The 66,504-nt window shown below is 35.6% G+C and overlaps 1 protein-coding gene across 4 annotated transcripts; it reads right to left on the reverse strand.

The window, feature by feature from the left end:
- Window positions 1-20,830: 20,830 nt before the first annotated feature.
- Window positions 20,831-60,471, reverse strand: LOC110822593 (SH3 domain-containing protein). Of its 4 annotated transcripts, XM_088216140.1 has the most exons (11): window positions 60,326-60,471; window positions 59,941-60,219; window positions 49,044-49,157; window positions 48,842-48,911; window positions 48,617-48,765; window positions 43,307-43,408; window positions 43,031-43,231; window positions 41,250-41,312; window positions 40,866-41,018; window positions 21,983-22,057; window positions 20,831-21,156 (listed from the first exon to the last, which is right to left on the reverse strand). In XM_088216140.1, the coding sequence occupies exons 2-11, from the start codon at window positions 59,998-60,000 to the stop codon at window positions 21,040-21,042; spliced, it is 1,104 nt and encodes a 367-aa protein (XP_088072266.1). In that variant the 5' UTR covers window positions 60,001-60,219; window positions 60,326-60,471; the 3' UTR covers window positions 20,831-21,039. The 4 variants fall into 4 exon arrangements, with proteins under 4 accessions (XP_088072266.1, XP_088072265.1, XP_088072267.1 ...); XM_088216139.1 differs by having other exon boundaries at window positions 59,941-60,438; XM_088216141.1 differs by lacking the exons at window positions 20,831-21,156; window positions 21,983-22,057 and adding an exon at window positions 23,642-28,576 and having other exon boundaries at window positions 59,941-60,442.
- Window positions 60,472-66,504: the final 6,033 nt, after the last annotated feature.

Raw genomic sequence — 66,504 nt, forward strand, 5'->3', positions numbered from 1 at the left:
AAAAACGAGGCCAAATCCATCAGACAAAGTTCCTAGCATAGGAAGAAATGACACTAGAAGGTTCTAGAAACCTGAATGGCAACGGGCCTTACTACTAAGGAACGACTCAGCCTGAAAATCTCGACCCAAAAAGAAAGCCGAATGTAGTATGGGTTTGGGTACCTGTGGGTTACATGTGTTGTAATGCACGTACATGATATTTGGTCCACACATCAACCGGTGTTCCTCGGTTCTGTGGTGAAGCAGTCAAGGCGACCATATACTCTGCAGAAAAACTCGAGACAGACAACTTTCTCGACATAGAGACTTGGAGGCCCACATATGTGTCAGACATGCGGTCCAGCCCGCACGACCCAGGAACAACATGAGTGTCTGCGCGGAACATGTGCACGAGTGCCCGAGAGCGCCAATGCACGTGACCCTCTAGGCTTGCATGGATTCGACCACGCACACATAGGCACAAGGGGTCGAATGCGCACACCCCGTGTGAACAGGCCCCCAGACTGCCCAAGCATTCCAAGCCCACCAGCTCATGACTCTCACGGGCCTTCTCCCGTGCAACTTGCGAGGACCACCCAACCCGGCCTATCCAGGTAGCCCAAACCCGGCCGGGCCCCTTTCCTTTTTTTTTAAATATTATACTATTTTATTCTTTTTAATTTTAAAAGGCTTTAAGACCCACTTTTCAAAATTACCCATATTTTAAAATTAATTTCTACATGTGTTTTATATAGATTTCATATAGGATAAATATAGGTTTATTTTAATTAATATTTTATTATAATTCTATCCTTTAGAATTATTTAATTAATTTATTTGGGATAGAATACTTATTTTATTATGTATTTATCCTAGATTAAGATAAAATTTTATCTAAGATATTATTTTATTAAATTATCTAAAGATTTTGTATTCATCTAGATTGTCTGAGAAAGGCTATAAATAGATTTTTGCCCATATGATGTAAACACACCCTTTGAGAATAAATTTGAGAGAATTCTTGAGAGCTTCGATTTTTTTTCTTTTAATATTTGTGCTAAAATTAGCTTCTTCAAGTTCTTCGGGAAGTAAGAGTCTTCAGAAGTCTTGTTGAGCCAAAGAGTGTAGATCAACTTATCGGTAAATCCGTGGCATTTTTTCTTTTCTTGTTTATTTTGCTAGTCCTTGTTTTTACTTTTCTTTAGGATTATAGATTCAAGTAGAGGAAGGAGTTTATTCTATTTGGTTATAGTTTCAATACTGCATACGTTAAGTGGGTTTCAGGAGTTGATTCGATCCCCCTAATACCCTATCACATCATCTGGTATCAGAGTTTTGGATCTTAGAAACCCAAATCTATCTTTATTTGCTTTAGCATTTTATTCATTAACAATTCAAATTAATATTTGATTTGTTCGTATTGCATCCTACCTAAATTCATATCTATCTGTTCAATTCAAGTAGTTCGTGTTATTATATATATCAAAAATACAAAAAAAAATACTTCAGTTGCACCCCATAAGGCAATTGGCACATTGTTTGCATTTTTCATCATAAAAGCATAATAGCTACCTAATTGGTGACCAGAAATCCTTTGAGAAATCAAAGGCAAAGTACGTTGCCTAACTGGTGTGAGTGAAAACTTTTGTTTTCATTATGCACACTATCCACATTTATTTTTTGAATTGTATTTCTGTAATCTGTATCAACGTTGCATAAAGAAACTTGATTAGTCGTAGAGCGTAGTCGACAAATTACGGGTAGCATAGGAAGATACACTACTGATTATATCCATCAAGATTGATCGAATCCCTACGCATCAATCTGAATTGTCATTCTTCATGATCTACTTTTTGTTCTTTATTTTACATTTGTTCTATTACATAAATAAGCGACTAATTGTTACTAGTTTCTTAACACACAATAAGCACACTAGTCCTTCTTTTGTGTGTTTGTTTCTAAGCTTCAGTAGAAATAAGAATCTTTTAGGGTTCCTTGTTGTGTCATAAAGACTAATGTGTAGACTTGATTCAAGTGATTTCGATTCTAAATGCTCAACTCGACAGATGAAGCTTTCAATTGAGGGATTGTGAGGCAATACGAGCAAAGGTGAGGGAGAGATATTTTTTTCACTAACTTTTATCTTTGTAGGAACTCTACAATGTCTCATCAAAGCGCCAACAATCGACCAGCCACCTTAGAAGAAATATTCATGGGCATGTTCACCCAGTTAAGTATCCACTTGGGAAACATGGCTGCTCGTATAGATCGTCAGGAGTGAGGCGACACCATAGTCACACCCAACGCAAAATAGTGCGCGACGAGATAGGATCGTGTGCCAACAATATTGGTGACAGATAGAAAGGTCGTCGTGAAGAGGCAGACGAAGACCTCTATGACTTCAAATTCCAGATACCACGGTTTCAAGGGAAGAATGACCCCGAAGCCTACCTCGAGTGGGAACGAAAGGTCGATAGCATTTTTAGCTACCACAACAATAGTGAAGAGAAAAAGCTCAAGTTGGTCACCCTTGGGTTTATTGACTATGCCTCAATATGGTGGGATCAATTAGCTCTTCTCTGGGAATAAGATGGAGACTTGCCTATCACCACATGGCAAGAATTGAGATCCATCATGAGGAAGCTATTTGTGCCAGCTCATTTCAACAGAGATATGAACTTGAGATTGCAACGTCTAACCCAGGGTTATAAGTCGATGGAAGAATACTATAAGGAAATAGAGATAACCATTATTAGGGCTCGAGTTGACAAGCGGCCGAATGACACCATGGCTCGATTCTTAGAGGGTCTAAATAAGGATATCACCAAAATCCTTGAAGTCCAAAACTATGTTGACCTAGACGAGATATTGCACAAGGCTACCAAGATTGAAAGATAATTGAATAGTAGAGGAACTAATCAGGGGTATGTTAGTAACACTCCCTAGGGAAACCAAAGATGGACTCTTAGGGATGAAAGTAAAAACGTGGACAATAGTAAGGGAAAACAACCTGATGACAATCCAATAGTTAATCCTAAGGCACCAGCCACCTGCTAGAGCATTATTAAATGTTTCAAGTGCTTAGGAGTAGGGCATACCTCCCAATGTCCTAATCAGCATACCATGATTATCTGAGATGATGGAGATATCGTTAGTGACCACTACAGCAATGATGAGCAGGAAGATCTACCGCTAGTGGACTCAGAGAGTATAGCTTGATCAGTACAGGGAGATGTGTTTGTGGCTCAACAAGTACTAAACATACGAGTTAAGCCCGAAGGTAACAATTAGAGGTTTTCCACTCCAGGTGCCTGGTCAACAGAAAAGTCTATAAAGTGATAGTTGACAGAGGTAGTTGTGCTAACGTTGCTAGTACCTTGTTGGTGGATTGGGCAGGGTTGACATGCAAACAACACCCTATTCCCTACAAGTTGCACTGGTTAGATGATAGTAAAGAGATTGATGTCACCCAGCAGGTATGTGTCCCATTTTCTTTTGGTGACTACATGGATGAAATATTGTGCGATGTAATTCCCATGCAAGTAGGACACCTATTGCTAGGAAGGCTTGGCAATATGATCGCGATGTCAGCCATGCCAGCAAAAGGAATCAATACTTTATTCGAATGGGTAACTGCACCCATGTTTTAACACCTTTGTTAAGAAGGGACGCTTATAAGGATCAATTAAAAATTAAAAAGTCATACGAGGAATTCGCTAAGAGACAGGCAAAGAAGGACCATAATCTAGATCTGGACCAAAGTTGTTTCTTCATTAAAAAATGGCCCAAGCACCCGACTGGATGTCTGGTAAATCCTCTGTCCTCATTTACCTTAGATGAAAAGTTTATAATCTCTGCAGATTCGAGGACGAATCATCTCGAAGAAGGGGGGATGATGTGATACCTATTGAAACTGCACCTAAACTAGTGGACTGCAAAAAGTGAGCAAGTACAGATGAGTTTTTGGGAAACTAGAGAAAGCAATTATGAAGTAACAATAATCCAAGTTACTATGTTCCCAACCAAGTATCAAATAGCGAGGCTGAATCTATTAGACAGAGTTCCCAACCTAGGAAGAAACGACACCAGAAGGTGTTAAAAACCCAAAGGGTAACGGGCTTTACTGTAAAAGAACGAGTTGGCCTAAAAATCCTGACCCAAGAAGAAAGCACGAATGTAGTCTAGGTTTAGGAATCTGTGGGGTACATATGTATTGTAACACATGTATAGGATACTTGGCCCATACATCCATTAGTCTACCTCAGTCCCATGGTGAAGCAGTCAAGGTGACCTTATACTCTATAGAAAAATCAGAGACAGAAAACTTTCTCGATACAGAGACCTGGAGGCAAAAACGCACATGAGCGGCTGGGAGCGCTTACGCACGCACCCTGTGTGAATGGGCCCGTGGATTGCCCAAGCCTCCCAAGCCCACCAGCCCGCGACTCTCACGAGCATTCTCCTAAGTAACCCATATGGACTGACCGGCCCAACCCATCTGGGTAGCCCAAACCTGGCCACCCCCTTTCCCTTTTTTTTAAATATTTAAATTATTTTATTTTTTCTAATTTTAAAAGGTTTTAGGATCCACTTTTTAAAATTACACATGTTTTAAAATTAATTTTTATATGTGTTTTATATAGATTTCACATAGGATAAATATAGATTTATTTTAATTAATATTTTATTATAATTCTATCCCTTATGATTATTTAATTAATTTATTTGGGATAGAATACTTATTTTATTATGTATTTATCCTAAATTAAGATAGAATTTTATTTAGGATATTATTTTATTAAATTATCTCAAAATTTTATACTCATCTAGATTGTCCGAGAAAGACTATAAATAGACCTTTGCCCCTAGGATGTAAACACACCCTTTGAGAATAAATTTGAGAGAATTCTTGAGAGCTTCATCTTTTCTTCTTTTAGTATTTGTGCTAAAATTAGCTTCTTCAAGTTCTTCGGAAAGTAGGAGTCTTCAGAAGTCTTGTTATGCCAAAGAGTAAGGATCAACTTATGGTAAGTCTGTGGCGTTTTTCCTTTCCTTGTTTATTTTTCTAAGTCTTTGTTTTTACTTTTTTTTTTAAGATTATAGATTCAATTAGAGGGAGATATTTTTTCTAGGTGGTTATAGTTTTGGTATTGCATATGTTGACTAGGCAGGCTTGAAGTCTTTTCCTTACAGAAGGCTTTGCGTACAGCGCGCACGTCCCATCCGTATGCTCACACGCACAGCACGTGCGCACAACACGCACGTCCTCTCCGTGTGCACGGCGCGGGGTTAGGACCCACGCATGTCTTATCGCAAACAGGGGGGCTGTTTGCTTGTCACCTCATGCGCGGACAAGGGCCGCACACTATGTGCGTGCTGTCCGCGCAGCAGGCCTGCGCAGATAGGCCCTGTGTTCCTAGGGCTTGTGTCCGACACCCAACACACAAGCTAGCCCCAGTGTACGCTGCAAGAGGCTTATGCGCCTGCAGGCTAGCCTGTAGTGCACTGGCTGAGGAACTGCCACCTCGAGCAGTGTGTCGCTGTCATTTCAGGCGATGTGCTGTCGCCGCCGGTAGAGGAGAACCTCCCCCCTCATTTTTCATGTCGAACATCTTTTTTTCTTCTCTCTTCACCAGATTTTGCCACTTGGCGTAAATATAACAGTTTCAAAATTCTATAAATTGCCCTTCCCCTTCCATTTCTCCCCACACATTCATTCTTCCATTTTTCAAGATTTAGAGAGAGAAAGAGATAGTAGTCTAGTGAGAGAAGAAGAGAAAAAGAGGAGAACAGTGAAGGAGAAAACATCAAAGTTTCAGTAAGGAACCTAGTATTTCTTTCAACATCTTGAGTATTTTTTTAGATAGACTAATTTAATATGTTGATGGTTCAGATGAGTTGAATTGTTCTTATTTTCAAGCATGCTATGTGAATTAAAGACACTTGATGAATTGTATGTAATAAACCAGTATAATTACTTGGTAAAAAGAATAAAAAGTACAAAAAAAATGTGGAATGAAGCCTATATGGTCCAAAGTGTATCTGTATTGACATGCATATTATATCAAGTGTCTCGTTAGACTTTTTATCTCTGAGGGGTATCTGTTCCCCTTGCCCTTCAAGGTATTTGTTTCTCCCTCCCCTATCTGTTTTGGAAAGACATAAGAGGACCACTCCTAGTAAATGACGGCGTATCCTCTGATGAGAGTGGTATCGAACTATCAATAGAGGTCACCCGGGACTAAATAATGTCATAATTATAAATATCTGTTAGGGCCATTATGGCTGGTACGACCGTGGTCATAGATTGTAACATAGTTTGGCTAGCCGAATATGAGCTAGAGCAAATTGTCGTATCTGTATTTGACCTGGTCATTCCAATTGGGTAGTTAAAAATCTATATCTTCCCTCAGAGATGGAAGTTGTAACGAATTCGCGAAGCATGATATGAAAATATGAGCATTTCATGATTTATTTTATTTTCTCTATTATCTGGCATGACGTATGTTTGGTTGTCTGTATTAATGTAATATTTTTTTAATAAATAAATTATTTTCATAATGTGAGATAGGTAAACGAGGAGGTTAAATGGTAAACTCTTAAGTCAAAATAATTAACTTTTGAAACCTTACGATGTTAACTTAATACTGTTTTTCGTACGGAGCATATAGAACTCACTCTTTTCATGTCCCCCTCTCATATGAGGAAGAAAGTGAGGAATCGCAGGCTGACCTACCCTTAGAAGTCTATAAAGATCCCATGGATCCATAAGTCTGAGTGCATGATTGTTCCCGCACTCTGATGAGTCCAATAGCATTGTGAAAAGAGTGACCCTTATATTTTGATTTGTATTTTATAGCCACTTCTGGTCTTAATATATGTATGTATTGGAACTCATATGTATTTGTAAGGAATTTGTAATAATTTTGTTCTACTGCATAAATTTTATCATGCACTCGTTATTCTGTATCTGTATTTGACACTCATTTGTCTCAAATAGCACTTGAGTCATAGAATGGGCTGAGTTCTGCATACTCAATAAAGAAAACAGTATTTAAAACATTATTAAGATTTTAAAGGTAATTAAACTTAAAAAGGGTACCTTATTTACTCACCATCAGGAATCATGTTAGAGGTTTATTTCAACAATTATGAAAACAGTTTACTTTATTTATCATATCATGTCATAATCATATCAAATCTTATCAATTATATCATGTCAATCATATCAATTATATTGAAATTATATAGAGAAAATCAAATAAATCATGTTATGCTTTCGTCTTATTTATTCTTCGCATGAATTCGTTCTGACTTCCATCTACTAAGGACAATACAGATTTCTGACTACTCGTGTGGAATGACCAATTCATTTCGTACCATATCAACAATTTACAACTTGCTAAACCATTAGCATATTTACGGCTTGTCAAACCATGACACGATCTATGACCACGATCGTGCCAACCACAGTGATCCTATATATAAATTATTGTCACAGTCATACTTCGCCAAAGGTGACCCCTACAATCATATCGCGTGACCACTCTCGTTAGAGGGTATGCCATCATCAACAGAGAGCGGTCCTCTCACATCTTTTCAGACCAGATGGAGGAGAAACAGAAATTCCTCAGAGATAAAAAGCCTAACAAATCATGTCATTTATGCATACCGATATTGATAAATATGTCTCATGTATACGATATAACATCATGTTTCATCACTTTATCATGTCATCATGTGCGCTTTATTTATTATCTATACTTATAATATAAATAAGCATTAACATCTACCGTATGCAAAAATAATCATAAAAATAATTTAAGTATGAAACAATAAGCTTATATTCATTAATATTCTTTTTGCTTAATATCGAAATACTCCCTAGAATGTAATGATAAATACTAAATTCCTCACTGAAACCTTAAAATTTTTCCTACGTCTTTTCTTCTTCTATTCCTTCCTCTTCTCGCTCTACTTCTCTCTCTCTGTAGAATCTCTTTGGTGGATGGAGAATGGACTTGTAGTGGTGAATAAATGGTGAAAAGGGGTCCTTATTTATAGAAAATGGAGATCGTTAGATTTGCACCAAGTGGCAAAATCTTGTGAGGATAGATCAAAGGAAAAGGTGACTTGACGTGACATGATAACTGATGGATGTGACTGATGGATGGTTGATGCAATGACAGTAACACAATAGCGGTGCAAAAGTCGGAGGCACACTACCCAATCGACAGCGGCACATTATCTAACCAATGGTAGCTCGCCACCCAACCGGTGATGCACGCCCCCCAAGGGGCAACATCCGATGTCTGAGGCAGCGCGCGCATGCCTGCTACGCACAGGCATGCACATAGGTCGCATGGAGCCGCTCACCTCTTGTGTTGTATGGAAGGAACGTGAGCTCTGGTACACTTCCCGTACTAGTGGCGCGCACGCATGTGTGAGCAGCGCACGGGGCCTGCATGGCCGAGGAAAAATTCTCCCACAGCCTCTTTCCGAGCGATTTTTTAGCCATTTTTCTTTTTTATTTTTTTGAAATATTTTTAAAATAAATTAAACAATTAAAAATTTTAAAATAATTAAACAATTATTTAATTAAATAAACAACAAACACATTAGTTTGTATATATTTAAAAATTAAATTTAAACCCAATTCATTCAAAAATCATAGCATGAAATTTAAAGAGTTCAACTAGTCTTAGGGCCAAATAATTATAGGTTTTACACAACAATTAAGCGCAAAGATTTTTGGAGTATTACATATAATCACTTCCCACCCAAAGGAATTGAATGGCTCAGATTGACCCATGTTTGATATTCAAACAAATAGCTAGATCTGAATCCTGCTCAAGCCAATCGAACGACCCAAATTAACGATCGAGTAAACGACCCAACTTGTGCAGAGATATGATCCAACAGTTGATATTTTAAAAGTTCAAAAGAACAAAATTGCCCTTAATGAAACCATAGATTGTGCAACCACGATTTAAGGGGTCCTGATCAAATGGTCATGACACATTTTTGGACATAAAATGACAAAAAAATCCCTTATTAAATTCAACAGCCTAGATGTCTCCATGGAGACCTAATGGCTAGAAGAGGGTGGATTTAAGGTTAATTTGATAGATTAATGTTAGATATGCATTAAATGAATAAATCAAGTTAGAAAATCGGTTAAGGATTCATGTTTAGGTGAAGAACCGAAACTACATGCATGTTGGAGATCTGGAATCTCAATTGTTCACTGACTGAGATGAGATCTTCCTTTTTTAATGTTAAAATTTGTGTTTTATGATACCTTGAGTGAAGCGATATGGTAGGAAAATGGGTAAGTCTCTTAGTGTCCTTAGATTCAATTTTGGATTAAGTTTCCAATAAAAGGTCGTGTTTAGTTATGAGTACATCAAATTGTAATTGGGATGTCGATTGAAGAGCTTAATTGCCTTAGTTGTTTAAATGACGTAATTTAACGAGTTGCCTTATGCATGCACGTTTTTGGGGAAAAAAAAAAACAAACAAAATGTTTTCAAAAAAATCAAAATATAACGAGTTTTTGAATAAGGCTTAATAAATAAGTAATTAAGAAATAGGTATTCGAAATTAATAACCAAATTACGAAACACAAAAAAAATTGTAAATTATGGTTTTCATTCATAATGCTTGTTGCATGAGTGATATACGCATGCTTTCCTTGTTGTTTGAATGTGATGATGATGACTGATTATGTGTTGATTAGTTTAGTAGGTTTTGAGTTTAAATTTGCATGAAAATAAATTGTAGAAATGAGGAAATAAAATAAAACACAAATTAATAAACAAATTTAAAACTTAAATAACTAAAGCACTAAATAATTTATTTAAGAATAAAATTAATAAATTATGTTAAAATGAAAATAGAAATTTGAATGATTTAAAGATAATTAATCAATTAGAGTAATTAGAGCAAAGAAATGAATAGAAATAATGAGATAAGGAAAGAAGATGGCAATGGGAGTCATAAGAAAATTAAGGAAAAATTTGGGTAAGTAAAAAAGCTAAGTAGAAGGAAGTAAAATAAAAAGCGTAATAAAATAAGAAGGTAAAAGTAACAAAAATAATAAAGTAAATAAATGTGTACATTCACCAAATAGTTGATGAACATAAAACAACAATCACACATAAAATAAGATAAACAAAAACACACATTCTCAAATAAAACTAGGAATTCATTAATACATAATATAAATAAGACTTAATAAGTAAAAATAATAAAAAAACTAAAACATAAATATTAAATAAAATACATAAATAAATAAATTACAATAAGAAAGAAAATGTAAGAGTAAGGGAAATTAATGAATAATCCAATAAAGATGGAAAAGAGACAACTCAGAGAATAGTGTAAGATATAGAACATGTTTAATTAAAGAAAGTGTACAAGTTCCTAGAGAATATAAATAGCCTAATAGGAAATGTAAAATATAAATAGATATAAAAATAAAACTCAAGAAACAAAACAACCATAAAATTAGCAAAAAGTACAAAGAACTTCTCAAAACAAAATGCTTAAATACTCAACAGGTGGTGACCCTACCTATGGGTGGATGAAAGCCTTCTAGACATGGTTGGGATGTATGAAAGGTTTGGGTCACTTGATGACGTACTGTTGTAACTAGTTGGTGCATGTGTGTTATGTCCCTACTTATAAAGTAGTGGGAATACATATCCCATAATGGTACTAATTTTGTTGGTGAAATTGTGTTTAAATACGGAAATTGATAGATAGAACTAGAAACTATCATAACAACAACAAGCATCCAATAAGACTCTAGGAAAATTAAACTTTAAAATAGGATAGGACAAAGTAATTAATTAAGAGTAAAATAATAAGAGTTAGAATCTGTTTGTTTGAAACTCATAGTTTTCTTAAAAGGATAAGATCAGTTTTACATCCATGATTGACTGTATGTTTGTATGCAGCATCCCTAGTGCATAGTCTACTCGATATACTTATTAAGCGTGTTGAAATTAATCACCCAATTAAATTCTTATCTTTCTAAGATCAGGGAAGATGGATAGTAGTACCCGAATATGAATTTCTGTATTCTGCTTTGTATGATAAGGTAAATTGTAGTTTGACTCTACAGATTTTATACCTCATGCTTTTATAATTTAATATTACAATGATATAAGGGATGTATTGTTTACGTATTTTTGTATTATTTAAGTGCTATGATTGACTAATTCTCTGAATTAGTTAGTATTTGATGACTTTTGTTCTTCGGTGAGACTGAGGATTGTCATAGGCATTAATAACCTCGATTTGACTCTCAGTTTTTATATATATAATGGTTGGGTTAACATAATTAGGAGGTCATGATGGGTGGATAGGGATGTGTGATCTTGACTTTATCCAGTTTACTTTATATAATCACTTTGCTTTGCATAAGCCCGATCAAGTCCAATTTGGTCTTGTCATTTAAGTAGGCAGACCAACTTTTTCGATCTAAATCGTTCTAGTTCTAGTCCACATTGGTGAAAAAATAAAAATAAAAATTTAAAACTTAAAAAAAGCTAACTATTGACGGCTTTCCCTCCCTACACCTCTCGACCCTTTCCTCTTAGCTCTCTCCTCCCTTAAGTCCCTCACATCTTCTCACCTCTAAAATCCTTTAGACTTCCCCTATCTCGGTTCCTCCTTCTTTAGCCTCTACTAGACTAGCAAGGCCCTTCCAATCGAATCTTAAAGCCCTCTCCTTTCCTTATATTCTGATGTGATACGAATGTAGGAAATTCCCGCAACAAGTGGGAATTCCACATAGGGGCATATTCTCACAACCCAAACATCCGCAATGCCACATTTCAATGCCAATTGGGCACTGATGTCCAACTAAGGAAAACTAATAATGCTTTTAAATAACACAATGCAGAATAATCATCCCTTACATTAATTACAATAGTTGTGTACTAAGGCACTAGACTATTAGATCCTACATACAAGTGTTAAGGATTTAGAAAAAAATCTAACCTATCAAAAATAAAATACAAAAAGAAAGTCTTCCAGTGCTTCCACTAAGCATCCTGAAAGGGATCTAAATAGGCGTCATCCAGGATATTTGAAAAATCATCAGCTTGGAGCAGTTGGATTGGGGTAAGTTTCAAGAAACTCAGTAAGATAAACAGTAATTAAGCCATACAATCACCATTTAAAATCATAATTTTATTCAACCGTGATTAAATCAAAACGTGTCATTTCTCCACATTTCATATTGCTAAAGATCCTAAAAGTAAAATCATCAAACCCACGTATCAGAATCCTGAAGGCGTCAGAAACAGATAAACATATAAGATCAAATCAAAACGGAATCAAATCAGATCACTGACTCACGCACTCGAACTTAGATCTAACTCGTCTTCTAACACAGTGTTAATATAGCATTATTAATCTTATTTTAGGTTACACTATTTACGTACCTACGTGCACAACCACTTAAATCTGTATCTAAGAGGGCATAATACATAGAATGCACCATGAATAGGGATGCGGATACAAAATAGATATACAAACAACATACTCAAACCCTCTAGTTACCTTGTCAATTCCCTATGTACATTGCAATGAACCCAAAATATCTAGCCAAGCTGAATCTTCGTTCATAAGGGAATGCGGATAACCCATTTACGTGTTAGAAGCAAACATACATACAAATAGATAACCCTTCCTAGAATACAGGGTAAACAAATTTAACTAGACAACTTTGTTCAAGTCTTATTAAACATCAAACTTTTATTATTTTAATCTATTTTTATCTAACTCAGACCTAATTTGTTAGACCTATGTTAGACCCAAAACTCCCATTTTCCCAAAAACGACTATTTTGCATATTTCTAGATTTAGCCACATTTTTCCTTATTTTTCCACTCTTCAAGCTTATTTTATTTTCCCTTAATTCATGTCTTACTAAATTTAATTTCCAATTCCTTAAAAGTGATTCCCAAATTTTTCCTTAAAACAATCTCCAATTTCTTAGACTTTTGCCTCATTCAAAACTCACATTTTAATTATCAATTTCCCCTTTTAATCTCAATTTCTTTATTTTTCCATTTTAATTTCCATAACTTAATTTAAAAATTACCATAATCCATTCTTGTTTATGCTTTTGGGTAATTTTCCCTCGAACCCATGGCAGGGGATACAATCCCACAATAACGTACGGCATAGGGCGCCTTGGCCTGTGGCACTCTCTGTGTGTGTATGCTTCACAGTGCCCCGTGCCTCGCATGGCTCGCTGCGTGTAACAACTTGCCAATGGAGCATATGCCTCGACACTATAAACACTTAGAACTACGTCCATGCACGTACGTGCACACATCACTTGGCACATGTAATGCCCCGCGCAGGTCCTCTTGGTGCAGCAGGGGTGCCTGATAGGAACACTTTACTTGTCTGCAGCATGTTGCACGTATGTAGTGAGCCAAGAGACATGTCCCAGTGCTTTTGGGCACTTAGATAATGTCCTGTGCACACCATCCCCCATGGTTGCCCCTGTCTACCCCCTTTGTTGGCACATTGATGCCTAGGCATCACAGATAAAAGCAACGGGCCTCCATTTGCCATTAATTTCCTATTTCTTTCTTCATTTCAGTTTCTGTAATTCATTTCTAGTCATCATACGTTAATCCATACATTAAAATTCATAAAAAAAATCAACAAAACATTTTAACACCCCATTCACCACCGTACTATTTATTCTGGCCTTAATGCCACCTAAACTCATTTAATTTTATTTCGAAGCCCTATATCTAATTCATAATTTCAATCTTATGTCGATTTTATTATTTTATTTTGATTTTTTTCAATTTTAATTTTTATCTGTTATTATTTTTATTTGATTTATTATTATTATTATTGTTATTTTTTATAAAATAACTAATTTTTAAGAGAAAAGGAAAAAATAGGGAAAAATCCCATAGGAAAACACCCGTAGGATAGGGTCGCTCGTGCATGTGCTGCATGTTGTGCGAGGCGTGGTGTCAGTCCTGTGCGCGCGTCTTATCGAGCATAGGCAACCCAATCCGCGCGCGGACAGGGCAGGTGTCGCGCACTGTAGAATATCTTATAAGACCACTATGGTAGATACGATTGTGGTCATAGTCGTACCATAGTTTGGCAAGCCTGAAATGTGCCTGAGCAAATTATCGTTATATGTATTTGATCTGGTCATTCCACATGGGTAGTCAGAAATCTATATCTGCCCTCAGAGATAGAAGTTGGAATGACTTCGTAAAGCATGACACAAAAATCTGAGCATTTTATGATTTATTTGATTTACTCTATTGTCATGTATAATGTTTGATTTTCATTCTAGTGACTGTGACATGATATTTTTTTTATAAATAATTTATTTTCATAAGATAGGATAGGGCTTTGATATGACCTAATAGTAAGTATTTATGATATAATTATTCACCTTGTAAATCTTACGATATTATTTAAATACTGTTTTCCTTACTGAACATATGAAACTCACTCTTTCCATGTCCCCCATTCAAATGAGGAAGATAGTAAATAACCGTCTGCTGACCTACCCCTTGAAGTCTATGAGGCTCCCGTGGATCCACAAACCTTGAGTGCATGATTGTTCTCGTACTATGATGAGTCAAATAGCATAATAATAGAAGTGACCTTTTTTGTATTTTGATATTTTGTATGTTGCTGCGACTTTTGGCCTCAGTTATATATATATGTGTAATTGGAACTCATATATTATGTAAGGGATTTGTAATAATTTTCTCCACTGCATATAATTTTTATCATGCACTCATAATCTGTTTCTGTATCTGATACCCTCATGTCTTAATTAGCATTTTAAATCTCACAAACACGATTAATTCATCAAAATCATGCATGTAACACACACACACTCTACATCAATTAAAACAGTAAATAAACATGCATTCTTTAAAGATTTAACCACCTTACATGCATCTATAAACTTGCATGCTTATAAAGCTAATTACCACAAATCTTACTACAAATCAGAAGGTCAAACGCTCCAAATGCACGAGGAACTTGACCTTAAAAACATGAAGAATATCTAGCAGCACACCTATACAGTGGTTGTTGGGTCAGTCGGGTTTTTCAGTTGAATCTATGGTTTTCAGGTTATTTTAACCACAGGGATTTAGTTTAAACACAAGATAAAACCTAAGTAAACTAATAAAAATCTGGAAACTAAGGAAAGAACATAACTAAAATAAGAATCGAAAAGAGATAACACACTTACCTGAATAGTCTGGTTTGGCTATGTTCTAGTTACAGAATGAGCTTCGGTCGAAGCTGGAAGATGGTCTCTATATTGGGTGAAACAGGATGAGCAAATAAACATAAAAGAGAGTTAGTTTCTCGAAACAAATGGAAATTCTTACTATAAAAGAGAAGAGATCGTCTTCTCCTCTGGACAGCACCCACACACGCTCACACTCTATTTATACACTCTCATTCTCTTAGTTTTCTCTCTCTCTCTCTCTCTCTCTCTCTCTCTCTCTCTCACTAGCTTATCTTTAAATTCAACTCTCTCTCTATGGTTTTCTGTTTGCTCCAAGGAATAAAGAATTGAAGGAAAAAATAGAAAGAAAATGTATTTTTATACCTCCCAATCACAGCATCCTTGGCCCTCGAATCACATGCAATGCATCCAGGTTGTTGGAGGCTTTGGGTGGTCGACAGAACTGAAAGGAGGACTAGCTAGCAAGCACATTGGCAAGGGAAGAAAAGGGCTCGCCTGTAGAGCCTCGGGTGCCAGTGTGAGTGGTGTCCCATCGGTGGAATAGTCACGACAAATTACTTGCATTCTTATAGGGATTTATGCGAGTAAGGAGGAAAAAAAAACGTGGGGCTGGAGCCTGCAGTGTGTATTCTTTCTGCAACTAGGTGGATTTTCCTTTCCCCTAGTTATGTTAAAATTTGGAGAGGTTTCCCTACATGTTGGGGAATTGGCCGGTAGCTCGCAGCATGGGGAAGTTTCAGCAAGCATCCCACACACAGGATCTCTTGTGCCTGCATACAAACAAACATGTGTAGGGAAAACATGTCCCACGTGCAAGCCTTACCTGCGGGTGGGGGATTTTCCCACCAAGAAGAGAAAAAACCACGCATGTGTGTGGGGTGTTTTTATGTGATTTTTCCTCAACATTTTGAATTTCAAAATACATATATAAATTCAAAATTACAAGAAAATGCTTTCCTAAAATACTTCGATACATTATATAGTAGAATTCAATTTTATTGAAGGTTTAAATATTATACGTAGGTACATGGCAGCAAGAAATCACACACGTTTATGCACATGTAGCAACATGCCTCAGGGGTGAGCTAGGAAACACTCGTGGACGGAGGTCTTTTCCCATAAGGAAGGGGATTTCTTCTCCAGCAAAATTCCATGCAAAGCTAAATCTAAAAAGAAAAATAATTCTTAACTTTCCTTGTTTCCTAAATTGAATCATCTCAAAAATGAAACTAAGGCCCCAAATCCTAAGTTTCCTAAACTATCCAAAGAAGAAACGTATAAAATTCAAGAGCATTTAAGCTTAGTTTAAGAAGATCAATTTGAAGGTCCTTTAAACGGGTGGACCCATGAGCCTATAAACAAGCCAAGAAAGCTTAGAGGACCAAAAAAGGCAAGTAATGGGCCTTTCAGCAAAGGATACTTTCGGCCAAGGAAGGCCGCACAATCAAGCAGCCTTGTGTGCATGAAGGGGTATGCACATGCGCGAGAGGGGGAGACTGTACACGCTAAAACTCCCATGAGTGAGGAACCTCCTCACTGGCTCCCTTTCGTACTCAGAGTCGAAGTATGAATCCTTTTTGTATTGAAACTGTGATAATAAGTTGCATATAGGTGAGAGGACAAGGATCAAGTGAATACAAGTCTTAAAGAAATTAGGACCTGCAAGAAAAGCAAAACCTGCCAAGAGGGAGAGTCCACCCACATCAAAACCTCTATCCAAGCAAGCTTCTTCTTAATTTTAGCATGTGATTCATATGTAATTCATTGGAATTTGATGCCAAATAGGAGTTATAACAAGAGATCAAGTTCAATTGCATTAAGGAGGCTAAAGTCCAAATAAGAACAACTTTCGGCTAAGAGAGAGAGGAGTCCTATTCAAGTAATTTTAGTCTTTTATTTAATTATTTTTTAAGTCAAGATTAAGATACGTTATTTAATTATAAATTTTGTTATCTCCTAGTCTAAAAAGTATTAAGAATTTAAATAGAATTTAGTTTTATATTCCGAGTAGGATTCAAAGAATAAAAGCCTATATAAAGGCTTCCCTATTAGAGTTGTAATCACAACTTACAACTTCAAGGAATCAGATTATTCAATAACTTTGAGTTTATTCTTTCTAATTAGCTTTGCTAATTTGTGAGAGCGAGTGTTCTTCAAGCGAGATTGCTTCAGACCATCTTGTTGAGTTAGGGAATCGGAATCAACTTAATTGGGTAAGTCGTGGCATCTTTTCTACTCCATTGTTTTTAGTTACTTTGGTTTACATTCAATTTGTTGAGTGTGGTTCAAGTAGGGAGGGTTAATGAAGAAGTCGAATTTCTAATTTCATATGTTTGTGTGAGGGTTCTGGGAGCCAAAATAATCTTGCAAATTCTCTCCCATATTATTTGGTATCAGAGCTTAATCTCATAGTGAATCTACTATCTTAAATTGCTTTAGCATTTTGTGTTCGCATAATTAGCAATTAAAAATTATTGTTGCTAATTTGATTTGTTGCATCTTACTTGAATTCATCTTATCTATCCAATTAAAATAATCGTGTGTTTATCTAATTGTCAAAAAATCAGAAAAATTCAAGAATATATTAATTGCACATCATAAGGCAAACTGGGATTCTGTTTTGCATTAAATCAAAACAAAGGAATATTAATTGCCTACTAGTGTGACCAAAAACTTTAATTTTCAAAGGAAGAATACCTTACCTACTAGATGTACGCGAAAACCTTTCTTTCACTCTTGCATAAAGTAAAGGACTATCTCATACAATGAGTGATTTTCAAAGGATAACTACCTCATCAACTAGGTGTGCACAAAAACTTTTGTTTCACTCATGTATAAAACAAAGAAAGACTAACTCACACCGTGAGCAAAAACTATTTGATTCATATTTGATTACTCTCATTGCATCTTCATTTATTTTAAGTATCACAACTTCTTCATTTGCATGCTTAATTTTGAGGTTTATAGTCAACATTCATCTAAGAATCCTTACCAATATCCATGAGACTAATGTGCAAGTCTCGATTTAAAAGGATTCAATTTTGAAGGCTTAACTTATTAGTAGAAACTTGAGTGTGCAAGATTGTGAAGGTACCTCACTATGTCACACCAAGTGAAAATAATAGATCTGCCACCATGGAAGAAATGATAATGGACATGTTCACCTAGCTAAGTGATGAGGAACATGATGGCTCGAATGGATAGGATAAAGTAGATAAGAAACTTCAGTCAAGCCCAATGCTAAATGGGAAAAAACATGGTCTTGTTATGCTAATGTAGGTGATAGAAGGGAATATTGAATAAAAAGAGAAGATGAAGATCTTAGTTCAATCAAAATGCAAATATCGTCCTTCCAAATAAAGGATGATGCTGAGGCCTATCTTGAATAAGAGTAGAAGGTCGATCACATCTTCAATTGCCGTAACTATAGTGAAAAGAAGAAGAATAAATTGGCAACTCTTGAGTTTATAAATTATGCATGTGTCTGGTGGGATTAGTTAGTTGCCTTCAAAATCAAGGATGGAGATGAGTCTGTTTCAACATGGTGAGATTTAAGATTCATCATAAGAAAGAGGTTTGTACCATCTTAATTTGATAGGGATATGAATAAAAAATTTCAGTATAAGAGTATCATAAGGAGATAAAGGTAACTATGATTCGGCAAGGTCGAATCACTGTTCGCGACCCAGGATTCTATTTTATCATCAATCCAATCACCGCTCATATTTTTTCTTTTTTTTATCAATGAATAGATTTCTTTACTTGTATGACTTATATGTCTCGTATTTCTTATCAATGAATAAAATTAAAGAGCGCGAGTTGGTTAACCACTACATGAGAAGGTCCCGATTTGAGGATAAATTATTTTGAAGAAGGTGGGATGATATGAACAAGGGAGGGGGGAGTGGGCAACTCACATTAAGTTACATGAGTCCCTATGGCCAAGACTTAAAGTAAATAAAACTCATGTTAATTCATCTAAAAATGAGTTTTACAAGCATAAGAAGTCTGCCCACAAATATTCTAAAATGGATTACACACAATTAGTTATCAAAAGAAGTCTTTAATCCTTTTAACTCTCGTTATCTCAATTTCTATAATTATGGGGAGTTAATCACTCAACTTGGGAAAGTCATATACAAGTTTGGAGCATATTTCACATTTAAAATTAAAAAATTTGTTCCCTTAAAATCTGGTCGGGTTTCATAATATCCAAGTTGTCCACTTGGATGCAATTGTTGCCACACATTCTTTTCTACATCAACTTAATTGCATCTTAATTCATCTTCAACACTGAAAAACCATTAAATTAAAGAGTTCAAATCGAGCATAATATTTTAAGAGTTTGCACAATCTTTAAAGATTCCAACAACTATTTAAGAGAGAAGAGTCATAATTTATGTTAATTTATAAGTTTTTATTTTATTATTTTCATTAGAGTCCTAGACAGGAATTCAATATATATTTCATAAATCTTATACTAAAGAATAGTCATAATTTAGGTATAGTCGGTGCGGTAGTAGTTGGACGAGGACCTGGGATTGATACATTGGTTGGATAAGATCACACAACTTTAAAGAACGTCAACTTGACAATATGTATGATCAATGCAACAGTTAGGGGCATGACTATAATTGGAGGCACTATTGTTGGAGGCTATGCATACAATTGTTCCTCCAGTTGTGAAGGCTGGCAATTCTTAAGGTAATGACCTCTTATGAAAGCAGGAGTATGTTGTGGTAGTGGCCTGCTATGAACGCTAACAACTACTATGGTGGTGGCCCACTATGAAGGGCCAAAGGGTGTTGCAGCACTGGCCAACCATGACGGCTAGGTTCACTATAGGATATTTGGTGTTCTTTAATTTTGATAAAGGCTGATTAGGATTTTAAAAAGAACTTTTAAGATATTTTTCTTATATCTCTAATACCATATGGAAGAATAGAATTGTGTACAGTGAATAACAGGATTCTACGCATACATTTTCTTAAATATAAGAAAGAAAACCTTTCTATGTAATCAATTACATACAAGAATCTTATGATTATCACCTTGCACTTTGAAATCTTTGGGAAAGAGAATTCAAGTTGCAATTTGAGCGATTGAATTTCCACCCTAAAATAATTCAAAGTGGGATAATGGTAAAATTAGATATACAAATCTTGTTTTAAGTCTTCCTATAAAAATTATTTTTAAAAATTTACCATCAATATCAGAAACACTATGCTCTCAACAAAGGTGTATCAAAATGTATTGCACCTTAATGTCAATAAAATAGTACAGGATGTTAGACAACTTACTAAAATTGGATATCAATAAGATAGATGACAATCACTTCATGACTTGCAGTAGTTTATAGACAATTATTATGTCGATGAACTACCAATAGCTTGTATCTATGATACAACTCTTGGCAACCCTGGGAGCTCATTATTATGAGTGATTGACCCGTTCCTCGAAGGAGAAAGAAAAACTAAAAAAAAAAAAAAAATCTTCTGGAGAACGGACCTAAGATGCTTATATATAAAAAACAAAATTGCAGATAAGCATCCTCAGATGCTTCATATTTAGTATTAAACATTTTGAAAAAGCACCTCTTATTATCACCTTGAAAATTTCAAAGCACACAAACAGCAATCTCACTGAACAACACCATAGAAAAATTAATATGATTTTGGCAAAAGCTAAATACTCTGACCAGAAATTTACAGATATTGCCACTTATAAGTACAAGGAAATAATATACATGCATACGTACATACAAAAGCATGTGTTAGGATCATGGTTGTTCAGCCTGTTTCCATTAACTTGCTTGCTGGTGCTTTCTCTTGCTTTTCTATGTAGGCAGTGGGAAACCATCCAGCTTTCCCTTTGCACTCTCCCTCAGACCAGCCAGTAGAAGCAACCTTGAAATATTACAGCAACTAAACAAGATTAGCAGGAAAACTTCCAAGTCCCTCAAAAACATTAGTTCCAAGTTCTCGTAAGGATCTGTTTGGAAGGAGGAGAGGAGAGCACAAGACTACTTTGGTCATCACAGTAAATTATTAACTTTCCTCATTGCATCATTTTCATTCAATATATTGTATACCAGCAAACATTTTGAGTTAGTGTAAATTCCCAAATTTTAGCAAATTAAGTTGGATCTATACACATACATAGAGACGTAATCCCAGTATGAATTTATAAAATGGATTGGACCGGAAAATGTACTTTGATCATATAAACAACAGCAATTTCCCAGAACAGACATAAGCAATTTTGGTTGTGAAAATCTTCAAGGCACAAACACATAAATAGGATAAAACTTTATTTACTCCAAGTTTTTGTTCCCAAGAGGTACTAGAGAGGAAGTGGTACATTGGGTTACTTGATACATGGCATTTCAGATTAGTCAATATTGACCAAGATCTGAGTGGATGCATATGCAACGACCATGCTTGTAGGTAGCTGTCACAAAGCTCTGAATCATGTAAGAAACTGGGACTGAAATTTAGAGCAACTGGCAGAACTAGAAGAGGGTGTCATTAAGTTTAAAGCAGCAAGATGTTACAATTTGCAGTGAGGAATGCATGTCCATAGCATTCAAATTGCAAAAACAGGTTGACAACAGTCCTCTCAGTGAATCCCAGCTATAAATGATGAATTCAAATCTTACGTAGCATCAAAAAGGAAAGGTTCTAACACATGTAGAGTCCACATACCACCATGTGGAATAGCATGAGAAATTACCTGCCGTACAATAACATAATCATCGACAGATAGACTTAACTCCCCATCAGCCTGAGCATCAAATGGATGTATGACCTGTTTTAACAAGAGTTTAGAAAACGTAGTAAAAGAAACAGCCCAACTAGATCCAAGTAAACATGACAGCTCCCAAACTGATACTATGGCCGTTCCTCAAAGTTAAATAAGATACTTTTATGTTTTATATGAGAAAAAATATTATTTCAAAATAAATAAATAATAATAGGATATCAATTGTGATACTCTTAAACTTTTCATCACAACAGATAAAAGAAAGCTAGAAGTGCATCACCAAGTTCTTAAGCACCATCATTTGATAGAAGAATTGATATTCATAACACATATAAGTGCCCCTCTAATTCAAAGCAGAAGCAACTCTAATTCATATAGGAGAATTATTTTGTGAGATGGGTACATGCTAACACAATAGCACCTTACACTAAGTTTTGATAGAATCTATATCTTCGCTTAGAGATCCCTATAAATACTTATGTATGTTAATGTCTTAGATATCCTGATACTATCTTATATCTAACTCTTCCCCTATTTATTTGAGTTTTCTAATAGTAATGGTCGTTTTCTTCCCTTATCTCCATAAATACTTATTTTCTTTGCAATACATAACAAATGCTGGACAATAGAAATATTTTCCACAGTTTATTAAAGAATATTTTCCAATATAACTTTTTTCCTACTTATTCAATATCCTACAGATGTAGGCTCTATAGTTAATATTCTATTTAGTTAGATTACATTCTTAATTTTCCTTTCTTGCTCCTTGCTATCTCCACAGATACGTGTTATTTATTCAACATAATAACAAAAATAATATTTCAGTTTATTTTTAGCATGGTACAAGAAAAATAAATTATAGTAAGTTATTTTCATATATAATCCTTTATTTATTCAACATAAAAATCTTTCACTTATTTTCATTTATAATCCTTTGTCACAATCATTCCTTCCTGCTTCTTTGACTAATTGAGTTGTTTCCATTCGAGTAAAAATAATCTTTTATTTCCTCTTTTCTTTATTTTCATAGAAGAAAAAATAAAAAGAAACTATAAAATGAAACTGTTGATGAGAATTATAAATAGCAGAATACCTATGGGAGATTAATTACAGAATTTTTCAGCAAGCAAATTAGTACAGAAGCTTCGAGATTAATTACAGGATTTCCAGCAGGATTTCCAGCAATCTAGTCAGTGCATAATATTCGAGATTAATAACAGGATTTTATAGGATTCCCAGCAATCTAATCAATCAATTTGTTCATTGATTTGTTTCCATAATTCAGAGGATTCGGATAGCATGTTAACCCGTTCCATAAGTGAATTTTTTCTTTTTTCTGTGCTTAGTTGTTGCCTTATAGGAGATTTTATTTGTTATTCCCTAAGTAAATAGATCGAATTCTCATCCATAAATGAGCTATATTCTGTTCATTGAGGTGTGGAGTAAAAATTCTTGTACACTTAGAGTTTTCACATGGTGTCAGAGGACTTCTCTAAGACATAAAAGAATTTTTTATATGACCAAATAAGGGAAGGACACAGAGAGACATAGTTCCTCCTTGACTGCTAATGTTACCTCCCATCAAGAAGCCATAATCTCCGGCAGCAGTGGAAATTTCAGATGCAGCAATTTTCCCATTACAAAGCACAAACTTACTGGAAATAATTATCTACATTGGTCACTTCATACGTGGCAAAGGAGAAGATGACTGCCTCACAAGAGCAGCTACCTTTCCAACAGCAGATGACCCAAAGTTAAAAAAACTGAGAAGTTAGGAAACAATATAGTTATCCCATATCTTATTAATGCAATGATAAACGGGACAGGAGAAAACTTTCTCCTCTATGGAATACGAAAAGAAATTTTAGAGGCTGTGAACGAGACAGTTCCACAATAGGGAAAATCTTCAGAATTGTTCGAGATAGAAGCATTCTTCACCACTTGTGTCAAGGAGATTTAAAGGTAACCCAGTATTTCAACGCACTTGCTATTAGCAAAAATTAGACATGTGGGAGGAACCCCGATAGAAATGTGTTAAACAATGGAATAAAATATAAACATGTTGAAAGAATAAGTTTCTCTTTCGACTGAAAAAAATCTTGATGAGGTTCGAGGGAGAATTCAAGGAACAAGACCACAGCCCAGCCTTGAAAAAGCATTCTCTGAAGTCCAAAGATAAGAAAGTAGGAAAAAAGTGATGCTGCTGACACAACTGTCACACCATATCTAGAAAACTCTACCTAGCTGGCCAAAAACCATAGCAACAGCAATAGACAAAGGAAGGAGCGAGCTTGGTCTGAGCACTGGAAAGCCAGGACATATTAAGGACACATGCTGCAAGATCCACGGAAAACCAGCAGATAGGAAGCCATCACGTCATATGCATATTATTGAGAGAGGCAAGACAGCCAGAGAAAAAAACCCTACATCATTGGAGTCCAATCCATTCAGCAAAGAGAAAGTACAGATGCTCCAAAAATTGATAAGCCAATCACAGACAACTACTTCTCCCATTACTACGAGAATCCTCGACTCACAAAAGTTAACTTTTTAATGCTTTGAATGCTTAAGAAAAAATATTTGACTTCATGGGTTGTAGATTCACGCGGATTAGATTATATGACCAGATGCATGAAAATCTTTACAAATTTCAGAGCACGTCATGAGAACCTCAGGGCCATAATAGCAGATGAATCAGACTCCAACTTGGAGGGCACTGGTAGTGTGAAAATTTCAAAAGACATAACACTCAACTCTGTTCTTCGAGTTCCTCAACTAAACTACAAGATATTATCAATTACTAAACTCGCTCGGGATCTCAATTACATCATCAAATTTTTCTCAAATTTTTGTGACTTTCTGTTTTTGAATTCCAGGAAGATGATTGACAGTGCTAAATTGTGCTTGGGGCTCTATCTACTTGAGGTAAATAATTCCACTAAAAGGAAAGATCACACTCTTAATAGTTTAGTGTACATAAATCAAACTCTAGGTTTTGTTTTCCATTGCAATGAAGATATTGCAATCATGCTTTGCCACTAAAGGTTAGAGATCTAAGTTTCACGAATCCCAATAAACTATTTTCTTCTCTTTTCGATGATAAAAGTCCAGATGAGTTTTCAATACGAAAATTTTCAGTTTTCCAAACAGGTTCGAAATTCCTAACCTAGTAAGCGTTACAGAGAATCTTACAAGACTTACATGGGTACTCTTAATGAAAGAAAATACAGGTTAATTAAATAAATAAAAAAATTCAATGCTTCGATGCAAACCCAGTTTCAGGCCTTACAAATTTTGAAAACTATGCAAAAGAATATTTTATACTATTATTAGAGATTATTTGGTAAGTCAAAGAATTGTAAACTTAAGTTCGCATTTTGATACTCGAAATATAATAGAGTTGCCAAAAGAAAGAACAGATATCTCCTAGATGTTACCCGATCCCTCATGTTCTCTACACATGTTCCTAAACAGTTCTGCAGAGAGACTGTGCTTACTGCAGCTTATCCAATAGAAATGATGTCTCTTGAGTCCTAAATTTCAAACCCCATGCCAAATACTACATAAGTCATATCCCAACACCCAAAATTGTATCTTTCTTGGTTGCTCTTCTCATAAATAAGGGTATAAATATCATTCTCCAACCACAAAGAAATATTTTCATCATATGGATGTCACATTCTTTAAACACCGACCATTCTACCGTAAATTTGATATTGAAGGGGAGAACGCTTTCACACAAGATCACTAGCTTTGGGATGTAAATACTGCAAGCCGGACACCCCAGAATCCCCTACATCTCTTTGTATCCTATTAACTACCAGATAGAACTACCCATTCATGCTCCACTTCCACATTGTGAGCCACATACCACTAAACTGAACTACACCAAAGTCCAAGTCATGAGCCTCCGAATCTCCCTTTCCAAAACACCTATGGATGTTACATTCTAAATTTGATATTGAAGGGGAGAACAGTTTCACACAAGAACACTAGCTTTGGGATGTAAATACTGAAAGCAGTACCCTAGAGTCCCCCCTACATCTCTTTATATCCTATTAACTACCATATAGGGTCACCCATTCATACTCCACTTCCACATTGTGAGCCACATACCACTAAACTGAACTACACCAAAGTGTCCAAGTCATGAGCATCTGAATCTTCATTTCCAAAACACCTAAACCAACAAACAACAATGATCTTCTCACCTATTCTAGGAGGAAAAGGAACCAACGGAAGATGTAACAACATACACCATTTGAGCAAGTCCAAGAATTTGATCCCAGTTCAAGATTAGAGACCCATCCAGAAGGTAACTTGAATCCCATATCTTCTCGTAAGTTGGCAAGTGATGATCTTAATCAAACTATTGTAGTGAGAAAAGGTGTTTCGTGCAGAAAGCATCCAATACATAACTTTGTGCATATCAGGGACTATTTACCAATTTCAAGGCTTTAAGACCACACACAGATTCCCCATGACGCACAAGAAGCACTTAAAATACATGCATTGAAGGCACCTGTTCAGAATCCATCTATGCACTAGTAAAGAATGGAACATTGATGATTATTGAATTACCATCTGGAAACCATCCAGTAAGCTGCAAACAGATTTGTTAAGAGTAGTTTTCTAATTGATATGTATTTTACTAAATATTACAGCTCTATATTTATAAATTTTCTAAAACCAAAAAGAAAATAGATAATTAATTATAAATGGTATAATCTACTTTTATATCATATTTTACTTCCTCTTTAACACCCTGATTTATTTCTTCTTTAATACCCCAATTTACTTTTTCTTTAATGTCTTGATTTACTTTTTCTTTAATATTTTTTATTTACTTCCTCTTTAACACCTTAATTTACTTCTTTTTTAAAACTTTCTCAAGCTAGAGAATAGACATTGTTCATTCTCAACTTGCCAATAAAAGTTTGGAATTATGTATTGCTTACGTCTTTAGTTAATATGTTTACCAATCAAGAATTAGTGAGCATGTACGAAGTACATATTAGACTACAACCAAATTTTTCTTAGATAAAATGTATGTCAATCTCAATGTATTTGGTCCAAATGTGTTGTATCAAATTATGAGCAGTGCTTATGGTTGACTTAGTACCACAATATAGGCACATAAGATTTTCCCACTTAATTTTAAGATCTTCTAGAATTTTTTTCTATTCATAATAGTTCAAATACCCCTTGTGTTATTCCCCATAACTCTAATTCAGCACTTGATCTCGCAACTACATTTTGTTTCGTATTTCTCCAAGTGACTAGATTGCCTCCAAAAAAGATACAGTACCCTGTAATAGATCTTCTATCTATAACCTAACTAGTATAATCCACATTCATATAGGTTTCTAAGAGCAATTTTTCATTTTTCTTGAACACAATTTCTTTCGCTCGTGACCTTTTTAAGTACTGCAATACTCTATAGGCTGCTTGTAGGTACACTTTTCTCATATTATGTATGAATTGCCTTATAACTATAGAATTTTGGAGAATAAATATTTACTTTATTTCTAATACACTTTATGCTGTTAGAATTAGGGCATATATACAGAATTTCTATTTACAGATAAGTAAATTAACATAGTAGTAGAGATTCTAATTGATTAAATAATTATGAAAAATATTTGACTAATTGAGCAACATAATATTCTAGTCAATACTACTCCTCAATTTGAAGCAAATACACATGCTCAACTTGCAGACCAAGTTATGATGAGATTTGTTGCAAAGTCCTTTAATGAAGACATCTGCCACCTGTTCTGTAACAATCCGGAACTTGAAATGAAGTAAATTATAAATTAAGTGCGGAAGCGAAATAATAGCGTTAGTGTTTACATTTCTTACACAATAATTCAGGATACCCAATAGGATTACGGGAATGACCATTCTAAAAAAATAACTAATAATCAAATAAATAAATGAAAAGTAAACAAACTGAACGTCCTACTCGTAACCCTCTTGTGGATCGAGCTCTAAATTTTGGTACTTTTGATCTGAAATGGTTAATAAAATAGTGAACTACACTACCCCAATAAGAATATCACGCTACTCACCGATAAAGAAATAAATGTTGGTAAAAATCATAAAAACAACTAATAAAACTCTCAATTTAAGTAAATTCGTTTTTCATAAATAAAATTATTTACCGCATACTTACCGCAGCGAGATTTGCAAAACCGACCTATAAAGGTAATAACATAAACAATATTATACTCTCATATTCAATCAGTCGGAACAACAACTTTCTCCTTTGTCAACCTACTGGTATCCATGGGGATTCATAAAAATATCTCTACAACGCGTGAACTTTTATTCAACATTTTCAACTAACGGACCATCCCCATATCTCGTCCGGTATGAGCACCAAAAGATATCATCCCTCAATACCCCGTCCAGTATAAGGGTGAAATGGGCCGTCCCCATTCCCCATCTGTTATGAGCGCCAAAATACAAATTCTCGATACCCCGTCCGGTATGAGGCAACATTCACAGTAGAATTCCCTATGTACCCAGTCCGTCCACCATCTCCAAGAATATCCAATAAACCTACCATTCATCCATTTACTTAATCAAACAATTTTTCGTTTACCTTTAATTTTCAATTTCTCAATTAACTGTAAATAACGTAAAACAAGCAATACATGCATTAAAAAAACACAATCGAATTATCATACAAATTTCAGTGTATTATCATGCATTCGAAACTATAAAATCAATCAATCAGTTAAACATGGCAAACAGTAATAAATAATCGATTCCGCCTCCATTATTAACCTTTAATTATCGATATTTCTAAATTTCGCAAAATATCATATTATTTATAATTAAACTTCAATTCCATAACAGGGAATAAGATGATGGATTTTTACTCAAATTGATGTCCGAAATGTTAAACGTTCAGCTGCGCCTACTGCGGTACTCAGGTTCCCTAAATTTTCATTCGGGGATTAAAACACACTTTAAGTACCTAAAAATACCCTAAAAAAATTCAAAATCAGTGTTAGAAACCCTTTTTGGCCAATTCCAGAATTCCGGCACAACGACACCGCCACCCGCAGCGGTGTTTTACCTCAAGTTGGCCATTTTCGGCCAGTTTCAGTCGATTTCAACCGGTTTTGTACTCATCCCTGTGAAAAAACACGTTAGAGGTCTCGGTTGGCCGAAAAAAGTCGAAAAATTGAAACTTACCAGCGGTGGGATTTTCCAATGCGGCGGCTCCGCCGACTCACCTTTGCGGTTGGGTGTTTTGCTTCAGTCAACCTGTAGAAAAAGGAATTGTGATTACAATGGTAGAAAAATTATACGAAACGAGAATCAAGAAGGGCTTCATCGGAGGCAATTTTTACTTTTTCCGGCGGCAGCGCTGCCGGACTTTACCCGCGATTTCTGGCTCATCCACCGGTTTTTTTACTCTGATTTGGCCATAGGGTGTTCAAAATTGAATTTCGAACGAATGGAAAAAATTTTACCTCTTTTGGCAGTCAAAAGTGGCTCCAGTGCGGCGGCGGGCGGCAATCGGCTCCCTTCCCGGCGACAGGTTCTTCTTCTTCGATTTGGGGGGTCTGGCGGCTAGAGTTAGAATTTGGTGTAAAGAGGGGTATTTATATCCGTCTCATTTTAATCTAAACCATCCAACGCGTTTGATCTGAACCGTCCGATTGTGTTTAAATAGAAAGTGAATCTGGACCGTTCATCGCGATTTGATCTTAACCGTCTGATCGCGTTTAAATAGGAAGTGGATATGGGCCGTTCATCGTGTTTAATCGCGACCATTCAATCGCGTCTAAGGAAGGAACGGATCCGGACTGTCCGATCGCGGGCACGCGAATTGCCAGCGTGGCTTCCTGCATGGCACCACGTCAGCGTGCCTTGCCACATGACGCACTCCGGTTCATCGGGGCTGCTAATTGGACGTCATATGTGGCACATTTTTCTTAAATTACGTTTTAACCTCCAGTTTCTAATTTTTCTTTCAAAAACACTCTCATAACCCAAATTTCTACTCCTTTTTTCCAAAATTGTTTTCAATTTCATCCTCCACCTATTTTTCTTTATTTTTACATTAAATTAAAAATTTTAAAATTATATTTATACATTAATTTTAAATATATTAAAATTAATTAAGGGTATTACATGTTTACTTGAACGCACATAATATAACCATAAGGATTCATCAACCACTTTTTCTTTTATGAAGTGTCAGTCAATCTCAATATATTTTATCTGATCATATTGAACTAGATTATAAACAATGCTAATGGTTGCCTTATTGTCACAGAACAAAGATAGACTTCTTTCTTTGAACATTTTTAATTCTTTCATTAACTTTTGCAACTATAATAATTCACATATCCTTTAAGTCATTGATCTATATTCTGTTTCAACACTAGAGCGGGCAACCACACGCTACTTCTTACTTTTTCATGTAACCAAATTACTTCCTACGAGTGTGCAATAATTGGTAGTTGAACATCTATCATCCGGAGATCCAATCCAATCGACATCTGTAAACACTTCTATTTTAAGGTCACTTTTTTTAGAAAATAGCAGACTTTTCACTTTTGCAAATTTTAGATATTGTAGTATGCGAAAAATAACACGTAAATGAAACTCACGAGGATCATGCATATACTGACTCACCAGACTCACGATATATGCTATATCAGATCTGGTATGTGAAAAATAAATGAGTTTTCTAACTAATCACTGATATATCCCTAAGTCAACTAATGTATCACTACCTGTTTATAGTTTGTGATTATTTTCAATGAAAAATTATACCGGCTTGCAACACATCTTACCAGTCTCTTTTAATAAGTGTAGGATGCACTTCTTTTGAAAAACGAAAATTTCTCTATCAGATTTGACAATTTCAATTCCTAAGAAATATTGTAATTTTTTTAAATCTTTTATTTCAAACTCTTGAGCAAAAATTTCTTTCAATCAAGCTATCTCCTTTGTGTCATCTTCAATCACTACAATATCATCAACATAAATAATGAGAAAAGTGATCTTACCCTCATAATGCTTGATGAATAGGGTATGATCAGCATTACTTCGTTGATATTCAAAAGAAATCATAATTCTTCTAAACCTTTCAAACCATACTCTTGGAGACTGCTTCAATTCGTATAAACTTTTTTTAATTTGTAAACATATCCTTGCGTTCTTTTATCATCAAATCCATAGGAGATTTTCATGTATATCTCTTCTTCTAAATTTCCATGGAGGAAGGCATTTTTGACATCAAACTGTTACAAGTCCCAATCAAGTTTAGTTACACAAACTAGTAATATTTCATTTATATTCATTTTGACGATAAATGCAAATGTCTCCTGATAGACATTCCATAGGTCTGAGTAAACCCATTAGATATCAGTCTACCTTTATATTTTTCAATCGACCCGTCTGTTTTCTATTTTACAGTGAATATCCATTTACAACCAACCATTTTTTGATGCAACTGTAGGATTTCCTTATTGACATCCACATCTCTGAAGGCACCATACTTCTCAATTATACTTCGACTTCTATTCAAAATATATAAGTCATTCTGCAGTCTACTAGTACCAATTGTCTTCCCTATTAGAAGATTCTGAAGGACATAATTGTAAGATAAAAAAAACTCAATTTTACAATTAAAATCCCTAGCAATGGCACTAATTGATAAGATACTGTCAAAAAAACAACGCGCATGAAAGACTGAAAACAGTGTAATAGTCGAAGTACAATTAATAAAACTTATTTCAGATACAAGAGTGTATGATCTTTTTATGACACAGACATTTTATCTATTAAGTACATGAAAAATAGGTTATGAAGTTTTTAAAAAAGCCTGTTATGTGTCTATTAACTCCAGAATTTATAATTCAAGTATCAGAATTGGAAATAGTAGAGAGAGGAGTAATACTTGAGTTTACCATTTTTGACGTATCAATAGTTGATGAATGGTTAAATTGAGTTATGAGACACTTCAAGTTTTGAATCTTTTTACTTGAAAAAACTCCAATAGTTGATGAAAGATTACTCAAAATTAGGACAATCAATTTCTTGACTTATATCATTATTTAAAAATAACTAGAAACAGAGAAAAAACAATACCCATCTGCTAATCTCAATGAGATAGAAAGGTCCCTTTGATGAGTACCAAGGATGCCAAAACATTGCAGACTAGAACCAAATTTGTTAGGTAGCAAAAAGGCTCCAAAAAGGACTCAAATCGGCTCCAAAAATGGCTCCGCAGCTCATCTCAGCTCCAGACTTGTCTCTCTTGGATCCGGAGACAGAGCCTAGGTGCACACCGCGGGAGGCCAAATCCGAACCAGAATGCGACCAAATGAGACAAACCTACGAATGCGAGGCAAGATACAGTCGCATAGTTGGGAAAAAAATGAAAGTCATGTGCAGCTGCGTGAAGAGAGGCTGCTGATGTAACCGGATCGAGCGGCAGAAGCACACGCAGTTGAAAGAACGCAAATCGGGCGTGGCCACGTTAAGGACAATTGATGGCAACGCGACCAGATCACGTGATCTGGGAAGGATTAGACGATCGTGCGCGAACAGAACAGTGCGAATGGAGTAGAGGCAGTGCACAAAACCAGATCTATGAAACTAGAGCATGAGTCGGGCAAAACCAAATGTATCAGTGTGCGATATGGAACAAAACAGACATCCTTGCACGAAATTGAATGAAACAAACGGTCAGGCACGAGATCAGATCTACGAAACTAGAGCAGACAGGTCGGAGAAGGTCACCGGAGTAGGGCGACAGGCCGATGGCAAGGCTATGACAATGTTGGGGTGGGTGGTGGAAGTATTTTAAGATTTGAAAGAAACCCTGAAATTAAAACTCTAAAATACTCTTATTCTACTTTGATACCATGTAGAATTTTGGAGAATAAATATTTACTTTATTTTTTATACACTTTATGTTATTACAATTGGGATATATACATAATATCTACCTACAAATAACGAAATTAACATAATAATAGAAATTCTAATTGATACATAATTATAAAAAGTATCTTGATTAATTGGGTAACATAATATTCTAGTCAACAGTAACACTTACTGTATAGGCGATGTCTGGTCTTATGTGGGATAGATAAACCAATCTCCCAACCAATCTCTTATATATTTTCTTATTTACTAGTGAATCTTCCTTTATTATTGTTAACTATCATATTTTAGTAATTAATTATTTTAACTTATTATTTAATTAGTTGGTATTATGTAATTAAGATTTTATGAGAATAATAATTTCATATAATTAGAAATATAATAAAATAAGAATTTCCCTATCAATAGAATACAAATTCTCTAAATACTCTAAGTATCACAACCTAAAAGGAGAGAAATAAAATTATTATTTTTTCTCCAAAAATTAACATAGTATCATAGTAAAATAAACCTATTTTATGGTTTTAATTTCAGGATTTTTTCAAACCCTAAAACAACAAAAATAGGCTGAGTAGAAAGAGAGTCAGATCAGAGGAAGAGAGCAAAATTTGCAAAGACAAGCCAAGTCAAAGGAAGAGAGAAAGCAACTAGTTCCTTGCACCACCATGCAAAGAGTCGCGGGTTTCTTCTTCCACCGCGTGCAGAACCACACAGACCACGCAACCACCTCGTTTAAATCTGCCTCACTTTGATTGGCAGCATGATTCTGCTACACGCACATGAGCCACGCCTCCCTTCCCATCGCGCACAAATCGACTGAGAGGCATCATCTGAGAGATCTGCGTCGTACAGAGCTGCTACCCACACTGCACTTTACACCGGACCTGTCTGTCTCCCCTTTTTCTGCTGTGTGCAAGGAGTTTCTAGCTGCAATCTGCTTCACTTTTCTGGCTGCGCCATGTCCTACAGATCTGCTTGCGCCAAATCGAACCGAGTTTAAACCTGAGCCACGTCATTTTTTAGCCGGGTCGTTTTTGAGTCGAGCCAAGCGAGTCAAACAAATCTGATTTCAGTATTTTTCTATCCTTTTTTGCCACTTTAGTGCAGATTATGAGGTTTTTTTTTTATTACTAGGTATTTTTCTACTTGTCTTTAGCGCTCTAAAATGATGAAAGTAAAAAAAGTTATAGTTTCTTATTCAGATAACCCCTCATCACAAATCAGTCCCATAAAACTTAATAGAACTAATTATCTTACTTGGTCAAAATTGTATTTATTGTTTATCAAAATTAGAAGATTGTAATGGTACATCACAGGTAATATGAAGAAATCAGATGTAGGTAATTTTAATAAAACACATGGAACTCTACAAACTCTTTGGTAATATTTTTGTTCATCAATTACATACAATCTCATATTGCACGAACATATTTATTGCTCGATACTGCAGTAAAAATATGAAATGCAACATCTCTCACATATTCATAAGTGGGTAATGATACCAAAATTTATGAACTCTAAAATAAAGTTCATGGTACAAAGTAAGAAAATATGACTATTTTTGAATACTTTTCAAAACTGAGTGGATTATGCAAAAGTTATATTACTATCAAGAATTTCAGGCAGATTATCTTGAAAATGCAGTCAAATTTTAGAAATTAATAGAAAAAGAACAGATTTATAATTTCTTAACTAATCCGAACACTGAATATGATCAAATAAGGGTCCAAGTGCTGAGTAAGAATCTTCTTCCCTCATTACAACGAGTTTATTATTATGTTTATTAAGAAAAAAGTAAAAAAAAATATCATATTTTACATAGCACCAATTGAGAAAGTTAGATTAGTTGTTCAGTCTGACATGTCTAAAGGAAGTGTGACTATTGTGGTAAGCCAAAACACACTAAGAAAATTTACTCGAAATTGCATGGAAAACCAATTAAGTGTCGTGAGAGAATGAATTGTGGACCTACAGGAGTTCAAGAAAATTTAGTTGAAACAAGTGAAACACCTGACATATCAACAGTTGAAACCTTTTTAAATGAGAGGACTCAAACTCTGAAGCGCATTCTGTCTCAATTTAACTTTTCATCAATTATACGTGCAACAAATCTAGTAAAATTAAAATCTTCAAACAAATAAAAGGACTGGTACTAGTAAACTGCATGATAGCTTTTCAGAGCTTCTTTGTCAAAATTTGGTGAAATATTCATGTAGATTTTTTCTTCTAAATCTCCATACAATAAGACACTTCTTACATCAAATTGTTCTAATTATCAGACAAAGTGGGTAACTAATGACAACAAGAGTAGTCCAATATTCATCTTGCTACCAATGTGAATGTCTCCTGATAGTCTATTCCATATGTTTGTGTATCGTCTTTTGCCACCAGTCTAGTTTTATATCTCTCAATTGTTTTATTTGCTTTATATTTGATTGAGAAAACTCATTTGCATTCCACCAGTTTCTTACCTTTAAGTAGATCCACTATTTCCCAAGTCTGATTCTTTTCAAATGCTTGTATTCCATACCCTAAGTATTTTGTTTTTATTTTTTATAAGATGATACCTCAGATATTGTCTTAAGGATATAGTCATTATTTAAACTTGTGAAAAAAAATTCATTAGTTGATAAGCACTTATCAATGATATAAGTTGTGAGATATAATACAAAAGATGTTTAATGCATTCTATCGTATTTTTATGAAGTACAATAGGTAAATCATTATTAGATAATTGTATAAGTTTTCTAGCCTTATCTTGGAACAAGATCAGATTCTTAAACTTACTTTGGTTCAATATTCAACATCTTCCTACTTGTATACACCTAAGAAAACCCAAGGTCTAGTATGATCTCTTGAGCCGATGGATTTTCAAGATTTTCCTATGGTGGTGAACTTTCTGATGGATTCTAAATGTTCTTTTGTAATGATGGTTTTAAGGTGTGTGACAATGGTAATCGGTTAAAATCCATTATGAATTTTATATGCTTATCTTCCAATATAAACTCTTCCAAAACATAAGACTGGGTAGAGTAGAATTCTTATTCAACAAACGTGATGGTCGCAGATATCAAATTTTTGGGTGGGCGGATGGTAACGTTTGTACCCTTTTTGAACGGATGAGTAGCCTACAAATACACTTTTTAGTACCTAGAGATAATGGAATTTATTTAATATGAATAAAAGAACTAAGCTTACCCAATATATAGTTAAAACAAATAAATCTATCACCTATGATGTATGAATAAAAGAAAAACAAGATATACAATTACCTAATTGAGTAAGACAATAGAAGTGAAACCATGTTATGATGTCTGATAATGAAGGAATTTGAAGTGTTCATCCTCAAAACTATTGATTTTGGAGAAAAAATAAAATTTTATTTCTCACCGTTTACATTGTTACACTTCAGATATTTATACAATTCCTAACCTACTAATAAGTAAATTCTTATTTCATTATAATTTTTCTAATTATATTAAATTATCTAATTAAATAATAATGTAATTTAAATAATAAAATAAGAAAATATCTTATTCATCATCCCCCCCTCAAGTTTGGTGTAGGAATATCTTTCATGCCTAACTTGTAGATCAAGTTGGAAACTAGAATCAAATATGTTAAGCAGTAGTATGGCTCGGCTCGGCTCGGCCCAAAAATGGTTTGGGTTTGAAACGACTCGGATTCATCTCAAAAATGGCTCAAAATCAGCTCAAAACCAGCTCAAAAATCGGCTCAAAAAAGAGCTCGAACTTGGCTCAAAAAAGGGCTCGAACTCAGCTAAAAATAATTGCTCAAACTCAACTAAAAAAAGGCTCGAACTCAGCTGAAACTCGGCGTGGGTTGGTGCAGGCAGCTCGGCCCGAGCCGAAAGCAGCTCGGTTCAACGGCTCAGATCAGCTCAATGCAATTGGCCAGAAAAACTCCCCGTGCACGGCTCTGCATGCGGCAAAAGGGAAAACTCGTGCCCAGTAGAAGGCCGGTAAGTCACGGCCAAAGGCTTCATACGATCAGAGTGAGGCAAACGCACATCTCTAGGTGCGTAGGAAGAAGAAACCAGAGGTTGTCTCGCGACTCTACGTGCGGCTAAATCTCGGTGCCCTGAATAGATCTGCACACGGCTGAAGAGGGAACTGGGTCACGCGTCTCTGCGTGCGGCTGAAGAAGAAGAAAATTGAGAGCATCTGAGCGTCTCTGCGCGCGGTGGAAGAAGGAACTGGGTCGGGCAGCTCTACGCGCAGTGGAGGAAGAAACCGGCTCGCCCTTTACGCAGCTCTGCGCGTGGTGAAGAAAGGATCCGGCTGCCTTCTCCTTTCCTCTGATCTTTCTCTCTTCTCCCTGGTCTGGCTCTCTTTCTCCTCAACTTCCTTTTGTTGTTTATTAATAGCAAAAGTCAAGCCCAATAGTTCGGTTGTATTTGTAATAAATTAGTTGTTTGGGATAGTCTACCAACCAATTCCCAACAATGATCAAAAGGACGATAATCTTAGCCAAAACGGGACATTTCCTAGTATCCATGAAAACTAGGACCACCTTCATAACAACCACCATGGCAACTACCATGAATACTCTTAAATAAACGACCACATTCACCAAGGCTTCCCCTCAACTCCAACCCGTCTCTTGAATGACCAAGGAAAAGTTGTCATTAATATCTCGTGTAGAAGTATGCTTATAGGAAGAAAACAACCCCCATCACAGAACTTGCAGAAGAAGGAAGTCAAACACACCCAAAGCTTTGGTAGTGCAAAGGTTCAAATTCTGGCTTTAATCCTACAAAAATGCTCCATTATCATTCTTACTAATATTTCTATTTCTATCAAAAAAAAATTGTGAAAAATGCATAGTCATTAATTGCACTTATTGCTTTTATATTGTCTTCACATTAGAAGTTATAGGTTGAACCACATTCAACTCTTCATACACTTGTAATTGCCCAGCAAAATACTCAATCATTTCTTACCTTGCATAGTCAAAAAAAAATTTTAATAAAAAATTAAATATAATCAGGAATACAGAGAACCTTGCGTAATCATATTAATTTCACGAAAAAATGATACATGAGTCATATTGCTACCATAAACAAGCTTGACATGGTCCCATATCTCCTTACCCAAATCAAGCTGTGTAATATAAATCAACAATTTGAGGTCCAATGATACCACAGCAAACTTACAATTTGTGCATCTTCTTGCAAAATATCCAATTTCAACTTATTTTCATAAAAAGCGTAACCTATAAGATGCCAATGTTTACTTTCCATTGTGAGGTATACATTAACTTAGCTCATTGCATATAATTACTTCTATTTGAATGCCAGGTAGTATTTTGGGGAATCACAAAACTTGACGACATAGATGGAGCCTACTTTGTCTCGAAAATCCTATTTGAGTCCATGCTCGCTAACACAGAAGAACAAGCAACTCACAGAACAATGATTTCCCAAGCACATTTGACCTATCTGATGAAACAAAAAACCTCAAGCTTAGTTTCTAAAAAGAACTCCTGGGTAGATTCGTAAGATATTGAATTTGATTTTCATTGACGAATGTGAGGTACGCAGGCCTCACAATGGTGACCAGCAACACCTTCAGGTATCAGCTATTGATGAAATCACCAGCAGAGAGGTTGCACAGTCCGGAAATTTAGAATCTGGGATCGATACACCATAACTGATCTCCTATATAGGGAAACTACTCTTTCTCTCTCATAGGGTTTTGCACAAATATTTTATTCATTTATTTTAGACAATTTTTCTAATCTTGCTTCAATCTCATATCGAAGAAAATATTGCAACTATATTATGTTATAGAAAGAAAACAGATATACGCGTTTATAAAGATTTTAAGGCAAGAAAAACAAATGGGGAATTTAACAGATAGGAGAAAATATACCTAATACAATAACTACATAGGAAGATATACTCTATATTCCAACAGAAACATCAAAAGTACCAGCACCCTAGGATAGACAAAATCTAGTTTACGTTTGTAGGAGCTTGTTCACAATGCATCCACCCAGTATTCAGAATTGTCAATGCTGGATGAATTCTTTATCACGAGCCTGACCATTGCTAATGTCTAACATGCCACCAATGCTGACAATTCTAACATGTTTTCTGATTGACCTAAGATGTTCATTCTTTATCCTTTGTTCAAAAAAGATTATGTAATCCCGTCTAGAAGTTACGTTGATTTTAAATTACTTCCTTTAAGTGAGTTGTTGTATCGAAAGATTGGAGCTATAGTACAAATAGTTGATTTTCTTCCTTGTTCTATGGCAAGTTTGATTAAGAATATTTTAATTCTTTTTTTCTGAAGCAATAGGGTCTGTTGTAGCATTCTAGTATCATAAAGTTGTTTGTTCCATTTATATGCAGTGCCCATGCTCAGTGAATGTAAGTAGTTCATTTCGTGCCAGTTGTCGAAGAGAGAAAAAGAACAAAAAAAGAGGAGTTTATAAGGTGTATTTAAATCACCTGTTTGAGTGATTACTTCCCACAAAATTTATTGTCATTAACAGTACAGCTTACTCAAGAAGAGTGAGAAAAAAAATCGTGAACCTAGATTGTTGGAACCTTGGTGCCCTACTCGAGGGAAGTAAGGATTATTATCCCATAAATTTTGCAAACCATCAAAGGCTACTCTGAAGTAAAACTTGTTGCCTTAAGAAAAATAGTTTTTTTTTTTTACATTTTTTATTGTAGTGACAATCATTGCCGATGTTTGCAGTTGTTTTTCATGGAAAGTTTACATATTGTTAATGGTACATGGTACCTATAGTTGGTTAAGCTCGTTTGGAATCTATTCTCGGTGACAAGTATCATTTCGATACTTGGTTAGTCTCATTTAAAATTTGCCGTTCATTGAAGCTATTAATCTTGATGCAAGGCAGGTTGTCCAAGTGCCATAGGGCCCCGCCAGTAGTAGGAGGACAGCAAGCGCCTGTAGTTGCTGATGGATTTCCGGAAAGGGGGGAACTCATCTGTGAATTGCGGAAGTCTCTTGGGGTCCCTATCATCCATGGTAGGGTCACTAAACAGACCTATTCTGAAGTTCTAGAGAAAGTTCAGTCTCGCTTGAGTGGTTGGAAAGCTAAAAACCTCCCCTAAAAGCTGGAGCATATATATCAAGCATCCTCAGCTTGGAACATGAGATCAGCATCTGAGGTTTTAAAAGTGTCTTGGTAAAGATATCTGCTGACTGGTCGGCTATTTCAGACGGCCCCGGTTGCTCCCCGACCAGGGGTGGTTGAGGAAGGTCTTAATCTCTTGGGGAACTCAGACAATCTGACCAAGCCCATACTCCTATTCCAACTGTACCATCAAATCAGCCAAGAGAACCAAACACATTTACGTGTAAAATCCAAAACGATGGAACTAACGAGCACAATAAGAGCAGAAGGTCCAAAAGAGACAGCACTTTCCTTAAATAAACAATTTTTAAAAAAATAAAAATGATTCACCCAAAAAGACTTTTCAGTTATCGAGTTAGTTGTAGTCAAAATCTTCAAAAAAGTAGCCCCCACACAGAGACAGTTACCTTTAGAGGAGCCCCATTTTCAAACATTAATGGTGAAAGGGTTTTGAAAAAATTGTAAATAGATGTTTTATGTTCAATTTTGAAGCGAGGGGCTTCTACATGTTATAACTAACCTCAACGAGTAAATGTATATAAATTGTACCAGCTCTATAAAAGATAAAAGCTGGAACCCAAAAAATAAAATTCAATGCAAATTACAGTGCAAAGCATGCACATATTTCAAGGTTGAAAAATCCAATAATTCTGAAGTAATAATAGAATGCAACAATTCCCAAATATCAAGCAAATAGCTAATGTGCATGGAAGGAGCTTGAAAGACGCATCTTTTATTTTTCCTTTGGGGCAAAAAACCCTAAAGGAGTATTAAAATTCTCAAATAGCAGAGAGCTTACTTTTGCAATAAAGTGTGAATCACTTTGATTGATGTGTCTGCTGTCACTGGATCCATTTGCCTTAATATTTTCCTGCACATGGGGAACATATACATTTCTTCTTATAGCCACTGACTGTAAAGAAGACTCCTTTGATTGCTCCTCCATAATCATCTGAAGACGATAATTTTGAAGAAAATAAGCAGATAATAATCTATTCTTTATGCAAAAGATACAATAAGATAGAAAGGAAACCTAACAGTGCATTTCAAGATGCGAGCATGTAGATAAAATAAATACGCTTCCACAGTTGCATACATGAACAGAGACATGACTCATGTCCATCCACATTAACAAATCCATGGTTTGTGTGTATGTGAAGAGTGAAGAATGCATGTTACAGACCTCAGAATACAGTCTCTCAAGGATCAGAAGAACATTTTGATGATAAGTTCTCTCAGCATCAACCTGCAAAATGATTCCACTTGAGATCCAGTTACTAGATAATACAATAAGACTAATGAGGCAAAGATAAGGACACTTATTTCCAAACCAAACATAAAATAAAAATAACTTAAAATCGAACAAATATTACTAGTCAGTAGACACCACCATTGTGTTACAGTGGAATATAAGCAAGTTACTAATTCCAGTGATAGAACATAAAATAGTTATTACAATTTGAGATCCTTATGTACGGAGTCTCTCACTAATAAGGACAAGTGGACAAGTCAGTTAGAATTGTTAAATAAATCTATGTTTTTCATGGTTCTGCAATCAATACAAAATCAGTTCCAAAAGTATTAATGAAATGCTAGGAGTTACTTCCTGATATGGATTCTTTTAAATCTAGCAACTTTCCTCAATAAATCATTGTTTTTCACCTGGTAGTGTAGAATATAGTGAAACAACCTTTTTAGTGGGCTGGGCTGGGCTGAGATCGAGATCCTTCGTTGAGTTTAACTCAGCTCTTCAAGGGAAGTGGTTGTGGAGGTTCATCTGGAACAGGAGAGTTTTAGGAGGAAGATGATGGTAGCAAAGCATGAATATCCATAACACTGGTATGTCTTAGATCTGAGGGATCCATATGGCTCTAGGGTGTGGAAGGGTATGAATCGAGGCAAAGATGAATACAAAAATGCATAGAAAACTTGGGTTGGGGCAAAGGCCGAATTTTTGGAAAGAAAAGTAGAGAGTAGGAGGGGTTTTATACTCATAGTTTCTCATACTTTTGACATTGCCCAGCACAAAGAGATATCTGTAAAAAAGGCTGCCCCGGCACTTGGACTGCTGACCTAATTAGAAACTTGAACGACTAAGAGAGTGACAAATACATGAATTTTCTCAAACTGCTTTCTCCTGTGGTGTCTCTTGTGCAACCAAGAAACGAGTTTGAATTGGATTTTTTCTCAGTCAAGTCATACTACAGGCATCTGACTAAAAGAGGGAGTGCAAGTAATAAGTTCCCATCGGAAGTGATTTGGAGAATGAGGCAACTCCTAGAGTGGTTTTCTTCACACGGGAAGCAGTATGGGAGAACATCCTAACTTTGAATAAGCTGATCAGAAGGGAAAGATCCTGTTTAATGGGTGTCACTTGTCCAAAAGAGGTGAAGCGATGTGGAATTACATCCTTCATTGGTGTCCGTTTGGCAACACTTTGGTCTTTGGCATATAGCTTATTGGGGTTGAGTTGAGTTAGTGCCAGAATAGTGAGATAGGAGATATGGGCGTGAAGGGTATTTAAAGTGAGAATAGTTTTCTCAAGCTTACTTTCTTCATACTTTTTGGGCTATTTGAAAAGAAAGGAACAAGAGGAATTTCGAGAGTAAAGAATTTTAAGTTTGAAAATTTTAAAGATCTGTAGTTCCATATCCTAACCTTTTTTATTAGAGATCAACCTATGTATTATAGCAAGGATATTGGGAATCTTATCAACATTTTTTTCAAATTTTAAATATATCTATATACAGGTCGCACCACCTTGGTGTCATTTGAATATAATGAGTTTCTTCTTCTCAAAAAGTTTTCGCAAAATGGGAGCAATCAAAAACTTTATCCTCTCAAACATCCAAACAATTACATTCATGTTAAAAGAACTCAAATGCACGATAACAATATAGCAACAAGCATCCATGAGCACACAAGAAATGCACAAGATCTAATAGAAAAGAATGCTAGCAACACCATAGCAAGCAGTCGTTGAAATGTTATCTTTTGCTGCTGATCCTCAACTGACAACATGGCAGCTGTGGCTTCTCTTCCAAGTGTCATCATTGCAGATTTAAATTCTGTCAATCTCGCTTCAGCATTTTTAAGCTTCATGTAGCTTTCTTGAGATATATCAAATTCCCTAGTCTTTGATCGGCGCTTCAATATATCAGCTGCCTGCTGAGGAACATTTGTCATTAACATCTTGTAGATTTATTCCATCATTACATAACCAAATGACATCAACATTACCTGTGCTTCAACCTCTTGACGGAGCCTGTCATAACGGTGAGTCAAGTGGCGGGCATCCTCCAAAGGAGCTCCAGTAACTAATGCTCGAAGTGGCTCAGAGACCTACAATTTTGAAATCTGGAACACAGTTGGAAACAGAAAAGGACAAGAACAAAAAGAAGAGAAATAGAAACCTTTGTTATTTTTCTTGGTGGAAAAGACATAAAAACTTTAAAAGCTATGTATTAGAACATGAATAATAACATTGGATCTTTTCCTGCCCATTTAAGCTTTTGAACTTATTCTTTGTTCACACTTTCAGTTTATCGGACTTACACGAGGAAGCATGTTAAAATACAAATAATAAAGTTAGCAGTTTTCTATAAGCTTAAACAATACAATAGGATAATTCATCATCCAACGTAATTATTGTACACTTTTAATGTATTACCTTGAGTTGTTCATCCAATGATAAAGAAATAATATATTATCCAATGCTAGGATAATTCAACAAAACAAGTAATATATGGCTGGAACTACTTATCTTGAGTTGGTTATATTTAGAAAGATTATTGGTCACATGAAGATTATGACACAGGACAGTACCTTTTTGCCAAGGGAGATTTTCTATTATGAGACCATTCTTGTAATTTCGGCTTTCCTCCACTACATGTGAAGCAACCAAATTTATAAGGCTAAACTCAGTAACGAAAGTTTTGTGAGTGGCTCAGCAGATGCAAGACTGTTAGTGACGTGCTCTCCTGAGCACATTGGCAAACCGCATCAAATTCTCAGTGTTCTCACTTCTATGTTAACATATTTGTTTGGTATGTTAGTACATTAACTACAATGTTTCCAAATAAAATGAATCTAGAAATTTCAAGAGGACCCAGAGTTGATTGAGAAAAAAAAGATGAAAGCAAATTAACGTAAGATATTCTCATGATGGAGTGTAATAAGCTGTTGTTTCCACGTTCTGGCCTAAGCTATGCAGGCAACTACAGTGTTAAAAATATTGTAAGCATGGTCTAGTACTTTTTACTAACACCCCTTAGTGCATCCCTGTCAGGAATCTTTGACATGTACCCAAGCGACGGTTTATGTTATAAGAAAAGGAGAGAATCAATGAGAAAAATATGACGGAGAAAAAAGAAGGAATACTCGCAAGAATGATAAAAGCAGATAGACCTTTCCATTAAATACTCCTACCGAAAATCTGGTAAGAATCCAATAGAAAATCTGACAAAATCTAAACAGCATGGAAATGTTACAATGGTAGAAAAACCCTAGCCGACTGAGGTGTAAAGAAAACCCAAATCGAGTGTGGGTCAAGACCCCTTTTATTCCCTCTTAACGCTACTTGCCACGTCAGCTTACACCTGCCCACCTTCTGTATACCAACAAAGGCCTTTCTACTCTGCTTAGCTTTCTCGTGAGCCCAAGCCGTGACAGTTCCTTCTCCTTGAGAAAAAACCTTGTCCTCAAGATTTATATATGGCAATTATTGTTTCAAATACTAAGCATCTTCCCAGGTATTCTCACTGTCTTCAAGGCCTTTCCATTTCACTAGAAATTTTTCCATCTGTTTTCCTTTCTAGTATATTGTTCTCTTTTGCAAATTGACTTCAAGTTCAATCAATAAACTTCCATTACCTGTCAGTGTTAGCCATCTTTTCAAGGTACTTCTGCTTCCGTGAAATGTATTTTTTTTAGTAAGGATACATGGAAAAACAGAGTATGTCCTTGCTTGTTCTGGTAACTTAAGCCAAGAAGCCACCAGACTTGTTTTGCCTTCCACCTCAGAAGGGCCATAGAATCTTGGGGATAACTTATAATTCCTTCTTCCTTCTAGAGATTGTTGTCTGTATGGCTGTAATGTGAGAAACACCAAGCCCTTTTCCTCAAATTGTCTCTTAATCCTGTGCAAATCAGCATACTGATTCATCCTATTCTGGGCTTTTGCCAACTGCTGCTTGAGTAACACACTCATCCACTGTCTCTCTTCTAGAAAAATTTCCAGCTTGGCCGATGGGATCCCGATCTCCATGATGTCAACAAAATGTGGTGGATGATACGCATACAATGCCTGGAATGGAGATATTTTGATGCTGAGTGGTGGGTGATGTTATACCATCATTCAACAATTGCTACCCCATCGGGACCATGCATTCAAATTTTTGTGAGTTGTGCATCAAAGATGACTCCAAACATTGATTGTGTCTCTCTTTCTACCTATCAGTTTGTAGATGGTATGAAGCTTAAATGCAAGGTAGTTCCCAAAAGGCTCATGAGTTCCCTCCAAAACAAACTTGTGAATACCTTATCACGATCTGAAACTATCACCTTAGGAGTGCCATATAGTTTATGAACATTGTTGAGGAAAGTTGGGTAACCTTGGAAGCAGTAAACTGATGTTTCAGAGCTATAAAGTGGGCATAGTTAGTAAAATGGTCCAGCACCACCATGATAGTCTCATTATCCCTAGATTTCATTAGTTGCTCAACTAAATGCATGGATATATGTGACCAAGCTTGATTTGGGAGGAGTAACTGTCGTAGTAACCCGCGTAGAGGTACTTTTTTCTGTTTTACTTCTCTAACAGATCTCACACCTCAGCATGCGCTCAACCAGCTTCTTCATGCCAGGCCAGAGAAAATGTTTTCTGAGTAGCTTATAAGTGCCTCTGATTCTAGAATGGCTTCCTAAAGTTGTCATGATACCCTTGTATCAATTTTTACCTTAATTCTTCCAATGCACCTATTACCAATCTCTCCTTGTACCTTAGTATACGCACCTTACAGGGTTGGGTATCTGTCTTTACCATTAGTTCTGCCGTCATTCCCCTATGAAGGGATCTCATTGATAGGTTGCCATCACTTCAGAAAGCCAGGATGGTGAACTGACTGCAGCCACTGCATACAGATTAATCCCTTCTCCTTCTTTCTGATTTTCACAATCCCTTCTGGATAGTGCATCTACTACTTTATTCTCTATTCACTTTTTATACTTTATGGAATAATTTAACCCCAAGAGTTTGACAATTCCTCTTTGCTGTAGCATAAAAGTAACCTTTGTCCAACATATGTTTGATGTTTTCCTGATCTGTTTTGATGATGAATGAAGCTCCCTCAAGGTAATGTTTCCATTTGCTTACCGCGTACAAGATGGCTAGTAACTCCTCATATATTGGCAGCATCTGATTTCTTTTGCAAAAAACTTTGCTGATGTAGGCAATTGGTTGATTTTCCCGCATAAGTACTGCTCCTATTCCCATCCCACAAGCATCAGCTTCCAATATAAATTACTTGAAGAAATCAGATAAATGCAACACTGGTACTTCAGTCATTGCCTTCTTCAGTAGCTGAGATGCCTCTTTTGATTCTTCCATCCACCTGAAAGCATCCTTCTTTAACATGTCAAGGGCTTGTTGATGACATCATTGTTCCATACAAACTTCCGGTAACAACCCGTGAGTCCCAAAAACCGTCTTAGGTCTTTAATTGACGTAGGAAGAGGCCAGGATAGCGCTGCTTCAACTTTTTGGGGATTGGCTCTGACTCCTTACTTGGAGATAATGTGTTCTTAAATATTCAATCCCCTCTTGGGTAAAACAACATTTGGACCTCTTAGCATAAAGTCAGTGCTGCCTGAGTAACGTAAACACCATTTCTAGATGTTGTTTATGTTGTTCCATAGAAGAGCTATACACCAGAATGTTGTCAAAGAATACAAGGAGAAACACCCTTAAATATGCCTCGAAGATATTATTCATGAGGGATTGAAAAGTGGTTGGTGCATCAGTCAAACCGAAAGGCATAACACGGAACTCATAGAGCTCATAATGTCTTTGAAAGGCTATTTCATAGCTATTCTCCTCCTTCACACAAATTTGGTGGTACCCAGACCTTAAGTCAATCTTGAAATATACTGTTGCTCCATGCAACTCATCAAGAAGATAGAAGTGGAAACTTGTCCTTAATAATTATGTTAAGTTCTTTATAATCAACATAAAACCTCCAAGTATCATCCTTTTTCTTCAATAACAGCAACTGGGATGCAAATGGAGAATGGCTCATGCTCATTATTGAAACATCTAGCATTTTCTTCCCTTGTTGATCAATCTCCTTTTTCTAGAAGTGCGGGTACTGGCAGGATCTTAAGTTGATAGGGGAGTTGCCAGCCACAAGAGGTATGGCATGGTCCAAGGTTCTAGATGGTAGCAACCATTCAGGCTCTTCAAAAGCATCTCGAAATGATTGCAAAACTTGGCCATCTGGCTGCTTTTTTTATAGTTGCATCTTCCAAAGCAAGGCTGTGCACAATTCTTCCATGGACCACAGGCAATAAACTCTAACCGTACTTTGGCCGCCTCCCCTTTTAAGTATTTTGTTGAGCCTCTTACCTGTCAATTTAATTAACCTATCTGGAACCTTTACCTCGTGTAATGTTTTGAGGTTTTGCAAAATCAAATGTTATGGGATAATACATCCTCATCCAGTCCATCCATTGAATCAAGTCATAACCGCCCAACTGAATAACTCTGAAGTTGTAATAAAATACACAATTCTGCATTTTACATTGAACCCCAACGCACTCTTCTTCACTAGTCACCTTATGACCATTTGCCATGACAACTGCAAGAGGCCTGTCGTGTATAACCTGTTTTTTAGTCCTTCTGCCACCGAAGACTCCTTAAAGGTGTAAGAACTTCTGCTATCTGAAAATATCATGACGGTCCTCTTTTATCCTCAAGAGTCTCCTGGTTCTCTTCTTCCATGTTTTCTTCCTTCTTCTCCTCGACTTTCTCCCAATATTCCTCCGCGCCCACGACTGTTTTGACCTTACATTAGTACCCTGAGAAGTACCTCTCTCCACACCGGTAACACAAGTTACTGCACCTACCTTCCTGCTGGTCGTGGGTTGTAGCTTTTTGGTTTCTTGGTTGTAGTTACTCTTTGGTGATCATTTTGAAAGGTTGGGTGTGTATGGGAAGAATTTTTGGGACTGGTTGGTGAGTAATGAGCTTTGGGGTTTAGGTCAGAGAAAATGGGTGACCAGCTAGTTGATGGCAATTCATTGCCTCAACAGATTGCTCTTGCCATAAGACTAACTCAAAACTCAACCATAATTCTTTTTTTAATAATTCTCTCTTCAAATTTTGCTCATTTTCTCAGACATGTAAGCAGAAAATTTGCAACAAAAGGAGTCCCTTCCTCTCCCTAGATTTCTTTCTCCTATTAGACAATTAAATCAAAGTTTGATATTTCATACATTTCAAGAACATGTTAAATATTTTAAACATGATATAAATAAAGAAGTCTGGAAAATCACCTGTTCAGCAAGAACACCGAGCAAGGATGCCCTCTCATCTTCCATTGATTTATGCGAAGTTCCAAATTGAAGAGAAGCCCTTGCAAGAGGAGATTGAATGCTTTGATTCTCAACTCCATATTTTTTACAATCTTCGGCTAACTTTCTTGCTAAAATAGTAAAGTTGAAATTCACATAACCGACCAAATGAAACCAAAATATTACTAATAGGAGAATTACACTCACATATTTCCATCAGCTTTGAGCTTGTAGCAATAAAACCTTCAATTCCACGAACAATATTCCTCTGCAAATGCTGTGGACATAATAATTTTTAGGACTTTGTCCGCTTAAATCATCAGTTATGTATAAGGCTATAAGCTGACTTAGCATCATATTATTCATTCGTTGATCTTAAAGTTGATTGGCAAAAGCTTGATGATTCTACCTTTGCTGCCTTTGTTGAACTGTATAGATCTTGGAGCTGTTGGTGACACTGAAGTTCAGCTTCATCAATTAATACAGCTTCATTACCAAAATGACCCAAATGCTTCAAAACAGCCTACAAGACAATGATAGTTTAAACTTCACATGGTGAAAAAATATTAAGGTCCACATTTAGTTTTCATTCAGTATTAATTTGTAAAGTTTAAATTGTTTTTTACGTCAGCCACCTCCATTCTCACTTTGAATCCTTTGAGGTGGAATTTTTCGATTCTTATCTCCCACCTCAAAAAAGGAACTGTCAACCCCACTTGAAAAAGACATAGTTAGAATGTAAGATCTATTTGATTTATCTCCTAATTTTTTCATTTTATTTCAATTGATAGAACAAGATTTTTAAATGAACAGAGAACAATCAGATGGAATGCCTTAACCATAAATTCATTTCCATAATGAAGTAGACAAATACTGTCTTAGAACAAAAATATAACATCCTCATCCAATGCAAATATGTAAATAATATTCTTTAAGCTTTCCCTCTGAGCAAATCTAAGTTACTGGATTATTTCTCCCACATAGCAACTCATGTTACACTTTCCATCAAAAGATCTCTCCTCTACTGAGGATCCTTTTTTGTCAGCATTTGCAAATTAATGCATATGTGCCTAGCACATCTGGAGAGAGTTATTTCTTCACAAATTAAATCAATCATGAACTTACTAGAAAGAAGTCTTCTTAACTTCAATAGACTCTTCAAGAACTCTCTACATTCTTTTCAAGTATTCATATTTCTCTATGTTGGAAGCATGTAAGGTTAGCATATGATGTGCCATCATTCATAGTTGCTTAAACCCTATCAAAATTATGTGGTTAAACCAATTAAGTTTTTAGCACAACTCCTACAGACATGTAAGTTTTCCAAAGAAAACAAAAGAGAGAGCACAATCCATAAAAGAGAAGACAATTCCTACAGTAGCAACAATCTCAATCATAGAGTGGGACCATACAAGCAAGTAATCCACCAGCTGCCATGAATATGTTTAGCAACAACAAGAGGAAAAATGAACCCACAACAGAACCCAATAGCAATACAACCCTCTTATTCCAAACAACCAACAGACCTCCAAAACCGCCACAAAAAGGAAAAAACACTCATTCCTGAAATCTAGAGTTCCATGGGATTCTAACCAAAGACACTTCCTACCATAGGAACAATCTCAATCCTGATAGTGGGACCATACAAGCAAGTAATCCACAAGGCGCTACGAATATATTTAGCAATAATAAGAGAAAACATTGAACCCACAATAGAACCCAATAGCAATATGTTATGCACGCATTTGTAGGGTTTAAATATGGAAGACAAGACAACGACTGAATAGGAGGGTAAAGTTCAATTAAATATAGAATTCTAATTAGTATTAAATTTTTAAATAGTTGGAATCCTATTTACTTTTTCTTTATGAAATTTCTATCTACTTCAATATGATTCGTTATGTCATGTTGCACGATATTACAAGCAATGTCAATGGCAGACTTTTAAAAAAAAAATAGAAATGATAATATATTCAAGAATGGCAAACATGTTGTTACAAAAATTATTTATTTTCCCATCCTATTTGATCCTTAAATCTTCCAAAATTATCTAAAATCACAATGATTCACACACTCTTTGTGTCATCACTTTGAACTCTATCTCTACACTTAATCTAGCAACCACATTTTCTTTCTTACTCTCCAGGTCACAAAATTGCCTTCAAGGAATATATAATAACTTGCAGTAAACTATCTATCAACTAGCAAGACTGTGTAATCTACTTCGGTCTATGCCTGAAGAACTAATCCAATATTCTTTCTCAATAGAATTCCTTTGCCAAGATTAGTCTTTCGATGATGCAATATATTGTAGACTTCATGAAGTTAAACATCTTTAGGACTATGTATAAATTAGATAATCATACTCATGGCGTATGCAATGTCTAGTCTTCTATGAGCAAGATATATAATTGTTCCCACCAGTCTTTGGTACATTTCTATGTCTATAGCTAGATCTTCATTTGCCTCTCCTGGTTTGTGATTTTGCTCAATTGGTGAAGAGACAAGTGTAAATGTTAACATTCTTGCCTCTCTTAGGAGATCGATAACATAATTTTACTATGAAATAAAGGTGTCTTCACTCAAAGGGGCTGCTTCACTTCTTAGATAGTACTTAAGTCTTCCAAGTTCTACTAACTCAAGCTCTCTGACTAGGTATCTTCTCAATGCTTTCCTTATATTTATCATTATTTTCTATCACAATTATGTCATCAATATAAATCAAAAGAAGCATTACCCCCATTGAATTCGAGTGTTTTATAAAGAATGTATGATCTTCTTTACTTTTAATACCCAATGGCAAATATTACTTGAAAAATCTTTCAAACTGAGCCCTTGGTAATTGCTTCACACTATATTGTGCTTTCTTTAATCTACACTCCATATCATCTCTTAGTTTTCTTTAGAAAGCTAAGAGAGATCTTCATATATATTGCTTCCTCCAAATTAGCATGAATAAAAGCTTATACGAATCTAGGTGGCACAAATCACAACTCATGGTCGGGACACAATTCAATCTCACATGAGAGATCACATGAGCTTCAAAACTCACGGGCACAAAGAGAATCATAATTACTTTTGACTAGAATATTTTGTTGTTTAATTAGAATAGTAATTTCATTCTCTGTACGAAAAAATTCTCTATATATATCTCATATGTAATAATATAAAGGATTTAAAAAATAAATGAGAATATTTTTCCTCTAAAAATCAATATAGTATTAGAGCCAAAATAAGGTTGATTTAGGGTTCTAATTTCAAAATTTTTTCCAAATCCTAAAAGAACAAAATATGTTAAGTTGGTGACCGTCTCTAAAGCGCGTGAGCCACACACGCTACTGCAGCAGAAGCGCGTGAGCCACATGCACCACCGGAAAACGTCTCCTCTGGCTCGAATCAGCCTTCTGGTGTGTGCACAGGAACCGGCTTGACAGATCCGACACATATTACCCTCTGTCGTGCAAACTTGACTGCATCGGGACAGATTTCGCGATCTGGCCCAAATCTGATTCCTTAGCGCACGAGCCATTTCTAGTTTCCCGATTCGACTCCTTCGCATGTGCCCGCCTCTAGTTTTGCAATATAAACGCCGATCCAGCTCCTACGCGCGCATCCACCTTCTGGTTTCACGATCTGGTGCCAATTCAGTTTCTCTGCGCAAGCCACTCCTACAATCTTTTCTTGTCCTTTTTCTGAGCACCGCCGCCTTTGCCACCATACTAGTTTGTTTCCGGTCACTACCTCCATGCTTGTAATTTATTTCCTTTCCAGCCTGACCCTATTTTTTCTAACTCTGTGGGTACTGGTTAGAAATTTTGTTTTATCCCTGTGAGATTAGCTATTGGATGTTACTCTTTCTCTTTTACTTTAAATCATGACAAAAGCAACAAATCTCTTCAAAAACTTGATCTGCAAGTTGAGTATTTGTGATATATTTGCACCAACTTGAGGAAGAGTGTTAACTAGAATATTTTGTTGTTTAATTATAATAGTAATCTCCTTCTCTATATCTAGGAATTCTCTATATATGCCTCAAGTGTAACAACATTAATTTGAGAAGTAAAGTAGAATATTTTTTTTCTCTAAAAATCAACAATTACATAAGTTTAAAGCCTCACAACCACAAAGGAAAGATTACATGAGCTTAAAGGAGAGCAAAACATAACCCAAGATGGAGTTCACTGCCTCATGACCTGAGGAGCTCACGGATTACACCTCATGAATGAAGGTCACTGCAAGGTCCATATAAGAAAAGGTCCTCACAGTTTGATCCACAAAAGAAAAAAAGATCCAATCCAAGGAGAGCAAAGTCCATATGGAGAAAAGCCTATGATGAATCCAATTCAAGATGCATTTGAGCTTTATGGAAGGAGGGAGTATCACAAGAACATGGGCAAATAAACTCAATGAAGACTTTTAAATCTACGTTAAAAGATGGATTCATGAAAAAGAAAAGTCTTAGGCTGAAATTGTAAGGCTTTGAAAGAGGGAGGCCAAGTCCTTTTAGTCCATTAGAAAGGGCGAACATTAGCTTGTCCTACAACTCAAGGACAATCGGTCATCCTACAAGTTAAAGAGTCCTCAAGTTGGTGGACTCTCGAGTATTTCAACATCTACAAAGACGGGAAGCCGATGACACTTATCCACAAGAGTATTATCAATGTACAACTCATCCAAACTGGCCATCAATAAGTCATACAACCTAGGGATACTTAGCCAAGCACAAATCTACACGGTAGCCATCAAGAGTCCTCGAGATCTTAGACTTTCAACCAAGTAATATTCTTGCCCTTCACTCCTCTTATCATGGACAGCTTTGATGGAATCATAAAGCATATTAAACATGTGGAACATCAACAATTCTTATCTTACAATGACATGGCCGATTCACTCATGAGAGATTGCTCATAGGTTTGTGTATATCTTTTTGCTACGAATCTCACTTTGTGTCTCTCTAAGGGATCATTTGACGTGTACTTTATTATAAATACTCATTTGTATCCTACAGATTTCTTTGAGGTCATTAGATAATTCCTTAGATAAAGTATTAGCAATTTGAATGGTATTCAGACCAACTAAAAAGCTTTTATATGAAGGTGCAAATGACACAAACCTTGCTAATGGATATAATGGGTGTTTAATGCATTTTCTTGTACTTTTTCTAATAGCAATAGAAAGATTAATATCATGTACTCGCTAAGGAAAAAGTTTAGGAACTACATTTGCCTCATTCTTAGGATTTGATGTGGAGTCTTAAATTTGCACAAGACCAGATTTTGGGTCTCTTTGTCTTGAATATACATGTATAAATCTCATTACATTTCTATTTATCACAACTTTAGTGTAGATGGGTAAGGATGTTGACGTAGTCTAGGGTGATTCTGTAGGTGCTATGGGTTGGACTGATACATGGATGACTGTGTTGGTGGGAAAGTCAAAAAAACAAGTCTCTACCTTTGTCTTCAAGAATGACAAGGACTCCCTCGAAAGATAGAGTAGAGTAAAAAAGGATTTCTTTTCTGACCAGAAGTAATATTGATGGGGACAAAATATTTCTGGGTATGTGAATGGTAGTACTAGTACCCTTTTTAGATTTTAAATAACCGATGAAGATACACTTAATAGCTCTTGAATCTAATTCTTCCGTATTTTGGTTATGAACATGTATAGAAGCAATGGAAGACTCCTAAAATGAGGTCATATTATTGGTTTTAGATATAGATAAAATTAAGAAAGTGCCTAAATTGGTGCTTATATTTGATTTGTCTTTAAGAAGGAAGATGCAAGAGACTCTTGTATAGTCATCACTAAAAGAGACAAACCATCATGACTCATATACATTTGGAACTATAAAGAATGCTGAGGTTTGGGGAAAAATTGAGTGAGAAGTTTAGAAAGTAAAGAAGGATAGAGAGCAAAGTACAAGGAAGAAAGAAGGAAAAGTTGTTGAAATGATTTTTTATTGATAGATTTTCAGCATACATCAGCTCCTTAAATAGAGAACAAATTAAAAGTAGTCAACATAAACATCAAATCAGATTTAATAATTATACAACTTCCAAAAACCAAATTTCCAATGACTTGCGCTGATTCAATGTAGATCCGCATATTTCTAACACTTGTTTTAATTTTCTACATATTTTCAATACTTGAATTACTTTGTTACATATTTCCAACAAGTTAAATTAATTTTTCTGGAAATCTACATCAGTCTTTATTTAAAGAAATACTCATAAGTCAACACTCATCCATAAGTTTTTCTTTGAATACACCTAACTTTGACCTTAGATCTTCAAATGTGCCTCTTGGAAGTGGCAGCTTGAGGCTATACAAGGTCTTCTTCAACTTTATACCATATCAGTCTTTCCCTCAACAACAAGCCCCTGAGGTTGTTCAATAAAAATCTCCTCTTGTATAGCAAGCTGTCAATCATTGTACTTCATAGTCTCTTCATAGGTTGTTGGTTCAATTATGGCTAAATTGCACTTTTTATAAACCTCTACTAATAACTTGGTTTTTATGCCTAGCGCGTCTGCAATTTGATCATCAAATTCTACAAAATCAAGCTGACCATTTTTAATAGGAACACTTTGGGGACTTGAAGCTGCAACAGCGGCATCTTGTATGAGCTTCTTTGCTTCAACTTGTTTCTTATCTCAATTCCATAATGTTGATTCATCAACAAGCACATTCCTACTCTTTTACATAAACTTAAAAGAGTCAACAGTCATGGTCAAATCTTTTGTGTCACAACCAGGTCAAATCATCCTCAGCAACACAAACATGTTGATTTGCATATTTCATACTAAACTCATAACTATTTTCATTTTTCTTCATGTTTGTTATTAGCACATTTGTAAGATCATAAATAAAACAATAATCATTTTTTAACAAAATGGAATAGCACTTGTTTTACATTTGAGCAATACTCAACAAATTTTATTCTAAATCAGAAATAAAGAGCACACCAATTATGAATTTGGTACCTTACTTAGTTTGAACTAGTATTGAGTCTTTTTCTTGAACTTTCACAACTGTCCTATTGTCAAATTTCACTTTAGTTCTGCAATTAACATCAATGTTACTAAACAACATACAATCCTCGGTCATATGGCTTGTGCACCCACTGTCCACATACCACAAGTCATTTTCACTCACACAAGAGGCCTCAGTCATTATAAAAAGATGATTTTCTTATTGTTCATGCTTCTCAGCAAAATAGACTTGTTGTTGCTGAAATGCTTACTGCTATTGTTGAGGCTCATTATTTTGCTATGATGTTTAATTTTTTCTCTTCTAGCACACTTTCTTTGAATGACCTTTTTGCAAATAATGCATTGTACATGCTTCCAACATTTGCTCTCAAGATAATTAAATTTACCACAACTTTCACAAGGAGGTTATTTTCCTTTTTTTGATGAATCTTCTGAACTTTGTGCCCGCTTCCCTTTATTTATTAAGAACTAACCTTCATTTTTTGAAACTGAGGTCCCAAACTTATAACTCTACCTTACTTGAAAAATATTTTTAGTGATCTCATAATTTTTTATTGAAACTCTTTGCTCCTGAGCATGTAGCTTACTGATAAGTTCAGCAACAGTAAGTTTTTCAAGATCACATATTTTTCGATCACAAATAACTTTGATTCAAACTTCTCAGGAAGGTTGATCATTATTTTTTCGTCCATTCTCTGATCATTGACTTTTCCTCCAAGCAGTCTTATTTGATTAACAAGATTCATAACTCATGTAGAATACTCTTTAATACTTTCTCCATCCTGCATTCTCAACAGCCCAAACTTTCTTTTTAGAGTCAACAATTTCACACCTCTCACTTTAGCATTTCCTGCATATTCTTCTTTCAAATAGTCTCAAAGTTTTTTTGGCTGTTTTGAAAGCCACCAACCTTGGGAATATGTCTTCAGACATAGCATAATGAAGAATTGAAAGAGTTTTAAAATTCCTCATAGACCTTATGCGTCTTGCCTAATTTGTGGTAATATGGGATTATCTGACAATGGAATTTTTACATATTCCTCCTCCACAACACTCCACATATCATAGGCAACAAGATAGGTTTCCATTCTCAATACCCAATAATCATAATTCTCTCCTATAAATATTGGTAGAGCTGCCAAGTTGGCATTTGAAGCCTTTTTTTTTTAATGAGAAACACAGTTCCTTAAAGAAATTGCGCTGATACCACTTTTGAGGCTTTAAGAAAAATTGAGTGAGAAGTTGAGAAAGTTGAGAAGGATAGAGAGCAAAGTACAAGGAAGAAAAAAGGAAATGTTGCTGGAATGATTTTTTATTGATAGATTTTCAGCATACATCAGCTCCTTATATAGAGAACAAATTAAAAGTAGTTAACATAAACATTAAATCAGATTTAATAATTATACAACTTCCAAAAACAAATTTCCAATGACTTGTGCTGATTCAATGTAGATCTGCATATTTCCAACACTTGTTTTAATTTTCTGCATATTTCCAATACTTGAATTACTTTGTTGCATATTTCCAACAAGTTTAATGAATTTTTCTGGAGATCTGCATCAGTTTTTATTCAAAGAAAGACTCATAAGTCAGACAAAAAGGTCCCTAAATATGAGTATCCATCAATTAAAACAGGTCTGAGTTTCTTTGATTGCAGATTGGAAAAAGAACACATCCATATTTTGCATATTCACACACATTATGATGAAAAGTATCAAACCCTCAATCCTTTAATCAAGAAAGAAACATAGTTTTAAAATTCCAAAAGACAGGTGCCTAAGTCTAAAATGATGAAGGCAAATAATGTCTTTGTGGATAATGAGAAAAATGACAGAGATCCTTTATTTTTTACTAAACTCCATTTACCAGATTCTTCAAGATACAAGAACTCGCTATGTTCCCTAGCACGTCCAATCTTCTTCCCCAAATCACTCTTAAAATATACAATAAGAAGGATGGAAAAGTACACAATAACTTATATCATGAGTAAGTTATTGTATGCATATGAGATCGGTGGGATTTATGGACATGGAGAACATTTATTAATTTAAGAAATGGACGGATATGAATATCTAATAGATCAGCTACGATAATGACGGAAATATTTGCAAAGGTTCTCTTTCAATTACTTGGACAAGGGGTACAAATACTAAAATTTAGTAAAAGAATTGGTCATATGATTTGTGGGTCATGAGATAAAAATCCACAAGTTCCTAATAGGTTCATCATCTAAGACAGATAATCCTTGAGATATAGAAAACTTGCCTAAGAGTGCAAGAAAGTGTGCACCATTATGCTTCTCCGATGACATGATCATTGAATTTGTTTCATCCCACAAATCAAATCTTCGATCTCCTTCCTTCAGTCTTGCTCCTAGGAGATGATTGAATTTCCCTTTTCAGAATCGGTTGATGTGAACCTACTCCGTCTGATCAGTGGTGTTGAAAAAGAATATCATTTTTATCTATTTTTGACATTTTCTTCTCCAGAATGTGCATTGGACTCCTCCTGCAAGGATCTGGCAACAGAGAGGTCCGACAAGGATCCTAGCGATTAAGGCTGGTGGAGCTACTAATAAAGGCCCATGTCAGCTGTGCGGCAATGAAGGAGCCAACAATGAAGGCTAGAGTTAACTATGCAACAATGAAGGCCATGGGAAAAAAAAAAAGAAACTTAAGAAAGTTGAGGAGACAACATATCAGGGCGACCTTAACGTGCACAGGTACACACAGAGACAATAGGTGTGCACTAGGGATACGTGCTAGAGCAACTTTAAGGAGACAAGGCTTCGAACTTTCTTTTTTAAAAAAACAACAGCGTAGGGTCCACATACCATGTACAATTTGGAGAGAGACTGAATTTCTTGTGGAACAAAGAATGAGCATATATATGGGTATATATAGAGCTTTTACGAAGGAACAAAAAATAGGAAACTAGGTACATCAAATCAAATTTCATATCCATATTTAGTGGGATTTCTTAATTGGTATGCCATAATTTCAAAAAGATTTATTTCCTAATGTTAAGATAGAATATTAAGAGATTTTCCAACCCATCTTTTTACATTTAAACATATTCCCTGGGCCATTGACATACCCAATAAGAATCTTAACTGGAAAATCAACTTCCCCTTCTAACTTTAAGGTATGCTAACCAATCAGAGCAGCTAACATTTGTTACTTTGAATTCCCCTGTCTCTCTTCCTCCCATAAGTTTCAGGAGAAATAACTAGGCCAGCTTCCCATGAGAGCCCACAATTTCCAACCTTCAATTCAGGTCATTTACAATCTCATTGGGTTCTCTAGTACTCTTAGCTTTAAACACAAAGTTCTAAGAAATTGTTGTCTTCTGCACTCACAGTCCTCTGGGACATCTAGTTTTAATGCAATAACTGACATTACCATCATAAGAGGAAAAATACCTTTGCCAAGTGTACGTTAGTAACCCACCATCTGTATCCGAAGACACACGGATATCAAATGGGATAAAAATAGTTAGACAAGGCCGGTTGGGGTAATAAACTCTACCAGGATGGATTTAAGATTGGCTTCATGGATTAAAAGGATTGTATCAACTCCACTCTCAAGTCTCAAGACACTTGCTTGGTGAAAAGTCTCATCCCTCTCATAAGTACCTTCAGAAGAATGGTCTCCCTGCACCTATTATGCAGCCCATCAAAGGCTTTGTCCCTTAACTTTTCACGCCTCACTTGTTTTTAGCTTTTAAAGACTCATTTGAATGTAAAAACTACAGAGATTGAATGTAAACCACTATGGAGTAACAAATTTAAATTGAAAAGTTAAATAGTAAAATTAGAAATCTAACGTACCTAATAAACTTAAGGAAAAACCTAATCTTTAAGAACTCCTAGGCTATGTTTGAAAAAAAAATCCAGAAATATCTTAAAATTCACCAGTAAATTCACACTTATATTAACTTTTATTTATGCCAAACATAGCCCTAAGTCTAGTTTCCAAAGTTGCTCTTGCATCACTAAGTTTAGCATGGATCAAACTGAGAATGCCTTTATAGTCAGTACATGCTCCCACACACACACACACACACACACACACACACATAATTGCTTGCATAGTGTATTTTCCAACAAAACAGCTACCCGGATGGACACACATAGCCATCTAGAAATACATGAATAACCCACTACACGGATAGACCTCTATAACTACTTCTGCGCACAAATCCATCATCATCATCATCAAAATCAAGAAATTTCTTAACAGTTGCTAATTACTTTAACAAAAACAGAACAGAATTAATTTCAGGAAAGAAGTATAATTAAGAGTTACCCACTTGCTGTTGCTTCGCGACTTGCTCCCTGAGCTTACTAGCTTGCTTCTTTATGGCTTCCATGTATAAATTTTATAGTTTTCTCCGCAACCCAACTGCAGCCTGCTAGCTCTGTAGTTGCTTCTTCCGCACGAGTCAAAAAGAGAAGAAGAAACCAAACAACTGGAATTTTTCACTTACAAAATCAATTGATAGAAGATACAAAAGATTGATGCGCTTGAAGAGAAACTCTATAATCTCAAAAGGGAGTTTCCACTTTCCTTTTCGATCCTCTTCTCTTTCCTGACAGGTAAAGAGAACAAGGCCATAAGAAAAACGATAAAAAGGACACAGGACGGAAAGTTATGATTACAGGAAGATAATGGAGTAAGTAAAGTGGGTTTTGTACAGGAAATTTTGACTCGTCTGTACAAAAATCAGTCAATTTCGGTCGGCATGGACATTTTTGTAAGACGAACAGAGTACAGATTCAAAGTAACAGTTCTTAAATTTGCTGCTGAAAAAAAAAATGGTTAGAGGAATAATTTATGTTTTGGACCGACGTTGGCAGTGTTGAATAAAATCCTGTTTATCATTTAAGAAAATATATAATTCAATAATAAAAAATTAATTCTTATATTTATAGTTAACTTGACTCTAATGATAATCACTAAATTATCCTAAGATAAACTTACTATTTCCTATATTAGAGATAATAATAGCAACCTAATAATTCTTATTGACAACATTACAATTAATAGTGAATTCATTATTTAATGACAGCTTTCATTTAATATATCAATTAATCTTTAATTTATAATAGTAATAATCGTTTTGATAATTACTAATAGCAATTTAATAATTATTTGTAATAACTTAATAATTATTAATGACAATATAACAAATATATATAACAATTTTATAGTCATTTGTTACTATTTAAATTATTATTAGTGACATGACAATTAAGAATAACTTAATACTCATAAACATTAACATGATAATCAATTTGATGTTTGGTGTATAATGATGACATATATTTGATATAATAATAATTGTTATTCTCAATTATAAATATTCTAAAACAAAATAATGATAATTTAAAATTTACTAGTGAAAACTTGAAAATCATTGTTTATCATAAGAGAAGTATTTGTAATAATTTTAGTTAGTATATATAACATAATAATTATTAACAATAATATAACAAAAAACAATAATAATATTATAGTAATTACTGATTACATTATAAGAAAAGACGATTTATATTACGTAATGACAATCTCTTATATAAATGTGGATTAACTTTTTATAATACTTTTTATTATTGAATATATATCATCATCTTGTCAAATGTTAAGTGAATTAGTTGTATAGATATCTACTACAAAAACTTATAAGTTATAAAATATGTAATTAGCCTTAATGTGTGCATAAAAGCCAAAAAGAAAACATTTAATATTCTTTGACAATGAGTTAGTGTAAATATGGGGTGTACATAAGTTATGCATAATATAATTTAATTTTTTTTAATTTAACCTAATCATACCAATTTTTTTTCCTGATTATATTAGATCTTAACAAATCATACTACAAGTATGATATAAATACTAGACTAACAAGCATATATTACATAAATTGTAATCTAAATAGATTTATATTATGTACCTTGTAATGAACCTTTTTAAGGTTTTTCACATTCCTAGTTTAAATTATTTGCTCCATAAAAGTCACTAAGAACATCTCTCAAGCTTAGAATCACATTGAGAAAAACTCACTTATATCCTAATTAATTTAAGGTTTTACGGAAGAAAAAATCTTAAATTAGTGTTTTATTTTCTTTCTTTTCTAAAGAAAATGTTCAACGTTTGTCATATACTACAAATAATTTAGTTAAAACTTGTTTGATTTAATCAAATAAAATAAATTCGTTTCTGTTGAAAAAAAAAAAGAAGATAGAACTTTCTTGAATATACTTACTTTCTTGAATATACTTACACACAATTTAGAAGAAAAACACTTTAAAAAAAACACTTATTTTTTAAAACTTCTCTCCACAATAACTATAGAGAATTTTCTATTGATTAATTTCCAAGAAGCATGTTTTGAGATTACAACTCTAACGCCCTAATTAATTTTAATTGTAATTAAAATTAATAAATAAATATAATTTTTTAATTTTTTAATTTTTATTTATGGTAAAAATGAAGAAAATTAAATAGATGATGAAATTAAAAATAATTTTAAGAAAAATATGTAAAAATTTAGGTTCTAGAGGTGTTTTGAAAAGAAAAATAAGAAACTGAAGGTCAAAACGATATTTAGAAAAATTGCACCACGTACGACGTCCAGTCAGAAGTCCCGACGAACCGAAGCGCACCGCGTGGCAAGCTACAATGATGCGATGCCACACGAGAGGCCACGCTGGCGATCTATGTGTCATGATCGGACGACTCAAATCAAATCGCGATAAACGGTCCAGATTCACTCCCTATTTAATCGCGATCGGACGGTTCAGATCAAACGCGATGGACAGGTTAGATTAAAAGGAGACAAATAAAAATAACCATCTTTATACCAAATCCTAACCCTAGCCACTAGAAAGAGCCAGCCGTCGGGAAGGGAGCCGTTCGCTGCCTCCTGCTGCAACGGAGCCACTTCCGACAGCCAAAAGAGGTAAACTTTTTCCCAATTGCTCAAAATTTAATTTTAAACACCCCCGTGCCCAAATCCGAGCAAAAGGGCTAGCGGATTGGCCAAAAATCGCAAGCAAAGCCCGGCGGCGCCACCGTAAAAAAAAGTCTCCAATAAGGCCCTTTCTGATTTCTGTTTCGTGTAATATTTCCATCATTGTAACCACTATTCCTTTCTCTACAAGTTGGCTGAAGCAAAACACCCAACCCAGAAGGTGAGCTGACGGAGCCGCCATACTGGAGAACCCTGCTGCCGGTAAGTTTTAGTTTTTCAACTTTTTTCGGTTAACCGACGCCATTTGACGTGTTTTTTCGCAGGTATTGGTACAAAATCGACCGAAAAAAGTTGACTCGAGGCATACCGCCACTGTGGGCGGCGGTGCCATCGCCGTGCCAGAATTCTAAAATTGGCCAAAAAAGAGTTTCTAACACTGATTTTGGATTTTTTGGGATATTTTTAGGTACTTGAAGCACGTTTTAATCCCCGAAAGAAAATTTAGAAAACTCAAAAACTGCCCATAGGCACTAAAAAATTTAGCATTTCAGAGATCAATTTGAGTAAGAATCCCTCACCTTATTTCCTGTTATGGAATTGAAGTTTAATTTTAAATAATATGGTATTTTGTGAAACTTAGAAAACATTCATAATTAATTACATGTTACTAATGGAGTTGGAACTGGTTATTTACTATTGTTTGCTATGTCTAACCAATTGCCTAATTTTACAGTTTTTGAGTGCATGATATATACTGAAATTGGTATGATAATGCGATTGTATTTCTTTGATGCATGTTTTGCTTGTTTTATGTGACTATGGTTGAATTGCGAAACTAAAAATTAAAGGTAAACGGAAAATTATTTGATCAAGTGAATGGATGAAACGGTAACCTTACTAGATATTCTGGGAGATGGTGGGACGGACCGGGTACATAGGAGACCCTACCGTGAATGTTTTCTCATACCAGACAGAGTATCGAGGTTTGATAATTTGGCACTTATACCGGACGAGGTATGAGGACAGTCTGTTTTACCCTCATATTGGACGGGGTATTGAGGGATGGTATCTTTTGGTATTCATACCGGACGGGGTATGGAGACGGCCCGTTAATTGAAAATGAAAAAAAGAGGGTTCACGCATTTTGATGACATCCCTATGGACGCCCATGAATACCAGTAGGTTGATAAAAGGAAAGATTGTTGTTCCGACTGATCGTATATAAAATTATGATATGTGTTATGTTATTGATTCTATGTGCTATTTTTGATAATCTCATTACGGTAAGTATGCGGTAAATGATTTTATTTATGACAAACGAATTTATTTAAATTAAGAGCTCCATTAGTTATTTTTTATTATTTCCATCAACCTTCATTTGTATGTCGATGAGTAGCGTGATATTCTTACTGGGGTAGTGTAGCTCACTCTTTCATTAACCATTTCAAATCAAGAGGATCAGGATCCAGAGCCTGATCCATAAAAGGGTTGCAAGTAAGACATTTAGTTTGTTTACTTTTAATTTATTTCTTTGGCTATTAATTGTTCTTTTAGAAGGGTTATCCCCGTAAGCTCTATTTGATACTTTCAGTTATTGTATAAGGAATGTAAACCTTAACTATTTATTTCGCTTCCGCATTCAATTCATAATTTATTTTCTTCCTAGTATCCAGGTCGTTACAGTTGGTATCAGAGCTGCGTTCCTCGGAATCATTCCTTACACAAAATTCTTAAAAAACACAAAAAAAAAATTATGAATTATCACTCAACTGTTCCTTGTGAAATGCAGGTACAGATAGATGAGGAGAGGAAGACCCCCACTAACCGAGTAGCCCAGGAAGATTCGCTTCGAGAGGATGTTGACTGGCTATTTGAAATCTTAAAGAGACTCATCGCTACCCAATAAGTCCTAGAGGAAAGGAAGGAGCTGCTTGACCCTCCCCCGCTGCCACAGGTTGAGCCACCTCTATAGTGAGAGGATCCTAAGCTGCCCCGGTATGACCCTACTCCTCCACCGTACCACCCCGCACCACCACAGTATGATCTGGTACTACCACCACATTACCACCCAGCACCACCATAGTATAGCCTGGTGCCCCAACCACATCACCCGGCACCACGACAGTATAATCCAGTACCTCCGTCATATCATCCAGTACCACCACCGGGCCATCCAGTCCATTCTCAACACAATCTAATTCCTCTTCTACGGGATCCAGTTCCTTCCATGATGGACCCAAACTATATTGAAATGTATAAAAGAATAAATTCATTTACTTTTATAGGGGGAATCTTCCTTTGAATAGGCCAAGTACTAGTTAGCTGAGACAGAGAAGGTCTTCATGACTCTTAGAGTGATTCCCGAACAGATGGTCATACTTGACAACTATATGTTGGAGGGAGAGGCAGGCCGCTGGTGGCAACTCAAATAGGCCACCCTGCCCTTTCCAGTCACTTGGGAATTATTTTTTACGGCCTTTAATGTAGAGTACCTTCCAAAGCATATCCGATATCTAAAAGAAATGGAGTTTGCACATCTGGTCCAGGGTGATATGACTGTATCAAAATATACTTGAAAGTTCCTAGAGTTAGGCCGATATTTCCCTGAGAGCATGATGGATGAAGGCAGGAAGACAAGAAGGTTCGAATGGGGTCTTCATCCTGAGATCAGACAACAGCTGTATGTGTTCAAGCTCAGTACGTACTCAGTTATTCTGGCCAAGGCACAACTAGTAGAGAGAAATCTTTGCATTTTCCCTCCAGCAACAGGGAACCTTAGGCCCTTGGCTTCACACCGCAGACCAGCACCTACTGCACTTGTTCAACAGAACTAGGCCGACGACTCAAGCTCCCCCTTAGATTCCAACAACAGGATGTGGTAGGATTTACCAGCACTATGGCAGGGATCATGGAGACCGACCATACTATCGTCTCAACAACACTTACCGCATATATGGGAGTGCCCAGCATTATGCGAGGGAGTACCTAAGGAACTAGAACCAGACCAGACCTCCTATCTAGAGCAGGGCTTACAACCTCACTCAGTAAGATGTAGAAGCCGACCCATACGTGGTACAAGGTACGAACACTATCTGTAATCATCTTTCACATGTTTTGATTGATACTAGTGCCTCACATTTATTTATTTCACATGTTTTTGCATCAAATTTGAATGTATTACCTGAAAGATTTGATTCTGTGTTGTTTGTGTCTACTCTTGGGAGTATGACACTACTAGAGGAGGTTATATCAAGTACTTTAACTCGGCTGTTTTCTCTAACTAGACAAACCCAAGAAAGAGATTCGTATTCAAAAAATTTCAATAGTCCAGGACTTCCTGAATGTGTTCTTGGATGAACTACCTGCACTAATAGTGGACAGAGAAGTCGAATTCACCATAGACTTTCAGCTAGACACCCAGCCCATTTCAGTTGTCCCTTACCGCATGCGTCGTGTTTAGATTGAGGAGCTGACAAAACAGATCAATGAATTACAAGATAGTGGATTCATCCAATATGGTATGTCCCCTTCGGGTGCTGGAGTCACATTTGCAAGAAAAGGGGATGAGACAATGAGGTTATGTATCAACTACAGAGATCTGAACAAGGTCACGATCAAGAACAAGTACCCCCACCCCAAGATCGATGACTTTTTTGATCAGTTGCAGGGTGTTCAGGTCTTCTCCAAGATAAACTTGTGTTCAAGTTACCATCAGGTAAAGATTAGGGCAGAAGATATTCCCAAAACAACCTTTCAAACCAGGTACAGACACTATGAGTTCCAGATCATGCCATTTAAGCTAACCAACGCACCAACCATCTTCATGGATTTGATGAACATGATTTTTAGATAATTCCTGAATTAGTTTGTCATTATATTCATCGATGATATCTTGATCTA

Source organism: Carica papaya, chromosome 3, assembly GCF_054855325.1.
Source record: "Carica papaya isolate Zhongbai chromosome 3, ASM5485532v1, whole genome shotgun sequence".
NCBI classification, from domain to species: Eukaryota; Viridiplantae; Streptophyta; class Magnoliopsida; order Brassicales; family Caricaceae; genus Carica; species Carica papaya.

Coding starts and splice junctions, on each gene's coding strand:
- LOC110822593 (XM_088216140.1), bottom strand. CDS start 60,000: ATGGAAGCCATAAAGAAGCAAGCTAGTAAGCTCAGGGAGCAAGTCGCG. Junction 49,158..59,940: donor AAGTCGCGAAGCAACAGCAA/GTGGGTAACTCT, acceptor ATTGTCTTGTAG/GCTGTTTTGAAGCATTTGGG. Junction 22,058..40,865: donor ATTCACACTTTATTGCAAAA/GTAAGCTCTCTG, acceptor TTGTTAAAACAG/GTCATACATCCATTTGATGC.